This window comes from Phyllobates terribilis, unplaced genomic scaffold, assembly GCF_046119375.1.
Source record: "Phyllobates terribilis strain yellow unplaced genomic scaffold, ASM4611937v1 Scaffold_1__5_contigs__length_1240528914, whole genome shotgun sequence".
NCBI lineage: Eukaryota > Metazoa > Chordata > Amphibia > Anura > Dendrobatidae > Phyllobates > Phyllobates terribilis.
The window spans coordinates 449073895-449145983 of NW_027362761.1; positions in this window are offsets into that span (position 1 = coordinate 449073895).

Below are 72089 nucleotides of genomic sequence, written 5' to 3' on the forward strand. Positions count from 1 at the left end.
CCTGTATAGAAACTGCACACATTAGTCTTAGCAGTGATAGGGGACCTTCCCCAAACACTGCATCTTGCTGTTTACCAGGTTCTGAGGGCCATAGCAACTGCCAGTCTGGGCTCCCTTCTCCCATGATGGACAGAGCAGGGCACCAACAGCTGTGAGCATCTGTGTGAGCAGAGCAAGCAGAATGAAGAAGCAGAAGGGAAGGAGCAAAGCAAACTAGAAGCGGAGAACAGAGCAAACTGAAAAGCAGAGAGAATGGGAACTGAATAATAACCAGGAGGTGCCACAGGAAGTGCAGCATCGAGGCAGGAACCACTTACATGATCTTCTCTCACAGCACAAAAGCAGGTTAGTATTAGGCTGTGTGCATACGAAGCGTGCAACGCTTTGAAAATGCTTGTTAATAGGTCTGCCAGCTATAGCAATGGTAATCCGGATACGGAAATTTCCGCTCCGGATTACCATTGCGGTAAAAAACACAGCATGACCATTGTTTGGGCGTTTCCGCCGCAAATCGCGCCCATTGACTTCCATTGAACCGCAGCAAACCCGTGGGTGTATAATATCTATACTTTCGGGTTTGCTACATTTCAAGTAAAGCCAATGGCCGTGAATTCGCGGCGGAAATGCGCTGCGGGCGGTACCCGGGTCGTAAGAGGAGGACTACAACTCCTCTCATCTGACCTCCGCTCCCGCTCATAACAGCGAGAGCGCCGTGGCTGGGAGGAGCAGTAGTCTGCTCTGCCCAGCCCGCGTGCCCAGGTAGTAAAAAAAATGTCTGACGGCCCCCGGTGTCCTCCTGGTCCCCGGAGGTGATCCTCTCCTCCCGGCGGCCGGCTCCCGCAGTGTACTGTACTGCCAGGACCTGAGGTGACATAAGCGATCAGCTGATCGGTCACGTGACATCCCCATGGCAATATTCTCAAGAATACTCCCACGGTGGTTAGCTCACCGGGGCTCATCAGCTGATTTTCAGCTGATGAACCCCAGTGACCTCCTGCAGCAATGTACATTGACAGGAGTGATTTTACACCCCTGTCAGTATACATTGCTGGCTTCTACAGCAGTAACATCAGTGATGGCTGATGTAACTGCTGTAGAAGTGACACGGATCGTCGAGGGACAATTGGCGGTAATCGTGGACTGCTTCGTGATGGCGGACAGGTGAGGGATATGGTTGTTTGTTTTTTTTACTTTTTTTTCAGAAGAAAGAGGGCTTCGCGGATCTAGTGCAATAAATTAAAAAAAAAAAAACACGTGTTTTTTATTTCATTAAAAAGCATTATTCTGGCCATGTATTTATTGAAAAAGCGCCGACAACTTTACTACGCGGTTAGTAATGGGGGCGTCTTATAGACGGCCTCCATTGCTAACCTGGGCTTCATGTCAGCTGTCAATACAAGGCTGACGTGAACCCCAACCCCATTACCCCTCTCGCCACCGCTACAGGGCAGTGGGAAGAGTGGAGGCCAAGCGCCAGATTTGGTGCATCTTATGGATGCGCCATTTCTGGGACTGCTGAGGGGTGATATTAATAGCCGCGGAGGGGGCTAGTATTCATGGCCCCTTCCTTGACTATTAATATCAACTGCAGCTGTCTGTTTAGCCTTTGCTGGTTAGATTTTATAGGGGGACCCCACATCAATTTTTTTCTGGGGTCCCCTTGTAATCTAGCCAGTAAAGGCTAAACAAACAGCTGCGGGCTGATATTAATAGCTAGGGAACATTGTTGGCTAATGCCCCCTTCCCTGGCTACTAATATCAGCCCCTAGCGGTCAGCTTTCCCTCTGCTGGTTATAAAAATGACGTGGGAGCCCACGCCATTTTTTTTTTAATTTAGGCCCTGTGCCCACGATCCAGACGTACATGGATAAGATAGAGACTAAGATCAAGACACGTAAAAGAAGAAAATATCTGAGGGATGAATCAGATTTCTCTAAAGGACAAGTCTATAATTGGAATAAAAATCATTCACAACGCATAAAGAAGTCTCTAACTAAGAAATACGAGGAACAGAGACGAGAGTTTTCAGGGACTGACGTGGAAAGTAGCAACATCTCACTCCGATACGGAGCAAACTTCTGTCGGTAGTGGCAGAAATGATAGTACTGGGAATACTAACTCGGATATGCCTTTTTTAAGCGATCGAGGATGGTAGGACTTCAGAGTGTCGGTGAAGAACAGGAACAGAAGAAAGTAACTCAGGAGGGTGATACTAACTCCTTGAGAATAATTAACCTCTCCGAACACATAGTTAACTGTTCTCAAGCCAACACCCCGAGAAAGGGCCTCAACTTTTGTCTGCCAACACGTCTAAACAAATTTAATATAATTAAAGATCTGCATCTATTTGGCCGAAAACTGGTATACAAGAAACTGTTTAAGAGACAATCTGATGAGATTCCTGAAGATGTAAGAGAGGTTCCCTCATCTGATTTCTCAAGTCAAGAATTACATGCCTTGGATATTCTGGAAGAACTGGACACCAACACACCACATGAAGAATCTGGAATAAATTCCAGTCAAAGTGAGCCTAAATGGGAGAAGAGGCATTTGAGACCTAAATCCACGAACATGCCCTCTTTTCACACATGTCCCGCCGTCAAGGTTTTAGTGGACATGGTGACTAGGGATATATTAGCACTACCTGAGGAAACAGTTAGACTGCCCACTGACCTGGAAGATAGAAGTAATATCGAGGAGATGAAACGCTGGGATGATGTCATCTTCAAACCCAGTGATAAGGGGGGTAACATTATTATCTGGCCCAAGGATAAATATATTTTAGAGGCAAAAAAACAGTTAATGAATAAAGAATGTTATAGACCTCTATGGAGTGACCCGATAGTTCAATTCATGGACGAATACAAGAACATCATCCAACAGGGATGGGAAAGTGGAGCAATTACAAATAATGAAAGGAATTTCCTCTCAATCAAGAACCCTAGGGTGGCTACTTTCTACATGCTCCCCAAGGTTCACAAGAACCTCGAAAATCTACCGAGGAGACCGATTGTCTCTGGTATAGGAAACCTAACAGAAAGGGCCAATCAATGGCTAGACCAAGAGTTAAGGGGATATCTAAACGATCTTCCCTCCTATACCAGAGATACAATGCAGGTATTAAAGGAATTGCAAGGGTATCGACTTGAAAAACATGAGCTGCTCATTACCTGTGATGTAGAAAGTCTCTACACCAGCATTGAACAGGAAAAGGGGTGTAAGGCTGTAGAATTTTTTCTCCACAAAAATCAGGAGCATAACCCATTACATAGGCAATTCTTGTTGGACCTCTTGAGATTCATTTTGAGGCGTAACTTCTTTTTATTTGATGGCCGCATCTACCTCCAAACCCGGGGTACCGCGATGGGTGCGGCCGTAGCACCCACCTTTGCAAATTTATATCTAGGATGGTGGGAGGAAGAAGTGGTCTTTGCTGAAAATATGTCATCATATGTGAACCATATTGTAATGTGGAAATGTTACATTGATGATGTTCTTATGGTGTGGCGGGGTACAGAAAAAGATCTGGTGGATTTTATTGGTATTCACAACAATAACTGCTTCAATTTGAAACTCACACTCTCATTTCATAAAGACAAAATCCCATTCCTAGACATAATGATACAGAGGGATGCAAGTAATGCGGTACAAACCGACTTATATAGAAAGGAAACATCAACCAATAACATCCTAGATGCCCGGAGTGCACATGTGGCTGCTACTATCCGAGCGATTCCTAAAGGGGAATTCCTACGTTTATGTCGGAACTGTTCATCCTTTGAATGCTTTAAACAAAGAGCCAGAGAACTTAAATCAAGACTCCTTGAAAGAAATTATTCAGGGAGAATAATTAAAAGGGCATATAATTATGCATTAAGGACCAACAGGGATGAACTTTTAGTCCCCAAAAATAGGAATAGGAATCAGGATGACTATGTGAGGTTTATAACAGAGTACCATGAGAATTGGAACATTATGCTCAATGTTTTGAATAAACATTGGGATATTATTAGATCTTATGTAGGTCTTAAGGATTACATGACCCCTCGAGCGTCATCTGGCTATAGGAAAACCACCTCTGTCTCAAATTTGCTAGTGTCCAGTCACTTTAGACATAGCAATACTATGACAAAGACACGAGACCCTGGATTATTCCCGTGTAACATGTGCAGAGCCTGTCAGATTCTGACTCCTAAAAAATCATTTGTGGATGCATTTGGGAAAATATATTGGATCTCTCAACATCTTAATTGTTCCACAAGTGGAGTGGTATATTGCCTGGAATGTACATGCGGACTGAGATATATTGGTAAAACCCCCAGAGATCTCAAGATCCGTATACGGGAACATATCCAGAGCATTATTAATTATGACAAGGAAGAACGAAAATGCCAAGAACAAAATAGAATATTTACACCCACGCCAATAGCAAGGCATTTGAAAAATAAGCATGAATTACGGTGGAAGGACCTCAAGGGCTGGGCAATCTGCCAACTCAAACTGGAAGTTAGGGGTGGTGATCTTGACTCCATACTGTTAAAGAAGGAGAGTGAATGGATTTTTCGGTGTAATTCGGTAAGTCCACATGGGATGAATGAAAACTTCAATTTTCGATGTTGGCTGTGAAATCTCATAACACCTGAATAAGAACAAGTACACCTGAAATCCTTTACCTTTGTGGATATTATTTCCTTCTTGAATCCCTGGAAGAATCAGGTGATGGACTTTCAAAACCCCCCCCCTGGTAATTTTATACGCCAATAGTGGGTTAAAAGGACAAATGGTGTGAACATTGGAGAGGGTGGACTAATCCTGATACGATTTAGTTAATCCCTCTTCTTACGAATGAAACGGAACAGAATGATAGATAGATGATGAAATACTGCATAATAGTGGGTCTATCATTAGAGTATAATTATGAAGAAGCTGGTTTAAACTATTCGTTATATTTGCTTTCTCTTGATGAATCTCTCCATCTATCTATATTGAGTGGAATGAATTTCACATCTGACAATTGTCTATATTTGGGATATGACCATTGTAGACAATTTGATCAATACAAAATCCCTTTCTCCCTCTACATGACATGTAAGAATACATACAGTATGATGTGGAGTGAGCATGATGTGGCCATGATTGACATTATATATATTCAATTGATTATAGATTCTCAGCATGTAATCAACTTATGGATAAATAATATTGGTGATAGATGCTTGATATGTAGTATCTTTGATCTGATGCTGAAACTAATCAGAAATGTGGTATATAATTGATTGTTGGTATTAATATTGGCATATAATTAATCTATGGATATATAAGACTTAGTAATATATGTCTGGTATGTAGCATCTCCTATTTAATGCTGAGATTCATCAGAAATCAGATCTCTCTTATGATGATAATTTGATTGGTTGATCCACTTGTCAATCCTGATGGATTGTATAAATATCCGGGACAAGGGGCCGACCTTGCCCTTAGAAAAAGCAGGTATACAGGCGAAACGCGCGTCAGGGACTGAGTCCCGTGTTCTGATAGTATAGGTGGATAGGGAAATTGATTATACCAATGAATAACAGTGTAACATTCTAAGCAACTTTGATTTAAGGTCCTCTGGCCAGCCTGTGATCCATACAGCACATGTGATCCTAGCGTGGTTAGCACTTTGAACGCAGTCATATGTGTGCGGCACCATAGAGACTGCAAAATTTAGTTTACCTACGATCATTGTTGTACAGTGATCGTTTGTCTTGTGGTTCTGGCATAATTCAGCATGCTGACCCGCTATCTCATATGTGAGCCACTCCGGAGATTTATGAGCAAGCACGTGCAGCTATCAGCCCACCTATTCATGTGCGGTCGGGTGTACCGATCGCAAACTCAGGAGAGGTACTGGAGATGAATAGTGTAACCAGGGAATACTATCTTTAGACCATTCTTTACACTACTAATCTGTCTCTTTAATTTGTGCTAGCATAAATCTATGGCTTGAAGGTGTAAACTGTCTAGGCATTGACCGGTATTCACAGATCTCAACACCTCAGATAGGATCATGAGCACACTTATACTGTACATATAATAAAGCATGATCCATAATTGAATATCATAACAGGCAGTGTCAGACTATATGAACTGGACATAATAATAATAAAAATAATCTTTATTTTTATATAGCGCTAACATATTCTGCAGCGGTTTACATACATTATCGTCGCTGTCCCCATCGGGGCTCACAATCTAGATTCCCTATCAGTATGTCTTTGGAGTGTGGGAGGAAACCGGAGAACCCGGATTTGAACCCGGATTTGTTCAATAGATAACTGATAAAAATTTTCATTGGGCTAATTTAGGTGTACAATATACAGCCATAACCCAATAAATAAGGGACTGGGTTAGGCATTTCTAGTAATATTCCACCTTACTACGGACCGGGTTTTGTGGGTCGCCATTTGACAGATGGTGACCAGGTATGCATTTAATAATGCACGTTTTGCACAAACTATTTTAATAGCAATTTCCAATAAACGTTATATTTTATTTTCCATTCACATCTTTTCCGCCTTTCCCTTCCCAATCTATATTCGGTATACTACCCATGTACTGTGACATCAGTATGTATATTACCACTGTACTGTGACATCACTGTGTATACTACCCCCGTACTGTGATATCACTGTGTATACTACCCCCGTACTGTGACATCACTGTGTATACTACCCATCTACTGTGACATCACTATGTATACTACCCCTGTGCTGTGACATCACTGTGTATACTACCACTGTACTGTGACATCACTGTGTATACTACCCCTGTACTGTGACATCACTGTGTATACTACCCCTATACTGTGACAACACTGTGTATATTACCCCTGTACTGTGACATCACTGTGTATACTAGCCCTGTACTGTGACATCACTGTGTATATTACCCCTGTACTGTGACATCACTGTGTATATTACCCCTGTACTATGACATCACTGTGTATATTACCCCTGTACTGTGACATCACTGTGTATATTACCCCTGTACTATGACATCACTGTGTATACTACCCCTGTACTGTGACATCAATATGTATACTACTCCTGTACTGTGACATCGCTATGTATATTACCACTGTACTGTGACATCACTGTGTATACTACCCCTGTACTGTGACATCACTGTGTATACTACCCATGTACTGTGATATAAGTATGTATACTACTCCTGTACTGTGACATCGCTATGTATACTACCGCTGTACTGTGACATCACTGTGTATACTACCCCTGTACTGTGACATCACTGTGTATATTACCCCTGTACTGTGACATCACTGTGTATATTACCCCTGTACTGTGACATCACTGTGTATATTACCCCTGTACTATGACATCACTGTGTATACTACCCCTGTACTGTGACATCAGTATGTATACTACTCCTGTACTGTGACATCACTGTGTATATTACCACTGTACTGTGACATCACTGTGTATACTACCCCTGTACTGTGACATCACTGTGTATACTACCCATGTACTGTGATATAAGTATGTATACTACTCCTGTACTGTGACATCGCTATGTATACTACCGCTGTACTGTGACATCACTGTGTATACTACCCCTGTACTGTGACATCACTGTGTATATTACCCCTGTACTGTGACATCACTGTGTATATTACCCCTGTACCGTGACATCATTGTGTATATTACCGCTGCACTGTGACATCACTGTGTATATTACCCATGTACTGTGACATCACTGTGTATACTATCCTTGTACTGTGACATCACTGTGTGTATTACCCCCAAACAGTGACATCACTTTATATACTACCCCTGTACTGTGACATCACTCTGTATATTACCCCCGAACAGTGACATCACTTTATATACTACCCCTGTACTGTGACATCACTCTGTATATTACCTCTGTACTGTGACATCACTGTGTATATTACCCTTGTACTGTGACATCACTGTGTATGCTACCCCTGTACTGTGACATCACTATGTATACTACCCCATACAATGACATCACTGTGTATACTACCCCTGTACTGTGACATCACGGTGTATATTACCCCTGTACTGTGATATCACTGTGTATATTACCCCCGAACAGTGACATCACTTTATATACTACCCCTGTACTGTGACATCACTCTGTATATTACCTCTGTTCTGTGACATCACTGTGTATATTACCCTTGTACTGTGACATCACTGTGTATACTACCCCTGTACTGTGACATCACTATGTATACTACCCCATACAATGACATCACTGTGTATACTACCCCTGTACTGTGACATCACGGTGTATATTACCCCTGTACTGTGACATCACTGTGTATATTACCCCTGTACTGTGACATCACTGTGTAAATTACCACTCTACTGTGACATCACTGTGTATACTACCCCTGTACTGTGACATAACTATGTATACTACCTCTGTACTGTGATATCACTGTGTATACTACCCATATACTGTGACATCACTTTGTATACTACCCATATACTGTGACATCACTATATATTCTACTCCATACTGTGACATCACTATGTATTCTACCCTTATACTGTGACATCACTGTGTATATTACCCCTGTACTGTGACATCACTATGTATACTACCCCTGTACTGTGACATCATTATGTATACTACCCCTGTACTGTGACATTACTGTGTATATTCCCGCTGTACTGTGACATCACTGTGTATACTACCGCAGTACTGTGACATCACTATGTACCACGTCCCGGCACTGACTGACAGCCAGCTCAACAGTGCATCAATACAGAGCCGGCTGTTTGTCAGTACCGGGAAATGGTTACAGCTGCTGCTCACTATGTACTAAGCGGTGACTGAAGCCACAACTCTATGACTGAAAGCCTGATGTTGCCAAGAGGAATAAAGTTCATTTCCCTCAGGCATTGTTACTGATGACCAGCCCTTAGGCGTTAGACGCATTGTTACTGATGGCCAGTCCTTAGGTGTCAGGCATTGTTACTGATGGCCAGTCCTTAGGTATCAGGCATTGTTACTGATGGCCAGTCCTTAGGTGTCAGGCATTGTTACTGATGGCCAGTAGTGATGAGCGAACGTGTTCGCCACTGCTTGGTACTCGCCCTAGCATCACTGTGCTCGACGAGCTCGGCGAGTATTTCCGGGTTGCTCGGCGGGAACTTAGGTCCCCTCCCTGCATGTTTGGCACTCTTTAGAGAGCCAATGAACATGCAGGAATTGCCTGCCACACACTGTAATGCCGTAGCCATGTTGGTTGCGAGCATTACAGTGATTGGCTGGTCGCACAGCGTCATCAGGTCTATATCAGACCTGGCGCCGCCATGCTCATAACAGTCTACTCCGCAATCAGGCAGAGTAGGGAGAGGTGCTGCTAAGTCAGGGAGAGATTTGCTTCTTTAGGCCACGGCCCCACTATCAGTATTTGGTCAGTATTCGGTCAGTATTTTTTCTCAGGAGTGGGAGCCAAAACCAGGAGTGGGTGATAAATGCATAATTGTTGCACTTGTTTCTATTATACCTTTTCTCTGATTGTTCCTCACCTGGTTTTGGCTCCCACTCCTGAAAAAAAATACTGACCGAATACTGATCAAATACATAGTGGGGCCATGGCCTTATAGTTAGTATAGGTATTCCACAACATATATATATATCCAACTGAACTAACAGACCTTCTGAGGACTAATCCAGCTGCATATAATCAGTGCTAGGCAGGCAGGCAGTGCATGTGGCAGACAGTGTATTATACAGCACAAGAGGGTCCATTGAACGTCCTGTCTGCTGCTGCTGTAATAATTACAGATATTTGTAGACATAGCCCCAGATATCAGGGGCCAGGGCAATTTATTTTTTTATCTTAATCCTGGTTATCTGCTTAAAAAGCAATCCAGAGTACACAATTTTTCTGCTCCATTTGCTTGTTCTCACTGCAGAATAAAGCCAGATCTGTTCCATATTTCAGCAATAAAAATCCAGAAATTTAACCTGAGAGAGGAAAATATTGGCCTCCTTTTCCATTCTGTTGCAGTGTGTTGGTCAAGCTATTCACACTATGTGTCTGTGAAGAATAGTATTAGTAAATATCAGGCCTGCTATTTAAAACCGTGGTTCTCTGTCAGACCTATCACTTTTAAAAAATTGTTCCAAAATCAGACATTTCTTTCATTTTCATTCCGTTGCAGTGTATCGGTCAAAATCAGCCATTTCTCGTGAATGTGGAAAATATTGTTCTCCATTAAAAATGGGCAAGGTGCGTGGCAAGGGACGGGGAAGTGGACGTGATGGTGCATGTAGAGGCCGTAGCTGAAATTGTGCCACAGCAAACACCCACAACTTGTCGCTCGACCTTCCTGTCCCAATTACTAGGGGACCACAGTACACCACTATTGAACCCGGAGCAGTGTCAAAAGGTTGCTGGTTGGATAGCAGATAATGCTTCCAGTCACTTTGCCACCACCACCACCACCCTGTCTTCCACACGGTCAAGTCTCAGTATCTGTGAGTCTGGACCGCATATTCCTCACCCTGATCCTCCTTCCTCCCACCATGCCGAGTGCCCGGAGACAACTGATTCCACACGTGGACACTCAGAAGAGCTGTTCACTTTTCCATTTGTAGATTCGGGCCTCTCGCCCGGCCAGCATCAAGCGAGTCAAGAGGAGAACGCGTGTAGCGATACCCAAATATTGGAGCAGCCATGGTCACAAGAAGGCAATGGTGGGAAAGTACAATTACTGTCGCAAGAGGTGGATGATGATGATGATGAGACACAATTGCCAGAAAGTCAGGAGAAGGACCAGTGTGCGGAAGTGGAAGACGAGGTGGTGGATGATATAATAACTGACCCAACCTGACAGGGGGACATATAGAGCGAGGACAGCAGCACACAGGGGGAGGGAGGCATAGCACCACAATAGGCAGGAAGAAGCAGTGTGGTAGCCGCAGACACAAGGTGGGAAAGCGTTCTTTGTAGCACCAACACGACGGAAGTTGCCAGTACAACTGTTAGGTCTTCCCGAGTCTGGTTATTTTTTAAATACTCTGCAGAAAACCCCAAAAGGCCATTTGTACCACCTGCCAGGCCAGCATCAGTAGGGGTAGAAAAACTAGCAGCCTGACCACCACCAGCATGATCAGGCACACAGCAGCAAAGCATCCGACTAAGTGGGCCAAACCCCAGGGTCCAGCAACAGTGTCTGCAGGTGACACCACTGCTTGTTCCACTGTTGTGCGTGCACGCCAATCCCCTATCCATGGCGCATGACAAGATGCCTCCCGCCCTGCACCTGTCGTTGAACACTCTCAACTAGCACCATCAGCAAGCCCCCCATGTCATTGTCCCAGCACAGCGTTCAGTTGTCCCTATCCAAGTCCTTGGAACGCAAGCGCAAATATGCAGCCAAAGCCCTACAGGCCACACTACTAAATTCACACATTTCGCGAATGCTTGCATTCGAAATGTTGCCTTTTAGGCTTGTGGATCCGCCAGCACCTGCCCTCGCCTGGGTGTATACGCACCCACAGCCGGACTGGTCCGCTAAAATAGAGGATCAACAGCGGCCCCCATTACCGCCGTTACCAGCACCCCCGGTTGCATGCCCTAATGGAGAGGAGTTTAGATGGGACAACCAGGGGGGATCTAATGGGGTTTCCCCGGGAGACCCAAGCTGAGGCTCGACGGCGGGAGGAGCATTGCAGAAGTGAGCTCCTCCAGCTAGAGAAAGAATGAAGCACCCGGAGGGTCCGCTGTGAGCAGCTGGAGGTGCGGTCAAAGGCCGCCAAGACCCAAGCCCGCCTGGCGCAGGCCTCCCGCTTTAGCCCCCGGGAGGAAGGATTGATAGTCCGATTTCGTCAGGAAGCGGGATGGGGCTTTATCCACAGCCCCCAGTTCGCACAAGATGTTTTTGTTAACTGGCGGTACGTTGAGCCCCACTTGGAGCAAGGACACCCCGACTGCAATCTGTACCCGGGAGACTTGGTCTCCTACACCCGCCACCACGGAGTACGTGGGTGGTACGCCCTAGAGGTGCACCGGGTGTTCAAGGAGGATGCCCCCCTGCGCATTGCCACTGAGGATCGATCCAGCTCTGTAGGCAAACATGAGCCGTACCCACGGTGGGGATACCATCAATAATGCGGCTTCGAAGGCTAAAACTTCCTTGTTGTTCAGTTTCAGTTACTGTTTTTGTTTCCCTAAGACATTATGCCTGTGGACAGTGAGCAGTCAACAGACTGGATTGTAAATAGTGTGCACCTATTAAGGTGCCCCCTATTCGTTTTATAAGTATAACAGCTGACCTCAGAAGCAAAACCTGTCTGGGTGGCACAAACGGAGACCCAACTCGGGATCTCCATGCCCCGCAGCCACCCCAGGGCCCACGTGCAGGGTTTTGGGCAGGTCCCTCATGCTGCTAAACCTGCACTTAAAGAATATTTCCTACTGTTTTTCTACATGTATAATGTCTTTGTAATTATAATGTATAACCTGCAACATTTAATAAGGAGCCTCCCATAAAGGGAAGATTGTTATTGTTATGCAAAATATTTTTGAATGTCTGAAAATACCTTGTCTTTGCTCTATTGCAGCCCGCGGACGTGCTGTGTTTCACCAGGGGGGAATGTGGCGCCCCTGAGGGTTCAGTCACCACAGGGGTACTTCACCTCAAAATGAGGTGTGGTATCTCCTCTCCAAGGTAAAGATGGAGCACCACACAGGACCCCTACCATCACACTCAACACTACACCACTCCAGTTCTGCAGGGGGCCTAAAAGCACCATAGTGCTGCCCTGTTCCGGAATGGAGGAGTTGGGGGGAACCAAAGTTAGGGGGAACCAAGTAGTGAGTGAGGGTGGAGGAAGCACTTTACTTTAGCACTTAATAGAATCATATAAAACTGGAGGCCATCTTTATAACCGGGTCTTTAGTCGTGGGTCTTTGGGACGGCAAGTCAGCAGTAAGCTGCAACCGGCTGAGGGGTCCATGATTCCCAGTCTCAGGCCTCGAGACGGGGGATTGGGGCAGAGTCATACCCGGCTCTGTCCCCTGTCAGAGTCCAACCAAGAAGGCCCAGGAGGGGAGCAGAGGAGTTAAGCTCCACAGGCGAAAGGATCTCAGGGGGTGCTGACAGAGCCCTGCCGCAAGAGGGGGTACCGGTCCCCGATTATGTGACTTTGCACTTCACATCTCTGTCGGAAAAGTCTGGAGGCTTATGTGGATCCCAGGGGGGGTATGGACGGAGCGGAGCCGCCACCTGTATTCCTTAACCCCTTTACCCCCGAGGGTGGTTTGCACGTTAATGACCAGGCCAATTTTTACAATTCTGACCACTGTCACTTTATGAGGTAATTACTCTGGAACGCTTCAACGGATCCCCCTGATTATGAGACTGTTTTTTCGTGACATATTGTACTTCATGATTGTGGTAAAATTTCTTCGATATCACTTGCGCTTATTTGTGAAAAAAACGGAAATTTGGCGAAAATTTTGAAAATTTTGCAATTTTCAAAATTTGAATTTTTATGCCCTTAAATCAGAGAGATATGTCACACAAAATAGTTAATAAATAACATTTCCCACATGTCTACTTTACACCAGCACAATTTTGGAACCCAAATTTTTTTTTATTAGGGAGCTATAAGGGTTAAAAGTTGACCAGCGATTTCTCATTTTTCCAACAAAATTTACAAAACCATTTTTTTAGGGACCACATCACATTTGAAGTCACTTTGAGAGGTCTTTATGACAGAAAATACTCAAAAGTGACACCATTCTAAAAACTGCACCCCTCAAGGTGCTCAAAACCACATTCAAGAACTTTACTAACCCTTCAGGTGCTTCACAGGAATTTTTGGAAAGTGGAAGAAAAAAATTAACATTTAACTTTTTTTACAAAAATGTTATTTTAGACCCAATTTTTTGTATTTTCGCAGGGGTAACAAGAAAAAATGGACCCCAAAATTTGTTGTGCAATTTCCCCTGGGCACGCAGATACCCCATATGTGGGGAAATAACACTGTTTGGGTGCACTGTAGGGCTCGGAAGGAAAGGAGCGCCATTTGACTTTTGATTGTAAAATTTGCTTGAATAATTAGCGGACGCCATGTTGCCTTTGGAGAGCCCCTGATGTGCCTAAACAGTGGAAACCCCCCCACAAGTGATCCCATTTTGGAAACTAGACCCCCCAAGGCACCTATCTAGATGCATAGTGAGAACTTGGAACCCCTAGGTGCTTCACAAATTGATTTGTAAAAATAAAAAAGTATTTTTTTTCCACTTTTTCATTTTTACGAATCAATTTGTGAAGCACCTGAGGGTTCCAAGTGCTCACTATGCATCTAGATTGGTGCCTTGGGGGGTCTAGTTTCCAAAATGGGGTCACTTGTGGGGGTGCTCCACTGTTTAGGCACATCAGGGGCTCTCCAAACGCGACATGGTGTCCGCTAACAAATTGAATGGAAAATCGGCTCAAATTGTTAGCGGACACCATGTCGCGTTTGGAGAGCCCCTGATGTGCCTAAACAGTGGAGCACCCCCACAAGTGACCCCATTTTGGAAACTAGACCCCCCAAGGCACCTATCTAGATGCATAGTGAGAACCTGGATCTCCCAGGTGCTTCACAAATTGATTTGTAAAAATGAAAAAGTGGAAAAAAAAGATTTTCCATTCAATTTGTTAGCGGACACCATGTCGCGTTTGGAGAGCCCCTGATGTGCCTAAACAGTGGAGCTTCCCCACAAGTGACCCCATTTTGGAAACTATACCCCTCAAGGATTTTATTAAGGGGTATAGTGAACATTTTGAACCAGGAGGTACGACACAGAATTTGATAACATTAGGTCATCATATTGAATAAGTTGTCATTAGTCTTGAGCGCAAGTGCTCGCTACTTGAGTTTGCATCGGGTACTCAGGTATGCACCATGTATCACAGGTGCTCAAGTGAAATGCTCGAGTCCCCGCCCGCATGTTTCACGGTTATTAGACACCCCCAAAAAAACATGCGGGGATCGCTCGTGCATGGCAGGCAATCCCCGCAAGTTTTTTTTGGCCGCGAAGAATATGGGGCGGAGACTCGAGCACCCGCGATACTCAGTGCATACCCGAGCACCCGATGCAAACTCAAGTAGCGAGCACTTGAGCTCAACACTAGTCGCCATATAGTCATCTTTTTTTTCTTTTTTTTAACTTTTGAAAAAAAAAAACAACCCCAACCCTAACATTAGCACAACCCCAACCCCAGCCCTAGCATTTATTTTTTACGCCGTACCTCGTGCGGTATAAGTGATGAGATTACTTTATTCTTCGGGTCGGTGCGATTACAGCGATACCAGAATCATATCGGGTTTTTATGATTGACAGCTGTCACACACTAAAAGACACATATTTTGTAAAATCTAGTTTTTGCATCGCCATATTTTGGCCGACAGAGTCATGTGATGGCTTGTTTTTTGCGGGATGAGTTGACGTTTTTATTGGTGCCATTTTCAGGCACGTGACATTTTTTGATCGCTTTCTATTCCTATTTTTGGGAGGCAGAATAAACAAAAACCAACAATTCAGGAATTGTGTTTTTTTACATTTTTTTATTCTGCTCCGGGTGTGGTAAAATTGATAAGGTAGCTTTATTCTTCGGGTCAGTACGTTTACAGCGGTACCACATTTATATCGTTTTTTATGTTTTGGCGCTTTTACACAATAAAAGCTATTTTATAGAAAAAATTATTCTTTTGCATCGCTTTATTCTGAGAGCTGTAACTTTTTGATTTTTCAGATGATGGAGCTGTATGGTGGCTTGTTTTTTGCGGGACGAGATGATGCTTTCAGCAATACCATTTTTATTTATATTCGTCTTTTTGATCACGTGTTATTCCATTTTTTGTTTGGCGGTATGATGATAAAGCATTGTTTTTTGCTTTGTTTTTTATTTTTATTTTTTACTGTATTCACTGAAGGGGTTAACTAGTGGAACAGTTTTATAGTCCAGGTCGTTACGGACGCGGAAATACCAAATATGTGTACTTTTATTGTTTTTTTTTTTTTCATAATAATATTTATTGATGGGTACATTATATTTTTATTTTTAGTGTTTTATTTTTTTTATTTATTTTTTTTTAATATTTTTACAATTTTTTATATTTTTTTCACTTTTTGGGAGTTTTTTTACTTTTTTACTTTGTCCCACTATGGGACTTTCACTTTTTTTATTCTGATTGCCTGCACAGCATAGGGATGGAGCACCATCCCTGTGCCACGCAGGCAGTCAGTGCTGGACAGGGAGAAGATAGTTTGGAGATGCACTGCGCATGTCCAAACAATCTTCCTGCTGTCTGGTGATCCGGATGTTGTCATGACGACATCGGGTCGTCATGGCAACACCCGGGAAGCCGCGGCACACAGCGCTGGAGGCCGGAAGAGGAGGTGAGTATTGCGATCACCTCCCCTTGCCTCCGCAATGCTGCGATCGACTTCGATCGCAGCATTGCGGGGGTTAATGTGCTGGGAGCGGTGAGGGACCGCTCCCTGCACATAGTACCGGGTGTCAGCTGTGACAATCAGCTGACACCCGGCGGCGATCGCGCCCGCACAGCCTGTGTGCGCGCGCGCGATCGCGATGACGTACTAATACGGGTCAGGCTCTTAAAGCCCAGGGCACTGACGCGTATTAGTACATCATGGGCTTTAAAGGGGTTAATCTGAGTTCATTCAGAGGGACCCTGCCTTACGCCAATTTCTCACCACTAGTTACCAAGAAGGGCACCCAGTCGGTTCGGGAGCTACAAGCTACCCATTAAGGACATCGCAGTATCCGTACGGGACACAGTGGGGGACATAAGGCGGGAAAAACTTCACAAGGAGAGGAACACTTTACAAGCGGGGGTCCTGTCTAGCGCTCCTGAACTACCTGGAGTGTGCTGAACCCCACCCTGGCGGCTGTAGCTCGCCGTGTGACAGCAGAGAGTAACTCTGGGCTGAGAAAGCACTACCGTGAGTAAAGACCTGGATGACTTCGAATCCTGCCTCGGTCTGTTCTTTCCTCCGCGGCTCTGCACCCGCCAGCGCTCTGTTCTGCATCCCTTCTCCTACGCTGCCCTGAGGCCCCGCTCCACCTGTGGGGAGCTGCACCAACTAAGCTGCCTGATCACCGGCCTCAGAGGACTGCCACAGCGCTGGTGAGTCTCACCAGATACCACGGGTGGCGTCACAAACTTTCCCCTATCCCATACACCTTTTCCCCAATTCCTTGCTTTTAAGAGTGACCCCAGGGTACGGTCCCGGGAGCCGGCCACCGCGGCATCCCCAAAACCAACAACAAGGCCCGGGCGCCGAGTCGTCCCCATCCCCTGGGCGCGTCATTTACATATATGACAATCGTAAGGAAAGTACCAGCAACTTATTTATGTATTTTCACGTCTAGTGTAAGTGCGTTGATACATAACTAATATTATAGAGGAGCTGTCGCCTCTCCTGACGTGTCTATTTTAGTAAATACTTGTATTTCCCATTAATTAACAATCATGGAGCATCTTTTCTTAGATTTCTGTGTTTTGCAGTTCTTCTGTTATTCCTCCTGGAAATGTATATGTAAATGGACAAGTGGTGTATCCTTATACAATGTGGCCCTGTCAGCCCTGATTAGATGGTCAGTCTATGTAGCCACCAACTAGTAACACCCGGCTGTCAGTATATTCATTCATTTCTAGGAGGAATAGCAGAACGGCACACAAGCTCTAAGAAAAGATGGATTTACTAAAACAAACATATTAGGAGCCAACAGGCCCTTATTAACTAATTAGGGGCATAATTAGTGTTAGGGCTAATTCAGACTTCCGATGTTCTCGCATGAGCGCTATTCGTGGTTTACATGCATAGCACTCGTACCGTTGATAGTCTATTGGGCCATTCACATATCCCCGACTTTTTGTGTTTTTACTGTAAAGTACATTGAAGTCGCTGTTCAATCACTGTTGATTGAAGACCTTTCAACAGGGATAAGTCATCAATATAAGATCAACCTGGGTGTCCCCTGATTAGCTGTTATTTGCTTCAGAGGTGGCATATAAACACTGGAGCTTCAATGGGCAGCACTGTTCAAACAGTAGTGGCTGCTGCCGGGTACAGCAGAACAACTCCTATTCTTTTGAATTGCACAACATGGCAGCGGCTGATAAACATTGAATGGCGCTGCGCTTTGCTGCTCCGTTCAAAATGTTTACATCCCTTTGAAAGAGTGGCCCATGGTCTGAAATTAAAAAAAATCATTATAAACTCACCTACTGAACTCCTGCTGTTCACTAGTACTGTACCCCATGTCCCCATCTAGTCTCCTCATTTCCTTTTCAGGATTGAATTTCATATGACCAGGGTTCTAAAGAGCCTTGTCTGAATAGAGCAGGGGTTGCAGGGCCGGCGCCACCACCCGGCACACCCGGGCAAGTGCCGGGGCCCTGGACAAACAGGGGGGCCCACTGGCTATCTGGGACAAAGCTGACTCCTGGTATTAGCTCCGTGTAGCGTCTATACTGGAGTTGCTCCTGGGAGGTGATGATGTGATTGGAAGGGGCGGGGCCTCCTCCAGTTCAGTGTGGACCCGATACCAGGAAGCAGCGTGGTGCTGCTGAAGATGAGGTGCATGCTGATACTTCACTACAGATCCTGAGAGGACTGAGGAGCTGCATAATGGGTCAGTGTGGAGACAGCAATTATGTATTTTAGTTTTGTATACAGTATATAGGTCTAAGTTTAAAGGGTCTAATACTGTGGGGGTTGCATGTCGTTTATCTTGCACAGGGAATGTGCGTAAGTTGCATGGACGGTTCTGCAGGCTGTGGGGGCTTGCATAAATAACGACATGATGCTGGGGGTCTTGCACAGGGCACGGGTGAAGCATGCATGTGCAGTATGTTGTGGGGGCTTGCACAGGGAATGAGTTAATGCTGCATGTTGGGGCTATGTAAGTGAGTGATGCTTACATGGTGCTGCATGTTCTAGGGCCTTTCACAGGAAAGGGGTTGTCCACTACTAGTACAACCCCTTCTCATACCCTTATTTTGGCCCCAATAAAATAATAAAGCTTATACTCACCTCCCGTGCTGGTGCCGCTCCCGCAGTATCGGCACTCGCGGTCCCGGGGTTCTCGTGCGGTTGTTCTGACACGTGATTCCGGTGCCCAATCACCGTCACTGTCCCCACCTTCGGACAAATCTAACACGAAGGGGAAGTCCAAGATCAGCTGCAGCCCGGACTTCCAAAGGTGGGGACAGGGACGGTGATTGGGCACCGGAATCACATGTCAGAACAACCGCACAAGAACCCCGGGACTGTGAGTGCCGATACTTCGGGAACGGCGCCAGCACGGGAGGTGAGTATAAGCTTTATTATTTTATCGGGGCCAAACGTGGGGTAGGAGAAGGGGTTGTCCTAGTAGTGGACAACCCCTTTAATGTAGCATTTTGTGGGTCTTGCACAGGGAATGGGGGTTATGTTGTATGTCATTGGTCTTGCACATGGATGCATGTTGCTTCATGCACAGTGATGCATGTTGGGGGGACTTGCACGGTAAAGGGGGCGATGCAAGTGTAGCACCCTGAGGATTCGGCTGCTACAGGGGTATTGCACCTCAACCCAGAGGTGTGATATTCCACTCCCGGGTAAGGATGGAGTGTGGAACTGAGCTCAGATAGGCTGCATGCACTACATACATCCCATTTCCGAGGAGCAGACCGACGGTACTCCCACTTAGAAATGTGCAGGTACGACCGAGTCTGTTCCTGGCTGGAGTGGGAGGGGGGTGGAACATCCCATGTAGTGTAGGGGCAGATAGGGGGAGCAGCCTGGGTAAAGTTAGGAGCTCATTGGGTGCTGGTCACCTGAGCTCACACATAGAGGGTGTATATAAGGTGGGCACCAACTAGAATCAGGGTCAGACGCAGAGAGTGAGATGCAGAGAGGATCAGCTGCAGAAAACAAGTTAGGAGAGGAGAGAAGAAAGACCAAGACCCAGAGTGAGAGAGGAGAAAAGAGAAAGACCCAGAGCACAGAAGAGAAGGGACCCAAGAACCCAAATCAGAGCACCGGGTAAGGAGTCAGCAAAAGGGTACCGGAACCCAAACTGGTGGGGGTAAAAACAATCCCCAGCCAGAGACCGGAGACCGTGGGCAGTGTCTGTCACGGTCACCCACCACATTCACCCCGAAGGCACACCACATGAAGGGTCAGGGAACCCAGGGCCAAGGGTGTCCCAACAGAAGGCCTGAGGGAGCTGGACCTAGGTGAATCACTGGTGGGGACGGCTGAAGAAAGGACAGAGGGAGAGCTCAGGGCCACGCTCCGGACTTGTTTGGGGGTTGGCTGGATCCAGGACCTGGTGGACGCAGCACGGCTCGGGTGGTCACTAGCAGCTGGAGTGACCAGTACAACATCTGCAGTAAGTAAACACCCTTAACTGCACAACCCGACTCTGTCTTCACTGCCGTCTGCACTACACCACCACAACCCCCATCCTCTGCGCCTGTCCCCTCTGAGGCTATACCCCTCCCGTTGGGGGATATCTCACCAAGCTGCGCACCCACCATCAGCCTCAGCGGACCCTGCTGCAGCGGCGGCCACAGTGACCGCATCACAACGGGTGGCGTAGTCGACACAAAAGAACTTTAGTAACATCTGTAGAACTGCCACATCACACTGAGCTTGACGCCCTGGGCACGGGACTGGGTCACAGCCGCTCGGAGACTACAACCCCCCCCCATCTGATCCGGTGCCGGGTATTCCCCTCAAAAAGGAATATGTCCCAGGGGGCGCGTCAACTTTGGCGTAGTCGGCAGGATTACGTGCCCGCAACACCCGGGTACTGCGTGCCTGAAGAAAAGTGCAAGTTTACCTCAGAAAGAAGTCTCCCGCCGGTTCCGGAGGGTCCACGCCATCGGACCCCATCACAAGTCGTTTCCCGCCGATTGTCCGCCATTTCCAGCTTGTTCCCGCCATCTGCAGAGTTTCCCGCCACTGGGCGACGCTTCCCGCCAAAACCGCAGATTTCCCGCCTTGGAAGAGCAGCGGACGCCATTATGGGCGTGCCAAAGGAGGGCAAGAGGCCACCTCCCATCGTGGGCCAGGACAGAAAATGGCGCCAAAAGTGGAAACCGCCCCCACCAACAGAGACTGTGATGCTGGAGGTGTCTGTCAGCGTGAAAGAACTACCCCTGGAGCTGACAGTCACCGAGTTGCCCCGGGACCGCCCTCTAAGTGGGAGGAGACGGAAGAGAAGAGAAAAGATGGGTGTCGCCTGGAGCAGTCTAGAGCGAGCGCACCCGGAGGCAAGAAGTCTAACGAGGAGTAGCGGAGGAGCTCACCCGGAGATGGAGAGAAAGCAGAACAGCACCGGCCCGCTGGCCAGGAGTCTGCTAGAGACCGAGGAAGGAGGGCAGAGCAGCACCGGCCCGCTGGCCAGGAGCCTGCCGGAAGCAGAGCAGAGCAGCACCGACCCGATGGTCAGGAGCCTGCTAGAGTCCACAACCCCGCTAGGTCTAGCGGAGATCTTAGCGCAGCTCCCCCGAGACCGGGAGTGTGCACAAACTGCCCTGGAGGGCCTCGCAAGGAGGATGGCCCGGGTACAGCGTGAGATACTGGCGGAGTGGAGCCGGGAGATGGCCCAGCAAGCAGAGACCAGTCAACGGAGCACGTTACCCTGGAAGAGGAAGCAGACCGCCTCTGAGGATGGCGCGGGAGGACCCAAGGCCGGAGACGGCGCCGAGGAGGGAGCCGAACGCATGGAGGCAGGTAAAGGGGACGCCTATACCCCAAGCCGTGACACCGCTTACCTGCCCCAGCTCCCCGTCGCAGAGCCCGAAAGTCCCCCTGCTGTGCCCGTAGCCGCCATGTCACCGCTATGGACTAGGCCCCGACCGGAAGCCGCCGCAGCGACCCCTGTGACGTCACGCGCCTCGACCCGGAGCGTGACAAAGCAGGAATTACCACCAGCCTGGTCGCAAGGCCTAGTACCCCCGGGCGCCGCACCACCAACAGCGCCCCCTACCTCCGCGGAGCCTCCGGCCTGGCCGCAAGGCCAGGTAGCCCAGGGCGCCGCCGTCCTAACGGTGCCCTTCACCTTCCAGGTGCCCCAGGCCTGGCCGCAAGGCCTGGGCAACCCGGGCGCCACCACCACCGCGCCCGCGCCCGCAATACCAAGGGTGCCACACCTGGGGGAGGACCTCTTCAGCCAGCTCACATGGCCGGACGGGCGACCCTTCATCTGGCCCGAAGGATACCATGAGCTGGAGCGGCAACAAAGACTAGGGCCCTTGTGTGAGCCCCTGATCCCGGCTCCGAAGCCCGTGACTCGGGTCTCGCCTCCTTTAGAAGAAGCCCAATTCGTGTGGGACCCCACGGGAGAAGATTTGATGGGGTTCACCGGAGAAACTCGGGCAGTCGCCGCTGAGCGTACTGAGTGTTGTCGTCAGCAGCTAGCAGAGTTTAAGAGAGAACGGGAGGAGAGGCGGGTCAGAGAACAACAGGCCCAAATCCGGAGCGCGGAGCAGAAGAGCCGGACTAGGAGGAACCCCCGTGCAGCGCATTGTCCCCGCACCATCGGGACAGTGATAAAGTTCAACCCGCAGCATGGGTGGGGCTTTATTCGGGACCGTAACAACCGCAGTGACGTTTTTGTGACCCGCAGAGACGTCGAGTCCCACCTGCCGGAAGGTCACAAAGGCCGTGACCTCTACGTCGGAGACGAGGTCACTTTCACCCGGCACAAGTGTGCCAAAGGACCTTACGCCCTCCACGTACACCGCTTGACGGAGGAGGAGTTGCGGTACGGGGAGGAGGAGCCAGAGGACCCGGACGGGTCTGAAGCAACACCGTATCACTAAGAAAAAGCAGGAGGGAGCCGTCGTTGAGGACGGGAGTAGAGACTGTATATAGTTGCCCGTCGGGGCACAGTGAACCGTTGCTGCTAAAATAGTCCCCGTTGGGACCAGTGAACTGTTTACCCGTTAACCCCTTCATCCTACAGGCTGAGGACTGTGAGCAGCCATTCCCTTCCCTCTACCTGGCCGAGGACTGAGAGCGGCCAACTTCCCCTGTATATAGTTGCGCTTCCTAAAGCGCCCCCTACCGGTTTTATAGGAAAACCAGTTTTTCTAAGAGACTGTCGCACTTTTCCCGGACACACGTTGCACAGTGTCCGGAGGAGGAACCTGAAACAAGAGACGACGAGAATGTTTATATGAAAAGTTTTATATATATATAATGTTTTATATGTTTTATTATGTTTATGAAAAAAAAATGTATGTTTTTGGTGTTTTATGTCTTACAGCCCAAGGACGTGCTGTGATTTACCAGGGGGGAATGTAGCACCCTGAGGATTCGGCTGCTACAGGGGTATTGCACCTCAACCCAGAGGTGTGATATTCCACTCCCGGGTAAGGATGGAGTGTGGAACTGAGCTCAGATAGGCTGCATGCACTACATACATCCCATTTCCGAGGAGCAGACCGACGGTACTCCCACTTAGAAATGTGCAGGTACGACCGAGTCTGTTCCTGGCTGGAGTGGGAGGGGGGTGGAACATCCCATGTAGTGTAGGGGCAGATAGGGGGAGCAGCCTGGGTAAAGTTAGGAGCTCATTGGGTGCTGGTCACCTGAGCTCACACATAGAGGGTGTATATAAGGTGGGCACCAACTAGAATCAGGGTCAGACGCAGAGAGTGAGATGCAGAGAGGATCAGCTGCAGAAAACAAGTTAGGAGAGGAGAGAAGAAAGACCAAGACCCAGAGTGAGAGAGGAGAAAAGAGAAAGACCCAGAGCACAGAAGAGAAGGGACCCAAGAACCCAAATCAGAGCACCGGGTGAGGAGTCAGCAAAAGGGTACCGGAACCCAAACTGGTGGGGGTAAAAACAATCCCCAGCCAGAGACCGGAGACCGTGGGCAGTGTCTGTCACGGTCACCCACCACATTCACCCCGAAGGCACACCACATGAAGGGTCAGGGAACCCAGGGCCAAGGGTGTCCCAACAGAAGGCCCGAGGGAGCTGGACCTAGGTGAATCACTGGTGGGGACGGCTGAAGAAAGGACAGAGGGAGAGCTCAGGGCCACGCTCCGGACTTGTTTGGGGGTTGGCTGGATCCAGGACCTGGTGGACGCAGCACGGCTCGGGTGGTCACTAGCAGCTGGAGTGACCAGTACAACATCTGCAGTAAGTAAACACCCTTAACTGCACAACCCGACTCTGTCTTCACTGCCGTCTGCACTACACCACCACAACCCCCATCCTCTGCGCCTGTCCCCTCTGAGGCTATACCCCTCCCGTTGGGGGATATCTCACCAAGCTGCGCACCCACCATCAGCCTCAGCGGACCCTGCTGCAGCGGCGGCCACAGTGACCGCATCACAACGGGTGGCGTAGTCGACACAAAAGAACTTTAGTAACATCTGTAGAACTGCCACATCACACTGAGCTTGACGCCCTGGGCACGGGACTGGGTCACAGCCGCTCGGAGACTACAACCCCCCCCCATCTGATCCGGTGCCGGGTATTCCCCTCAAAAAGGAATATGTCCCAGGGGGCGCGTCACAAGCATGGCACTGCATGTTGTGGGGGATTGCATAGGGGAGTGATGTTGCATGTTGGGGGCTTGCATATGCATGTAAGTGATGTTGAGGGTCTATCACAGGGAAGGGGATGATGCATGCATGTGCTGCATGTTGTGGGGGCTTGCACAGGGAATGGGTTAATGTTGCATGTGTAAGGGGGTGATGTTGCATTTCTTTCCTCTTGCACAAGGAATTTGACTGAAGCTGCGTGCACAGGGCTGCATGTTGGGGGCGTACACAGTGAAGGGGTGCATCTTGAATTGTGGTATGTGTTAAAGGGGCCCACTGAGACTCTTTCGCCCGGGGCCCACAAAAACCTGGAGCCGGCCCTGGGGGGTTGGGCATGCGCATTTCAAGGGGTCGCACATCCAAGGATTGGGAGTCATCTCTTATCCCAGAGATAAGGGATAACTTCCACATTTAGCATAAGAAAATTCACTTTGATGTAGTGCAGCTGATAAAACTGTTCTGTGTTGCCCACTGTGTTGTCTGATACAATTCTCACATACACAGGGCTTAAATATGAACATGTACAGTAGAAGTAGGGTGGGCCCCTAGAGTAATTTCCACCTATGGACTCCAGTCCGACGCTGCCTCCAGATAATATTTCTAGAAATACTCTCTAAAATTGTGAAGGCAACCATATCAGACTATTTTAACTCACATATATTGTAGGTAATAACACCATTTTAATCAACGCAATCTTTCCTGCCATTTTAATTTATTTTTTGGACTAAATTATTTTTTTCCCCTCTATTTTTTACATTATGTAACATTTAGGCTGTGTGCCCACGATGCGTTTTTTAAGCGTTTCCGCAGCGGCAAAAACGCATGGTAGAAGGCCTGCTGTGCACATGCTGCGGAAATTTCCACTGCCGATTATCTTTGCGGAAAAAAACGCAGCACTACCAATTATTTTGCGGAAGTGCTGCGTTTTCGCCGCCATTGACTTGCATTAGAACGCGCCAATTCCACAAGACTGCATCTGTACTTGCGTAATTGGCGCGTTCTAATGTGTGGATGGTACCCGGGTGTAGAGGAGAGGAGAGTCTCATCCACACCCAGGTACCATTAAAAAAGCTGTAAAAAAAGAATAAAATAAAAAATAAATGTTATACTTACCTTCTGGCGGCCCGCGCTGCGCTCCTCCTTGCTTCCCAGCACTTTGCGATGGAATGAAGGACCTGCGCTGACGTCAGAGTCATGTGACGGGTCAAGCGACGCTGACGTCGGCAGGTCCTTCAATCCACCGCTGCCGGCAGCCAGGACCGAGCGAAGCAAGACAGCGCGGGCCATTGGAGGGTAAGTATATATTTGTTTTTTTATTTTTTGACATTCTCTCGGTCACACTATATAAATCCATGCCGGTTGCATGGAGTTATATAGTGTGACCAAGTGACAAGCACTTTCCAAGTGATGCTAAAATCGCTTGGAAAGCGCTTGTCAACCCGCATGCGGGAATGCAAGTGAAGAACGCTTCACTTCTGCTTGTCCCTGGCAGGAAAACGCATGTACAATCTGCATGAGTTTTTTCTGCCAGGGAGATGCAGAAACACTCAGGAAAAAATCCTGAGCATTTCTGCATCGTGGGCAAATAGCCTGAGAGCTTTATTCAAACCGCAGTATCTGTGGTCTGTTTTTTTTTGGTCAAAAATGTTTGAGGTTGGTTCAACACGGATGCAACATTTTTAGGCTAATTTCACTTGTATAAGATGGATAAAGTAAAAAAAAAAGTGATAATGTGCTGCGTAAACTTTTAATTACGTTTTAAAAAATAACTACAGATACAGAAATGACAATGTGAGCAAGACCAGTCTGAATGGATCAAGGGTTGGGCATGCGCTCCTTCGCTTCATTCATTCATTCTCTGTGAAACCGCCGGAGATAGCCAAGGTATCGGTAAAAAAAAAGTTTACTTAGCACTTTAAGTTTTCTTATAAAAGGGTCCTATGAACACCATACAGTATTGTCTTGTATGTCGAAACAATGGTAAAACCTGCAGGAGGATGCAGTGTGTGCACACCAGGAGCTTTTCCCACTGGACAAGATAAACAGAGATCACTAATGTCATCTAAACACAGCTTACAGACTAGCCACAAAGGAGATTGTTATAATGGTTTAATCGAGATATTTTAAACAGAACTTGTCATGTGAAAAAAATGCTATTGCCTGCAGATATGGGGTTAATATGCAGGTTAATAGTGTTCTGAAGCCGTGTGGCCGCCGCACTGAAAGCCCGGCTACCGGGAAAAAAATAATTTTATTCCTCCCAGCAGTCTAGGGCTTTCAGTCACCCCTCAGTGCATAGTGAGTGATGGCTGAAACCACGTCCCGGCACTGACTGACAGCCAGCTCAACAGGGCATCAGTATAGAGCCGGCTGTTTGTCAGTGCTGGGAAATGGTTATAGCTGCTGCTCACTATGTACTGAGCGGTGATTAAAGCCACAACTCTATGACTGAAAGCCTGATGCTGGTGGGAGGAATAAAGTTAATTTCAATCCAGTAACCGGGCTTCTGGTGCTGCGAACTCATGGCTTATGAACACTATTACCATGCAGATTAGCCCCACATCTGCAGGTTAATAGCGTTTTTTCACTTGACAGGTTCCCTTTAAAGGGAATCTGTCAGCAGGCTTTTGCTATGTAATCTGAAGACACCATGCTGTATCGGTTAAAGCACAGATTTCAGCAATGGCTCTATTATCAAGCTCCAGGTTTTGTTTTCTTGCAATGATTGCTTTAGCACCAGTGGCTTATCATTGCTGTGACTAGCTGAGCCCTGATCCCACATGCCCCTCCTGTGATAAGCAGCTCACGGACTATGGACATTGTATATGCAGAGCCTGGTGTGGGCGGGGCCAGCTTCCTCAACTCTGCTTCATTACTAAATCTAAAAGCTCTGATTGTGTGAGAATGGCTGCACCCGGTAAACTAAGTGCTACATCGCTGGAATCAGGGTCTCTTTGCCTACATCAGGCTGCTCTCAGATGAGGTAGCAAAAACCTGCTGACAGATTCCCATTAAGTGTGTACTAATATTTTGGTAGTCTGCTTTTCGTAAATCTACCCCAAAGTATTTTAGTTATCAGTGTAGTCAGTGCACTTTTGTTCCTTTTTGCTCTGCTGGATTCTAATAGAGTAAATGAGTCATTAAATACAAGGGAGCACTTGTCTAGAGAGAAAAAAATAGCTGAAATCAATACATACATCTTGTATGGAAAATAGAAGTGACATATTAATTTACAAGTGACAATAAATGGATACATTGTGCTAGATGCAGTGAAATAAGGAATACTAACAAGGATATGGTTTATGCACAGGCACAGTCACGGTTAGCTCGCTCAGGTCTACATGACAAGTAAGGAATTAGTGGAAGCCAGTCTGACGTTATTCCTCTTCACTAATTATCATGTTCAAGAATGATTGTGGATTATTATCATTTAGAGTTCAAAACAATGTCATCAATTGATTAGGATTCAACGTAACAGAAACCTCTGTCATCCATCGCAAAATCTGAAACAGGGCCCCCAACTATCATGTTCAGTTTATATTCGTGTCTTCTTACGTGACATTGAAGGAACGTTGTGACTACTACCTTTGCACCATCTACAACTATGTCCCTGCTAGTTATAGGGAAGGTGCCATTGAAAAACATTTTTTTTGCAACAATTAAAAAAATGTAAAGTATTATTGTTTTAATTTTTGAAACATATATTATCATTTATTTTTAATGAAGTAAAATATGAAAAATAATTTTAAAAGGTTTGGTATTTCCACTTTTAAACACTAGGGGGAGCAGCTGCTGAAATTTGCCATGAAAACCTAGTGTACACCTAGCTCACATTAAGACTGCAGTAAATGTTGGCGGGGTCTGCTCACATGTGTGTGATGTCGCTCCTCTCCTCCCCTTCTGGGTGTTTGGAAAAGGAAAAGGAAAAGAAAGGATGAAGTTTAGGATCACAGTAAGGAGCCATTTTTTTGGTGACTGCCAGTGATACTGACAAGTACAGTGTCACCGAGGACTGGTGGCAGCACCGATTCTGTTAGTTGGTGCTGCTCGCTGTATAATAAGCTTGGGTTAGATACGAGGAGTGTATCACGTGCGTGATTAGATTAGAGTAACACACACTGGGATTAGATACAGAGCTCAGTGTAGTTTATCACATGATGGGATTAGATATTGAGCTCAGCGGAGTGTATTACGCAGGATGGGATTAGATATGTAGTTGTAGTAGAGGCGAGAGAGCCTTTAAGAGAACTCTTACATGATGCTTCAAAGATGGAGAGAGACTGCCATCTGCTGGCCAGACACAGTCAAGCGGAACCAAGATATGCAAGAGAAGTTGAAGGGAGAGCAGATTTAGACGCTAGACCCGGTCAGGTGACTTCCAGGAAGGAGTTCCTGGACATAAGAGGCCAGCGCGCCAAGCCTGAGGAGTTTTTGGCGCCAAGCAGCTAACCTTGCTTTAATTAATTTTGTCCGGAAAAGACTTGCGGCCTAGCGGGAATAACCGGTGACCCCCGCTAGAGCCATATACAGAGATAAAGAACTGACGTGGTGATTCCCCTGACTGGGTGCACCACATTACTTTGAGAGACTTCGTATTTTGCTAATATTTCAAATTACCGTTCAATACCCTTGTTGTTATCCCCTTGTTCAAAATACCTGTTTTATATATATATATAAACTGTTTATAATCATCTCCGACTGTCCCTGCCTTGTGTCTCTGTGCGTTGCATTCCGGCACCTGCATTACATTTGGTGTAGTCGGCAGGATGCAACATTCAGACGCAGAGATGGCAGATCAGTCTGGGGCTTGGTCTGGCTGGAACCATATACCCCTGGGGGCTATGCTCAATCATCTTCCCAAATTCATGAGAGATGGCATGTCACTGTGGGACTGGGTAGAAAGACTGAGAAGTATGCTACGTATGTATCTCCTCGATCCCCCAGCCCAGGCGGAACTGGCCCTCCTAACCCTTGATGGGGGAGGCCCGGCAAACTGTGATGGACCGCCCACCTGGGGACCGTGACACCGTGGACAAAGTGATAAAAATCCTAGAGGACATGCACGGTGACCCCACCGATCTGGGACATTTGCGCCTACGGTTGTTTCAGTGTGTCCAAGGGGAAAATGAGACCATAAATCAGTATGTTAATGCATTACAGGAAGTGACGGCCCATATCACTAAGAAGGCTCGAGATGGGAACCGAGGACTGGGACCATTGGATGAAGTGTTGCGTGACCAACTGATTGCTGGCTTGAAAGACCCTTCCCTGAGGCAGATCTTGAAGGAGGGCTGCGTTTGAGCCCTGATCTGGGCTTCCTGGAGGTAGGGGCTGAAGCTAGAGTCCTGGAGAAAGAAGTTCCTGTTCTCAAAGCCACAGTTAGAAGTCATGAGGCAATTACCCCTGGATTCACCAACAAGGAGCCTGATTGGGTACGCGAGCTACGTCAGGAAATTTGAGATATTTGGGGTGAGCTGAACACTATTAGAAAGGCCCCAGCTGCCTCCTTGCCGATGCATCCTACTGCCCCACGTGGGCGGAGACCAGAGCGAGAAAGACGTTCCTACCAGGCCCAAACCCGTCATGTACCCGACCTATCGGTAGAACGAGGACCAGAGTGTTGGACCTGCGGTGGTCCAAAGACTGTCCAAACTGAGAAAGGAGGAGGCGGGGGCAGCCGTTAAACTAAGATGCCCCACGGTTGTGGAGCATACCGTGGGGTCTCGAGCTTCAGAGAGTGGAAGAGAGAGCTCTGAAGACATTGTCTCTGAGAGGCCCATTATCTGGGCTGAATTTAATGGGCAGCGGATCCGCTGCCTAATGGACACTGGGTCTCAGGTGACCACTATGCCTGAGGCGTATTTCCAAAGCCGCTTTCCTGAAGTTGCTCGTTCCTGGCAGGAACCCACTGTCAAGCTGGTGGCTGCTAATCAACTACCTATCCCAGTAGTGGGAGTAGTATGGATGTCTGTCCGGGCATGTGGAAAGAACCTCGGTCGGAAGGGGATAGTACTGACCACAGGGCCCGAAGGCGATGGGCCCATTGTAACCCTGGGCATGAATGTGCTGAAGGAGGTCGGACAGTTCCTGGCCGAGGGCTGTAACAAAAATAACTGGACCCACGCCACTCGTGACCCAGCTAACAAGAGAGTATTCCAGCATTTCGTGCGGGTCAGTCAAATTCAAAAATTGCCCGCTACCTCTCAGTACCTTGGTAAGGTATCAATACCACCCGAAGCCACAATGACACTGCCAGTGGGACAGACTGTACTTACTTTACCGGTATTGGCACATGTGTCCTTAGAGGGCGTGGACATTCAAATTGAACCAATGGAGGGAGAGGAAGCGCCCTCTGGACTCCTGGTCGCTCGGACCCTGGCCACCGTGCGGCAGGGTCGAGTGCCCGTGCGTTGCATCAATCTAAGTGGCACGAGTTTACAGTTGTTGCCCCAACAAGAGGTGGCACGAGTCTGTATAATGCCAGAGGCCCTTACCAGAGCTGACGCTATAGGGCTGGCACCTGTGAAAGGAGAGCCATGGACCCTGGAGGTTTCCCTCAACAGCCAAGAGAATGGAAGAGAACCGTTGGCTGGGCGCCACTTCTTGGAGAAAATGGAGGCTAATCTTACTGAGTTTTCTGCTGGACAAGTAAGGCAGATTGAACAACTTCTACAGCGATATCAGGGAGTGTTTGCACAACATGAAGACGATTTCGGGTGCACTCGGGACATTCAGCACGAAATACCCACCGGAAATACTGCTCCCATTCGAGAGAGATATCGGCAGATCCCGCCTCAAATGTACCAGGAGGTGAAAGAGCTGTTGGCCCACATGTTGCGGAACGGCGTGATCCGCGAAAGTCAGAGTCCTTGGACGGCTCCTATCGTGCTGGTCTGGAAGAAAGATGGTACCCTGAGATTCTGTGTAGACTATCGGAAGCTGAATGCCTGTACAGTACGGGACTCCTATCCACTCCCCCGAATTGAAGAGTCTCTATCTGCGCTAGGAAGCGCCAAGTTCTTCTCTTCCCTCAACCTGGCCAGTGGCTATTGGCAGGTGGTCCCAGTAGCTGAGAAGGATCGTCCGAAGACAGCTTTTGTTCTCCCTATGGGCCTGTTTGAGTTCAATCGGATGCCGTTCGGGCTAACAAATGCGCCGGGAACCTTCCAAAGACTGATGGAGAGATGCTTGGGGGACCTCAACTTTGAAGCCACTTTAATATATCTGGACGATATCATTATCTATTCCGCTACGTTTGAAGATCACCTCCGCCGACTGGAACAAGTGTTAGAACGGCTTCGGAGGCACGGCCTGAAGATTAAGCCTCGTAAGTGTCGTCTCTTCAAGCGAGAAAATGAATATCTGGGGCAAACTGTGTCCAGTGAGGGAGTGCACCCCACTGCAGAGAAAGTAGCTGCCGTGCAGAAGTGGCCCACACCCGCCAATCTAAGAGAACTGAGGGCATTCCTTGGGCTCGCTGGATACTACCGCAGATTCATTAAAGACTTCTCTAAGATTGCGATCCCGCTCAATGAATTGCTGAGAGGAACGGCTGGAGGAGCCAAGCGGCAGCCCATTCAGTGGGGCCCACGACAAGAAGAGGCATTCCGAGCATTGAAAATGGCACTAACGGATGCCCCAATTCTGGCCTACGCTGACTTTTCGCAGCCTTTCGTATTGTACACTGATGGAAGCTTGCATGGACTGGGAGCAGTGTTGGCTCAAGTGCAAGGAGGAAAAGAGTGGGTGATTGCGTATGCCAGCAGGTCGCTCCGCGATACAGAGAAGAATCCGGACAACTACAGTTCGCTCAAGCTGGAGCTACTGGCACTGGTGTGGGCCATGACCGAGAAATTTGCTGAGTACTTGTCGGGATCAGAAGTGCAAGTGTGGACAGATAACAACCCTTTGGCCCACTTGGAGAATGCCAAGCTGGGCGCGCTAGAGCAGCGGTGGGTCGCAAGGATGTCCAAATACCAGTATAAGATCGCCTATCGGTCCAAGGCTCTGAACACTCATGCAGATGCCCTGTCCTGGGTTACTCAGACGGGCCCGAAGAGGGATAGAGATGAGGAGCTAGAAGGCGACGAGATTCCGGATTTCAGCCAGTTTGCCGCTGCTGTGGTCGATGCCCAGGAGACCAGAGAGGAGCCGAGGCCCACTCAAATCCTGTGCCGCTCAAGAGACGAGTGGATACATTTGCAACAATCCGACCCAGAGCTGGCAAAGCTGAGAGAATGGGTCGCCCTTGGTCAAAGACCCGACCAGGAGGCCAGGGCCGCTTCCCTTCCAACTACCCTACAAATCCTAGGCCAGTGGGAGAGGCTCTTCCTGAAGGATGGCTTGCTATGCCGAAGAATCCAGCTACCTCGAGAGTTTGATGTTACCTGGCAGGTAGTAGTTCCAGAGGCGCTGGTAACGCAGCTAGCCCAGGAGGCTCATAGAAGAGGTGCTCACTTCGGTGTGGAGAAGACCTTTCGGTGGTTGCAACAGCTGGTGTATTGGCCTCAACTGCGGCAAGAAGTTGAAGGGGTCTGTAAAATATGTTGCCAGTGTGAGTTGAACAAACCCCCGGAACAAAGGGCTCCCATTCAGGCCATCCGAACTTCTGCACCCTTGGAAGTTCTGATGATTGACTATATGATGATCGGAACTTCATACAATGGTTACGGACACTGTTTGGTAATGACTGATCACTTTACCAAGTTCGCAGTAGTGACGCCTACCAAAGACCAGACAGCAGAAGCCGCAGCTAAGGCTATCTGTCAGGATTTCATCCGGATTTATTGGTGTCCGAAATGAATGCATTCTGACCAAGGGGCCTGCTTCCAAGGAAGGGTGATGGATGAACTATACCGTATCTATGGGATCGACCGATCCCGAACAACGCCTTACCACCCTCAAGGGAACGGCGCATGCGAGCGCTTCAACCGAACCCTGTTGCACATGTTGCGAATGCTGGAAGCGGACAAAAAGATGAAGTGGCCCGAATTTGTGTCCGAGCTGGTGTGGGTGTATACTGTAATAATCAAGTTCATGTGACTACTGGCTACATCCCTTACATGTTGCTGTTTGGAAGGAGTGGACGAGAAATTACTGAACTAGAGCTAGACTCAGGAGACTCCGGCCCGGGCAGTAGCCCGAGTGCCTGGATTCGAGAGCACAAGCGCTGGCTTCATACGGTGAGAAGATTGGTCGCTCAGAAGTTTCAGGAAGTAGAGCATGCAGATCGGCCCCGGACCTCAGGTGGATCACTCCAGCCAGGAGACAGTGTGCTGGTCAGGGCCAAACGATTTGGGAGTAAACTGGACCATCGTTGGGAGGCGATACCATATTGGGTAGTGAAGAAGATTCACCCCGACAACCCAGTCTACGAGGTCAGGCCCAAAGGGGATGACGCCGCGACACCCAGGGTATTGCACCGTAATATGCTGCAACCTTGCTCTTCTGAAGCAGAGGCCTGTAACGAAGTTGGGCCTTCAAACAAATTGGCTGAGGTGCCGCATACAGGAACCTTGGGGGATGAAGAAGGATGGGCCACAATGCCGTTGGGCCCGTCAGGACCGTCGATGCCAACCCCGAGTGGGACCCAGAATGAAACAAAAAGTGACTTGCAATCCCTAGAGGTTGATTCATCAGATATCCCGGAGTCACCTCCGCAGGAGGAGCCCCGCAGAACTGAGCGGGCTAATGCCGGAATTTCTCCTAACCGGTATGCTCAAGAAGAGTTTATCTGGTCTCAGATCCAACAGAAAACGCAGGAGTGTGCCCAACTGCTGTCTGAGCTTGCATTGCCTAGAAAGAGACGTCAATCCTGGAAGAAATCCACTCGCCCGAGGACTGTCGAACAAAAAGGACGGAGGAATGTAGTAGAGGCGAGAGAGCCTTTAAGAGAACTCTTACATGATGCTTCAAAGATGGAGAGAGACTGCCATCTGCTGGCCAGACACAGTCAAGCGGAACCAAGATATACAAGAGAAGTTGAAGGGAGAGCAGATTTAGACGCTGGACCCGGTCAGGTGACTTCCAGGAAGGAGTTCCTGGAGATAAGAGGCCAGCGCGCCAAGCCTGAGGAGTTTTTGGCGCCAAGCAGCAGAGAGGAGCAGACGTGCTCCCTGCATGCTGAGAATCCCCGTGTGGCAGCCCTAAGCCGGAGGCCTGTGAGGTGACACAGCCGGGCGCCGGTGGATGAGTTCCGGATCCCTCACAGATGTGACCCCCCGAGTGCTGTACCTACTGAGGAGAGTCAGAACCTGCTTGCGGTGCTGAGTGAGTTTGCGGGACCCGACATTGCCCGCCCACAGACGAGGTCTGGACCCCCATATCGCCGGCTTGAGAGACTGCCTCCAACGGCCAGGAAGAAAGGAGTTGAGAGACTGCTGAGCCAGGAAAGTCACGCCAGTGAAAGCAGAAGAGCTGCATATGACCAGCCCAGGGGATGGGGATGACTCGGTACCCGGGCCTTTGCCTGGCCTTGGGGATGTCGCGGTGGTCGGCTCCCGGGCCCGTACCCTGGGGTCGCTCTTTAAAAAAAGGGGATTGTATACTGGGATAATAGGTTTCTTAGTTTTATGAAAGTTCGTGACGCCACCTGTGGCTTCTGGTGAGAATCTCCAGCGCTGCGCAGTCCACTGAGGCCGATGATAAGGCAGCTCGATGGTATAGCTCCCCACAGGTGGAGCTAGGCCTCAGGGCAGCGTACAAAAAAGGGGATGCAGGGCAGGCGAGACCCAGCCAGGTAAGAGCAAGAACAGGGACGGACACTATAGTGACTTCAGTACCTTTTACTGGTGGAAATTAATGCACATCCCGGAGCACTGTAGTGTGAAGGGTGCATATCAGGATCCTCCCCAATGAGCGGGTGTAGGGCCTCCTGTTTCTTGCCTCTGCGTAGTAAGTTTCTGACATGCCTGGAGCTAGGCCTAACTTTGTCTCTGTCCTGCGCTGGCTGACTTTGTGGTAGGGCCTTCTCTTGGAATACACGCTCCTCAGCTTACGGGGCCTATGTGTCTCCCGGCTCTGTTACGTATCAGCACTTTAGCGATCCTGGGACTTGTAGTTCTCCAGGGATTCCGGTTATGCCTTACTGGGTCATAGAGATCCCGGTAAGCTCGGACCCGGTGTCCGGTAACTGCTTCGGGGTGAGCCGGTTAAGCTCCTCTGCCCCCTATGTACTAACTCTCCACTCGCCTTCGGCCAACTCGGGCCCTCACTAGGCTAAACACACTAACGGCAGCTTGCCGTACTTCACCGATCTTATGGCGTCGGCACACCTAAAGCTCACTATTCTGAGCTACAACTGAGTCTGGGCTGTGCTCCACTGCAGACTGACCTCTCTCAGGCTTCTCTACTGCAGGAACTCTCTCAACAGACTTGGCTCTCTGTCGACTCCAGACTAACTACCTAGCTCCATCTTCCCTATTTATATCCCTAGCGGGCTCCCTCTGCTGGTCTGAGGTGGAAGGTGGAGATGTGTGAATGTTTATGGGAGCCTCTTGTGGAGGAATCCATCAATGCACTCTTCTAGGATCTGTGATACCAAGCGCAGCTGGGCGTCACACATACGTGAACAGGGCCGTCACTTCTTCTGTTCACTCACGGTACCGGGGCCAGTTGGGTTTAGGTACTCAGGTTGGGAGGGGAACAGTTGGGGCGGAAGAAGCTAAACTTGCTTTAATTGATTTTGTCAGGAAAAGACTTGCGGCCTAGCGGGAATAACCGGTGACCCCCGCTAGAGCCATATACAGAGATAAAGAACTGACGTGGTGACTCCCCTGACTGGGTGCACCACATTACTTTGAGAGACTTCGTATTTCGCTAATATTTCAAATTACCATTCAATACCCTTGTTGTTATCCCCTTGTTCAAAATACCTGTTTTATATATATATAAACTGTTTATAATCATCTCCGACTGTCCCTGCCTTGTGTCTCTGTGCGTTGCATTCCGGCACCTGCATTACATAGTATCTAATGTATGTAAGATGTGACCCCGCTCCGCCTACTTCTGTGTGAGCAGTGGTGTAATGTGTGACCCCGCTCCTTCCACTACATTACTACTCCCATAGAAGTACACACAGCGAGGTCACACATTACACCACTGCTCCTATAGAAGTGGACAGAGCAGGGTCACACATTAAACCACTGCTCCCATAGAACTATACAGAGCAAGGTCACACATTACACCACTGCTCCCATGGAAGTGGACAGAGCGGGGTCACACATTAGCCTAATGCTCCCATAGAAGTAGACGGAGTGGGGGGGTCACACATTAGAAAACTGCTCCCATAGAAGTGGATGGAGAGGGGTCACACATTATATCACCTCTCCCATAGAAGTGGATGGAGAGGGGTCACACATTACACCACTGCTCCCATAGAAGCGAAAGAGCTAGGTCACACATTACACCGCTGCTCCCCTAGAAGTTGTCGGATCAGGGTCACACATTACACCACTGCTCACATAGAAGTGGTTGGATCAGGGTCACACATTACACCACTGCTCCCATAGAAGTGGACAGAGCGGGGTCACACATTACACCACTGCTCTCCCAGAAGTGGTCGGAGTGGGGTCACACATTAAACCACTGCTCCCATAGAAGAGGATGGAGCAAGGTCACGCGTTACACCACTGCTCCTTTAGAAGTGGATGGAGCAGGGTCACGTGTGACACCACTGCTCCCATAGAAGTGGACAGAGCAGGGAGAAGTGGTGTAATAGAATAAGCGTCCTGTAGATACTGTATATAATTTCACAAGCCCCTACATATAATAAACTTGCACCCTTTAGTGCCTTTCATGTGGCACTAAAGGGTGTTTACCCTAATAAATAAATGAAAAGAAAACACGTGGGGTCCCCACTATTTTTGGTAACCAGGCAAGGTGAAGCAGACAGCTATGGGCTGATATTATCAGGCTGGAAAGGTCCCTGGTTATCGGGCCATTTCCAGCCTAAAAATACCGGCCATCAGCCGTCCCAGAATTGGCACATCACATTAGATACACCAATTCTGGCGCTTTGCCCACCGCTTCCCGATTGCCCTGGTGTGTTGGTAATCGGGGTAATGATAGTTGGGGTTGATAACAGCTGTGAATTGTCAAAAATCACATCTGGCATCAAGCCCTGGTGCTAGTAATGGAGAGGCGTCTATCAGACACCCCCATTACTAACCCACTAATGAAAAAAAATTACACAGACAGAAAAATAAATTTTACTTGAATAAAGACTCCCTGATACTTTCCCTGGTTCACCAATTTATTTTTGAAAAAAAACAAACAAGCAGATTCGACGTAGTCCACGGCATTCCCACGAAGATCCCTGAATCCAACGTCCAAAGGCTATGGAGCCTTGTTCAGAGAACGACTCTCCATAGACTGTAGCAACGGCCACTTCAGATCCCGCTGCACTCCACAAGACCCGGCGGTTGTGATGAGCAGTGACATCAGTAACTACACTGCTCATCAGAGTCGCCGAGTCCTCTGTTTAATGGCCCCATATAGTGCCCCGCAGTCTAATGGCCCCATATAGTGCCCCACAGTCTAATGGTCCCATATAGTGACCCACAGTATAATGGCACCATATAGTGACCCACAGTATAATGGCATCATATAGTGACCCACAGTATAATGGCATCATATAGTGCCCCGCAGTCTAATGGCCCCATATAGTGCCCCGCAGTCTAATGGTCCCATATAGTGACCCGCAGTCTAATGGCACCATATAGTGACCCACAGTATAATGGCATCATATAGTGACCCACAGTATAATGGCATCATATAGTGCCCCGCAGTCTAATGGCCCCATATAATGCCCCGCAGTCTAATGGCCCCATATAGTGCCCCGCAGTCTAATGGCCCCATATAGTGCCCCGCAGTCTAATGGCCCCATATAGTGCCCCGCAGTCTAATGGCCCCATATAGTGCCCCACAGTCTAATGGCCCCATATAGTGCCCCGCAGTCTAATGGCCCCATATAGTGCCCCGCAGTCTAATGGCCCCATATAGTGCCCCGCAGTCTAATGATCCCATATAGTGCCCCGCAGTCTAATGATCCCATATAGTGACCCACAGTATAATGGCGCCATATAGTGACCCACAGTATAATGGCATCATATAGTGCCCCGCAGTCTAATGGCCCCATATAGTGCCCCGCAGTCTAATGGCCCCATATAGTGACCCACAGTATAATGGCATCATATAGTGCCCTGCAGTCTTATGGCCCCATATAGTGCCCCGCAGTCTAATGGCCCTATATAGTGCCCCGCATTCTAATGGCCCCATCTGGGTATATGCACCCATTCTTGTATATGGCCCTCCATCCTGGTATATGCTCCCTCATGCTATGTATATGGCCCCTATATATTCAATCCATAGAAAAAAGCAACAATAAATGCTTCTACTCACCTTGCACACGCTCCCACACAGCGCTGTGTCTTCTGTGAGCAGTGATCACAGCTGACAGGCTGAGATCACCGTTCCCTGCCACAGCAGCAGATACTCACCCCAGACCTCCGCTCCTGGCACTTTGTCTCCCCGGCAGCTCCTGACATTGCACGCACTGATTGAGCAGTGTGTGCCGATGTCAGGGAATTTGCAGCTCGCAGCTTACACTGCGGGCTCCACAAAGATGGCTGCGATCTCCTCCCACAGCTGCGACCTGGACAGCCCAGGTGGTGTGCCCAGGTGGCAGCTAAGCGGCAGGAGGAGCGGACTCAATGTTAGAGATGCGGTCGGGCGGGGACCGCAGTCTCTTGTGCCCAGGACTGTCATAAGTGAGGTGTGTAACTGTCTTGCTTGGACATTTACATCCCCCCAAATGAGAATGTCAGCCCCCAGTGGCAGAAATAAAAATTAATAAAAAAAAACTATTAAAGCATTACATTTAATATAGTACTAAAAATAATTGATTATATGAGCAATAATTATTAATACAAAATTAAAAATTGCGGCACCTTCCCTTTAAAGGCCTCCCATTAACTTTCCCCCACCTAACCCTGTGTATATAAGTATGTAAGTGTAGTGTCAGTGTGTAACCCTCAACTGGTGAGGTGGGGTTTGCCATACCCCAGGGAATTTTTGTTCGGCTGCCATTCATTGAAAAATGCTGGTATGAGGATACGTGTCTCACTAGCTTCCATCCATTTGTGGGTGTCAAAAATTTGTTATACTCATGTGGAATCAATCGCCAATAAGAAAACAATTAAAAGAAACGTGATCTTTGCATTTTCTGTAAAAATAAGAGATTTCTAAACACCGGGGTATAGGAAACCCCACATCACCAGTTGCGTAACAGAAACCCCACCTCACTAGTTGAGGGTTAATATACTCTTCTACTGCCTCCTTCTCTGGTATCCAGCGTTGTTCTGCTCCGTTTCTGAGTGACGTCACCGCTCTTCAGATGCTAACGCTCTTTAGAGACTTCCAGCTCACACACACAGCACAGAGTGCTATTACAATGGAAGCCCATGAAGCCTGACTCTGACGCTCCATAGACTTACATTGTAAAAGTCAGTTCTGGGTCACACAGAGCGCAGTGTGAACCAGTAAGTCTGTAGAGTGATGACGTCACTGAGAAGAGGAGCAGAACAGCGCTGGATACCCCCGGATGGTGATAGATGAGTAAAGTAACACACTGAGGGTATGTGCCCACGATGCGCAAATGAAGTGGAAATTTGCGCTTCTTTTCCGCATGTCCTTTTCCCGGAAAAACGCATGCGGAATTTGGCATGAGTTTTTCGCGCGTAATTCGCGCGTTTTGCACATGCGGAATTGCCTTGCGTATTCTACTGCATTGTAGATGGCAATTCCACATGCGTAAACGCACAAAGAATTGACATGCTGCAGAATTTTCCGCACATCAAAAACGCTGCGGAAAATTCCGCAGCATGGGCATCACAATTGCGGAATGCCATAGGGGACCATGGCAGAAGGCTAACATGCGTATTTCATGCGTTTACGCTGCGGAAATTTCCGCACAAAATACGCATGAATTACGCATCGTGGGCACATACCCTGACACTACACTATATACACATATACACAGATTAAGAGACATAAAATCATGTGAGGGCTTCTTTAAAGGGGCTATCCTGGACTATAATACTGATGACTTATCTTGAGGATAGGTCAGCAATTTCAAATAGACGGGACTCCAGATACCACATAGATACCAGCAAGTCTAAACTTCTAAAATGAGTATTGTTGCATTTTGTGTTTTTAATATTTAAAATACAATTCAAAATGTATTTTAACTCCTTAAAGGGAATCTGTCAGCAGGTTTTTGCTATGTAATCTGAAGACGACAGGAGATAGAGGCTGAAACACAGATTTCAATGATTAGGCTGTGTGCTGTTACATAGGTAGAAAAAAGACCAAGGTCCATCAAGTTCAACCTTTCTACACCAATTGTTGTCACTAATTTATCTATAACCCACAATGTTATGTGTACTGACAAAATCATCCAGTCGTTTTTTAAAAGCTGTTATAGTGTCGGCCATTACTACCTCTTGTGGTCGGCATTGCACAGTCTGACTGCTCTGATTGTAAAGAACCCTTTCCTATTTACCTGCCAAAATTGCCTCTCTTCCAATTGTAATGAGTGCTTAGTATGTTGTTTACTTACACTGAAGGTTTTATCACCTGGGGTTTATCACTGACAGACTGGTGCTCACATGAGCTAGAGGCTGAGATTCATTAGAGAACTGAGATTTCAGTATATGCTGCAATTCTGTGTTATTGCCATATAGGGAGGAAAAAAAACTAGGGTGAGTATCCCTGTGTGGTGCACTTAGTGCTGGGAAGCCCGCTTAATCTAATAGTATGGGCATCACTAACAGGCTGTACGCCAGACACTGTGCACTACCTGTATGTGACCAGCACCCTATACAAGCCTTATTTATGCAGAACTCTAACACTTCATGAATTGGTCGCTGTGGGAGTGGTTGTTTCATCAGTATTTTGCACCTGTGTTGCCTCTGCCTTTATCAAGGACGGCTGCTCTATTCTGTAAGGTCAGAAAACAAATGCACTGTGTTGGTAAATATGGCTGAGTTTTTTTCTGCTATTTTTATGGCAATATAGACTATAAGTGATTAGACGATGTTATGTTAATGTCCCCTAGAGGGACTAAAAATAAAGTAGAAATGAAAAAAAAAATGTTATAAAATAGCAATTAAAAGTATATAAAAGTTTACATCAAACCCCCCCCCTTCAAAAACAAAAAACTGAAAAAATAAATATTGTTTCTGTAAAAGTCAGATCTATCGAAATAGAAAATTATTTAAACCGTAAGTAAAAAAAAAAATGAAACAAAAGAATTGTCGTTTTTTTGGTCACCATAGTTCCCCAAAAAATACAATGAAAAGTTATCAAAATGTCACAAGAGCCACCAAACAGCATCAATAAAAATGTCAGCTCAAAGCACAGAAAACAAGAACTCACAAAACACAAAAATACAAGCCCTCATATGACTATGTCAGCTAAAAATGAAAAAAAAAAGTTTTAGCTCTTGGAACAAGGGGAGTTAAAAACAAAAGCACAAACACTATAAATGCTCAGGTTCTTATGGGGTTAAATGAAGCATATAACAACATCTGGATGCCTGAAAAAAGCATGAGCATTTTGGAGTAATTATCATAAAACAAATCTGAAAAAATGTTAATCATAATTTCTCAAAAATTCAATACATGGCTACATATAAAAGCACGCTTAGCATATGGTCCTGTGACGTAGATGTCAAGAGCCGTGTCCACCTGCATACCTGTACCAGCACACTTGTGCCTTCATTGACCCCTATTTGTGAACGTGTCATTCAGCCACCGCACCTTGAGTCGACACCCTAAGATATTAATACAGTAAATAGGTTGGAAATCTGTAACTAACATGCTATACCTGCATTCTGAAAGGCAAACTAAAATGTGTGTTTATATGGCACACACTGCTAAATATGTTCTAATTTATTTGCAAATTGTTTTCTAGAGGCGTTTTGAGCATAGCCACATATTAAGAAACCTAACAATAACAACAATCAACCACATCATACTTCATCTCCTAAATACTCCTGAATAAACTAAAAGCATGAATAATAGCTATAAACAAAAATAAATCCCCCCCCAAACAATGCTGCACTCCAGACTTTAGTGAGACAAGCAGGATAAAGGATCAATTTGCTTTTTTCAATGAAGTCTGGAGACCAGCCACATTACAAAAAGGACATTCATATGGGTTTAGTGCCATCTGCTGGTCTCTTTGCATAGGTTCACTTTAAATTAGGAAAGACTATCACCAGAAAAAATGCTATTAATCTGCAGTTATGGGGTTAATCTGCATTATTAACTTGCCCGGCGCCCTCACTTAGACAAATGCTGCAGGGAGAAAATTAGCTTTATTCCCCCCACAGCGTTCCAGTTTCAGTCATGGGGACGGCACTGGCACAGGTTCAGTCACCGCTCCTGAGTTTATAGAGCACTCCTCTGTAACCGTGCCCCCAGCACTGACTGACAGCGGGCCCCAATGAAGAGCAAGTATCAGTCAGGGCTGGAGGCGCGGTTACAGACGAGCGCTCTATATACTCAGAGCCGTGATTGAACCGACACCGCTTCAGTTGCTGAAACTAGAATGCTGCAGGGGAAAAGTTCATTTTCTAAGTGCGGGCACCGGGCAGGTTACTAACCTGCACATTAACCCCATATCTGCAAGTTAATAGTGTTTTTTCTGAGGACAGGTTCCCTTTAAGCACAGATGAAGAGTACCTATTATTTAACCCCTTTCCAATATGTGCCATAATAGTACGACACACGTCGGATCCCCCTGTTTGGTGTGGGCTCCGGCGCTAAGCCCGCACCTTTCCGTGCACATGACAGCTGATCTATACAGCGGACATGTGCCCCTAACAGCCGCGGGTGGAATCACGATCCACACACCGCTATTAACTATTTAAATGCCGCTGTCAATCTCTGACAGCGGAATTTAACTCTCACCTCCCGGAAGCGCTTCACTGACTCCGCCCATCGGCGACCCCATCACATGATCGCGGGTCGCCGATGGGTTGGCATGACAACCCGGGGTCAGCACGAGACCCCTGCGGTTGTCATGGCCAGATTGCTATGAGCGCTGCCAAGCTAAAAGTTTAGCTTGGTGCGCAAAAAATAAGCCCTCATCCAGCCCCAGATCCCGAAAAATGAAGACGCTACGGGTCTCGGAAAATGGCGCCATTTTTTTTTTTTTTTTACAAACTTTGGATTTTTTTTCACCACTTAAATAAAAAAGAACCTATACATGTTTGATATCTACGAACTTGCAATGACCTGGAAAATCATAATTGCAGGTCAGTTTTAGCATTTATTGAACAGGGTAAAAAAAAAAAAAACAACTGTGGAATTGCACTTTTTTTTCAATTTCACCGCATTTGGAATTTTTTCCCATTTACCAGTACACAATATGGTAAAACCAATGGTGTCGTTCAAAAGTAAAACTTTTCCCACAAAAAATAAGCCTTTGCATGGCCATATTGACCAAAAAATAAAAAAGTTATGACTCTAGGAAGAAGGGGAGCAAAAAAATGAAACGCAAAAACAGAAAATGGCCCGGTCATTAAGGGGTTAAAGGGAACCTAACAGCTGATGCATGCTGCCCGATCCATAGGCAGCATGTATCAGACCCTGGCTGTATTATTTCAGCAATATACAAGTGCTCCTCACTAATTTAAAATATCATCAAAAAGTTAATTTATTTCAGTTCTTCAATACAAAAAGTGACACTCATATATTATATAGAGTCATCACAAACAGTGATCTATTTCAAGTGTTTATTTCTGTTAATGTTGATGATTATGGCTTACAGCCAATGAAAACACAAAAGTCATTATCTCAGTAAATTAGAATACTTTATAACAACAGCTTGAAAAATGTTTTTAAAATCTGAAATGTTGGCCTACTGAAATGTATTTTCAGTAAATGCACTCAATACTTGGTCGGGCTCCTTTTGCATCAATTACTGCAGCAATGCGGCGTGGCATGGAGGCGATCAGCCTGTGGCACTGCTGAGGTGTTATGGAAGCCCATGTTGCTTTGATAGCAGCCTTCAGCTCATCTGTATTATTGGGTCTGGAGTCTCTCAACTTCCTCTTGACAATACCCCATAGATTCTCTATGGGGTTAAGGTCAGGCGAGTTTGCTGGCCAATCAAGCACAATGATACTGTTGTTTTTAAACCAGGTATTGGTACTTTTGGCAGTGTGGACAGGTGCCAAGTCCTGCTGGGGAATGAAATTTCCATCTCCAAAAAGCTTGTCAGCAGAGGGAAGCATTAAGTGCTCTAAAATTTCCTGGTAGACGGCTGCGCTGACTTTGATCTTGATAAAATACAGTGGACCTACACCTGCAGATGATATGGCTCCCTAAACCATCACTGATTGTGGAAACTTCACATTAGACCTCAAGCAGCTTGGATTGTGGCCTCTCCACTCTTCCTCCAGACTCTGGGACCTTGATTTCCAAATGAAATGCAAAATTTAATTTCATCTGAAAACAACACATTGGACCACTGAGCAACAGTCCAGGTCTTTTTCTCTTTGGCCCAGGGAAGATGCTTCTGGCGTTGTCTATTGGTCATGAGTGGCTTGACACAAGGAATGCGACACTTGTAGCCCATGTCCTGGATACGACTGTGTGTGGTGGCTCTTGATGCAATGACTCCAGCAGCAGTCCACTCCTTGTGAATCTCCCCCAAATTTTTGAATGGCCCTTTCTTAACAATCCTTTCTAGGCTGCGGTTATCCCGATTGTTTGTGCACCTTTTTCTACCACACTTTTTCCTTCCATGCAACTTTCCATTAATATGTTTGGATAGAGCACTCTGTGAACAGCCAGTTTCTTTAGCAATGACCTTTTGTGGCTTACCCTCCTTGTGGAGAGTGTCAATGACTTCTGGACATCTGTCAAGTCAGCAGTCTTCCCCATGATTGTGGAGCCTACTGAAACAGACTAAGGGACCTTTTTAAACGCATCGGAAGCATATGCAGGTGTTTTTTTGTCAATTATTCTAATTTACTGAGATAATGACTTTTGTGTTTTCATTGGCTGTAAGCCATAATCATCAACATTAACAGAAATAAACACTTGAAATAAATCACTCTGCTTGTAATGACTCTACATAATATGAGTTTCACTTTTTGTATTGAAGAACTGAAATAAATTAGCTTTTTGATGATATTCTAATTTAGTGAGAAGCACTTGTATGTTTAACTCTGAAACATTGTGGGACCAAGCCGCACAGGAAACTAGTTGGACAGGTAGGTCCCCAGCTGCTTCTCCCCACCTGCTACCCTGGATTGACAGATCTCTCCCCATAAACGCACCTTGGGAGAGACCTGTCAGTCACTGGAAGTGGGTGGGAAAAATCAGCTGGGGACCCGCCTGTCCAACTAGTTTCCTGTGCGGCTTGGTCACAGAGGGATTTAAAGTATCCTTTTCTCTAAAACGCCACAACGTTCAGAGTTAAACATACTGCATATAGTTAAAGTCCTACAACCAGTGTCTGATGCATGCTGCCCACAAATTGGCCAGCATGTATCAGCTGTCAGGTTCCCTGTAAATGTTTTTAAATTATAGGTATTAATTACCATGTGCAGCAGATCAGTGGGGGTCCTGAACCTGAGACCCCAAGTTGAGTTGTTCTGCAGCATACTGCTCAGCAGACTGGAGCTCTGAGCCTAAGCATGTACAGAGAGCAGTGTTTTAGCTCAATAGAAAAGTCTATGGGCCCATACTCCATTCTGCGTACAGAATTCATAGAAGCCATCAATCAATAAGATGCGCCAAATCTGGCGCTTAGCCTCGGCTCTTCCCACTTGCCCTGGTGCGGTGGAAAATGGGGTAATAGGCTTGGGGTTCATGTCAGCCTTGTATTGGCAGCTGACATGAAGCCCCGGTTAGTAATGGAGAGGCGTCTCTAAGACGCCCCCATTACTAATCCCAGAGTAAAAGTTTTTAAATAAATACACAGCAAGAATAAAATCCTTTATTTTAAATAAAAGTCCACATAATTTTTTACATTTTTATTTAAAAATAAAAAACATAGTTATACTCCCCTAATCCTCTGGGCATTGTCACCTGTAAAAAAACATAAATAAAAAACAACCATATCCCTCACCTATTCAACTTGATGAAATAATCCATACTGTCCCACGCCGATCTCACTTGTAGAACAGTCACATCATTAGATGTGACTGCTCTACAGGATAGCAGGCTACACACTGACACAGGAGTGTAATCGCTTCTGTGTCAGAGTATAGCGCTAAGCTGCAGTGAGAGAGGTCAAAGGAGTTCATCAGCTGATGTGCTATGGTGATCTCACGGCACCACCACTGCGTGAGAATTTCCTAAAGTAGTGGTGGTGCCGTAAGTGATGTCACCGGAGCTCATCAGCTGATGAACTCCTGTGACCTCTTTCACAGCAGCTCAGCATTATAAACTGAGGGAGCGATTACTCTTCTGTCAGTGCATCGCTCAATGTGACTGTTCTACAAAGGATCCGGTAGCTGTGGGAAACTTATGGATTACCTGGATTACGGCAGATAGGTGAGGATTATGCTGGTTTATTATTTTTTCTTTTTTACAGGTGACATGGGCATTGGGGATTAGGCGTTAAGGTGAGTATTATGGTGTTTTTTTATTTTTTACAGAGGACAAGGGCATCAGGGATTATGTGTAGGGGAGTATAACTGTTTTTTACTTTTTTTGAATATTTATTCATTGTAACTTGTTTTTAACTTTAGCACAGGCGCCGGTTGATGAATACTCCCATCAGCAGCGCCTGTGCTCGCTGTTTACAGTGACAGCAGGTGTCAACTGATGGGACTAGTAGTCTCATTAGCAGACGCCTGTGACCTGCTGTAAGCTTTTTACCACGGGTCACAGTCACAGCTGCAATATTATGCTGACATCTGACAGCGTGACCCTGCAGTGCTCTGACCAATGGTAATGATCCTGTCTCCCACGCTGTCACACAGATGACACCTGAATCCAAACAATAATACGGACTTCCTGAGAAAGTCCGTGTTCGGTGTCTGTGCCCGAACAGTAAGTGTTCGGTACGGACCCTGAACTTTACTGTTACTGTTCACCCATCTCTAGTTCTGTTGAAACGTTCGCTGGCCCCAGTTCCCTGAAGGTGATAGGGTGTCTTTCTGGACTTCTCAATGCCGTTCAGTCAGAGTAGTTCTTCCATGATTCTCCCTTGAAAGCACACTCTCTGGTCGGAATGGATCCTCTTTGGACACCGGTATACCGGGATGAAGTCACAACAGATGGCTCGGGCCTCTGACCCGGCTGTCTTATCCCTGCTAGGGGGGCATGACTGTGAACTTTGTGAAGTGATCCATCATCACCAGGCAGTATTCACAGCCATTGTGGGATGGGACAATCATGAGGTAGTCTACCATCAACATTTCCAGTGGCTCAGACATCTTTATCACTTGAGTAGGCACTCGCTGTTCAAGAGGTTTAGTCAATTCACACTGATGGCACTTCTGGCAATCTTCCTCTACTACCTTTCATAGTTGTGGCCAGTACTTGCGTCGTTGTAGCCATTGAAAGGTTCTCTCTGTTACAAAGTGGGCGCCACTCTCATGAGCTTCCTTCGCCACGCTATACTCCATCCCCTCTTGAATCACTACTTACCACATAGTACCAAATTCTCTTGGTAACTGTATCAACCTGTATAACAGGCCATTCTTCATGCAGAGTCGTTCCCATTGTCCTAGTGTCTGTAAGCCACCGATAGATAAGGCTGCTTTCTCTTCACCATTGGGCTTCTGGCCTAGGGCCACCAACTTCTGACAACTAAAGTTGTACCCATCCATCTCTTGGGCACCCCAGTACTTGATTTAGTCGGTATTCCCCCCAATTCTTGAGAAGCTGTTGCAAAATGTCTGAAGTCTGGAGTCACATCTCCCTCCAATTCTTCGAACACATCCTGGACTGGTTGCTCATGGGTCACTCTTGATATTGTGTCTCCATGGGTATTTTCAGCTTAGGTCTATAGGGTATTTTATACCTTTATTTGGCGTCTGTGTGACCCAACATTGTTCCAATGCCCCTAGTTTCACATTTTCTAGATGAACTAGCGGGTTGTTGTCAGTGTGCACATGAACTTCAGACCCCAACAGATACTCAGCAAACTTCTCAGTCATGGCCCACACCAAGGCCAATAGTTTGAGTTTGAATGAGCTGTACTTCTCAGGGTTTCTCTCTGTGTCCTGTAGGGGTCGACTAGTGTAGGCACCCAACAGATACTCAGCAAACTTCTCAGTCATGGCCCACACCAAGGCCAATAGTTTGAGTTTGAATGAGCTGTACTTCTCAGGGTTTCTCTCTGTGTCCTGTAGGGGTCGACTAGTGTAGGCAATCACTTGTTCCTATCCTTCCTGGATCTGGGCCAACTCAGATCCCAGACCGTAGCGACTCCTGTTAGTGTATAACATGAATGGTTGCTAGAAGTCTGCATAGGCCAAGATGGCAGCATTCGTTAAAAGCAACTTTCAGTGCCTGGAAGGCCTCTTCTTACCTCGGCTCCCACTGGATTGGCTGACTCTTGGGACCACCCCCCCCCCCCCCCCCCCAGCTAGGTTATAAGATCATGCAGGGGTGCTGCTGTCTTCACAAAGTCCTTTATGAACCTTCTGTAATACCCAGGCAAACCCAAGAATGCTCTCAGCTCTCTCAAGGTGGTTGGGTAGGCCACCTCTGCACAGCAACCACTTTCTCCTTTACTGGGTACATGCCTTCACTGGTGATTGTAAGTCCCAGGAACTCAATCTCCTTCTGAAACAGGTGACACTTTTGGGGCTTTATCTTCAGTCCATGCTTCTGAAACCGCTATAGCACCTGCTCCAGTCGAGCAGGGTGATCTTCAAATATGGTGGAATATATTACAATATCGTCCAGATATATTAGCATTGCCTTAAAGTTCAAGTCATCGAGACACCTCTACATCAACTGCTGAAATGTCCACAAAGCGTTCGTCAGCTCGAATAGCATCTGATTAAACTCAAACACTATATAGAGTTAGAGGTTTGGCACTCCTAATATCCAAGGAATGCAGACCATGTGCTGTCCTGTGCCTATTTTATGGTTCCTGTTTGTTTTCTTTTTGTTCCTCTTCTTACAAGCTCTGCCCGCTAGATGTAATATTTGCTTATTTAAGCTTCATTGTACACTCAGCTACAGAAGTACCTAATCCTCTTACATCAGTGTCATCATTAGTGTTGAGCATTCCGATACTGTAATATCGGGTATCGGCCGATATTCGCAGTATCGGAATTCCGATACTTAATTCCGATACTTTTACAATATCGAATACCGGAATCGGAAGTTCCCATAATGCCTGCGCTCTGCAGTGTCTGTGAAGGATGACAAGCTGGATGGCAGCGCGATCCAGCCTGTCATCAGAATGCCATCCCAGCGGGGGAGAATTCTCCTGATTGTTTAAAAGCCGGCGCGCGGTAAAAAGCCGCCGGCTTTTAAACAATCACACAGCCCCATACTGCTTCCCCACAGCCTCCCACCCCGATCCTCCGCTCCCCTCGCCACCTCCCATCCCGATCGTAAGTTAGGACCGGGCAGGGAGCGCAGCACCAAGGAGCGAAGGACCCGGGCGGGGAAGCCGGCAGTGAAAAGACTTCACCGCCGGCTTTCCCGTTCTGTGCTGCGCTTTCCCGCCGGTTATTTCAAATGAACAGCTGAGGTATCAGGTGATGCCGATCAGCTGTTCATTTGAAGTAGCCGCGGTGCCCTCAGAGGGTTCATGTGAGTTCATGCTTGACTGCATGAACTCACATGAACTTTCCCACGACCGCACAGGTCAGCCACACCTCACAGACCATCAGACCGGTCATGATTAGTGTGTGTGCGGGGTGTCTGTGCGGGGTGTCTGTGTGCGGGGTGTCTGTGCGATGTTTGTGCGGGTGTCTGTGCGGGTGTCTGTGCGTGCAGGCAGACATAGGCCGATGTGACACTACTACTCCCATCGGCCTATGTCTGTCCCCCGTCCACTCGTGCCAGCAGGATCAGCTCGATGGGAGCAGTAGTTCCCATCAGTCTGATCCTGCTATTTAAATTGCCCTACTGTGCCCCAATAAATGTTAAATACATGTCATTGGTGGCCAGTGGTTACCTACAATAAATTAGTTCATACATTACCTGTCCCCGCCGATCGCCACCTAAAATAAAGTAAAAAATAAAAAACTACACCTATACTCACCTAGACACCTAATTCCCCGAAGCCATCGATCTCCTGTAATAAAATATAAAATAATAAACCACAACCTTATCCTTACCCCTCCGGAGTAGTCCACGAGTGTCCCACGAAGATCTCCAGTTCAGAGCAGCCACATAGAATGTGACCGCTCTGAACCGCTGCCGCCGCTAGAATGACGGGGCCGTAAAGCAGCCCCGTCATTGCATAAGCGGGTTCACCGGAGTTCAGGCAGCGCTGCTCCGGTTAGCTGCTTTACGGCCCTGCTGTATCGTGAGAAATTCCCACGGTACAGCACTGCCGTAAAGGAGGTCTCCGGAGCTGCGCTGCCTGAATGCACTCCGGTGACCTCAGTCAGTGGCTCCCGCTGCCGGGAGCGGACGTGTTCCCGGCAGTGTGAGCTTACAGCAGCCATGCACAGCTGTCACCATCTCCAGATGTGACAGCTGTGCATGGGAGATCAGCACAGGAACGTGGACAGGTAACTATTATTTTTAGTGAACTAAGAATTAAATAAAATGGTGTGTTTTATTTCAAATAAATTATTTTTTTCTGGGTGTAGTGTGTTTTTTCTTTTTAACACTTTGTAGGTTAGTAATGGGGGTGTCTTATAGACGCCCATCATTACTAACCTGGGCTTCATGGCAGCTGGCGCTGACATGAACCCCACCACTATTACCCCCTGCCACCGCACCAGGGCAGCGTGGAAGAGCGAGGCTAAGTGCCAGAATTGGCGCATCCTACGGATGCGCCATTTCTGGGGCGGCTGACGGCTGGTGTTTCTAGCCTGGGAGGGGGCCATTATTCATGGCACCCTTCCTGGGCTATTAATATCAGCCCCCAGCTGTCTGCCTAGCCTTTGCTAGCTATTAAAATAGGGGGGACCCCACGTCATTTTTTTGGGGGGGGTCCCCCATTTTAATAGCTAGTAAAGGCTAGGTATTCAGCTGGGGGCTGATATTAGTAGCCTGGGAAGCTCCGTGGGTTTTACCCCCTTCCCAGGCTTCAAACATCTGCCCCAGCCGTCTGCTTAACCTCCGCTAGAGACTAAAATTATGGGGGATCCCACGCCATTTTTTTTTTAAATAAATCCTTTATTTTAACACTAAATGACATTTGAGGAGTTAATAAAGATGCAGTCCCTAAATTATTATTTATTTTTTAATTAATTTTTCCCAAAACTTTTGACGTGGGCTTCGCCATATTTTTGTATGCCAGCCAGGTACAGCATCCAGCTTCTATGAACGCGCCATTTTCCGGGGCGGCTGCGGACTGCAATTTTCAGCGGGGGGGGGGAGGGGGGCAGAAAGCTTGGGCCTCCCTGCGCTGCGGATTCCAGCCCCCAGCTGCCTAGTTGTACCTGGCTGGACACAAAAATAGGGAGAAGCTCCACGTTTTTTTTTTTTTTTCATTATTTCATGAAATTCATGGAATAATTAAGAAAAAAAGGGCTTCCCTATATTGTTGTGTCCGGCTAGGTACAAATAGGCAGCTGGTGGTTGGGGGCAGCCCGTTCCTGCCTGCTGTACCTGGCTGGACACAAATATAGTGCAAAGCCCCACGTCAATTTTTTTTAATTATTTCAGGAAATTCATGAAATAATTAAAAAAAAATTGACGTGGGGCTTCGCTCTATATTTGTGTCCAGCCAGGTACAGCAGGCAGGAACGGGCTGCCCCCAACCACCAGCTGCCTATTTGTACCTAGCCGGACACAACAATATAGGGAAGCCCTTTTTTTCTTAATTATTCCATGAATTTCATGAAATAATTTAAAAAAAAAAATGCGTGGGGCTTCGCCCTATTTTTGTGTCCAGCCAGGTACAACAAGGCAGCTGGGGGCTGGAATCCGCAGCGCAGGGAGGCCCAAGCTTTCTGGGCCCCACCCGCTGCAAATTGCAGTCCGCAGCCGCCCCGGAAAATGGCGCGTTCATAGAAGCGCCATCTTCTGGCGCTGTACCCAACTCATCCAGGGCCCTGGTGCGGTGGCTCACTGGGTAATAAAGGGGTTAAGGCCAGCTTGGCATTATCAGCTGGCCCTAAGCCCGAAATTCATGGGGTCACGCCAATATTAGACATGACCGCCATGAATTTCTAGTAAAGTATTTAAAAAAAACACAAACACCCAGAAAAAAGTCCTTTAATTGAAATAAAGACACAATTCTTTATTGTTCTAAATTAAACCATACTTACCGTCACGCCCATTCCAGCTGAAGCCAACGATCTCCTGCAATAAAAGTAAAATAATAAAGCAACATCATCCTTACCTTTCCATGGTTCCCACGACAGCTTCAGCTCTGCTTCATCGAGATGACAGCCTGGATCGCAGCAGAAAGTTGCCATCCAGCCTGTCATCCCGCAGACACTGAGAAGCGCAGGCATGCTTGCGCTCCTCAGTGTCAGGCTGTGACGGCATCCCGATAAGCCGAGTCTCTCACGCTCACCGCATGCGCAGGAGAATTTTCCCACGCTGTCAGTGACGTGCATGAGGTGAGCTGAGTTCATTGGACATGACCTCGGCTCATCTGGATGCCGTCACAGCCAGACACTGAGGAGCGCAAGCATGCCTGCGCTTCTCAGTGTCTGCGGGATGATAGGCTGGATGGCAGCGTTCTGCTGCGGTCCAGCCTGTCATCTCGATGTAGCAGAGCTGAAGCTGTCGTGGGAACCATGGAAAGGTAAGGATGATGTTGGTTTATTATTTTTCTTTTATTTCAGGAGATCGTTGGCTTCAGCTGGAATGGGCGTGATGGTAGGTATGGTTTAATTTAGAACAATAAAGAATTGTGTGTTTATTTCAATTAAAGGACTTTTTTCTGGGTGTTTGTGTTTTTTTTAAATACTTTACTAGAAATTCATGGTGGTCATGTCTAATATTGGCGTGACCCCATGAATTTCGGGCTTAGGGCCAGCTGATAATGCCAAGCTGGCCTTAACCCCTTTATTACCCAGTGAGCCACCGCACCAGGGCCCTGGATGAGTTGGGTACAGCGCCAGAAGATGGCGCTTCTATGAACGCGCCATTTTCCGGGGCGGCTGCGGACTGCAATTTGCAGCGGGGGTGGCCCAGAAAACTTGGGCCTCCCTGCGCTGCAGATTCCAGCCCCCAGCTGCCTAGTTGTACCTGGCTGGACACAAAAATAGGGCGAAGCTCCACGTATTTTTTTTTTAAATTCATGAAATTCATGGAATAATTAAGAAAAAAAGGGCTTCCCTATATTGTTGTGTCCGGCTAGGTACAAATAGGCAGCTGGTGGTTGGGGGCAGCCCGTTCCTGCCTGCTGTACCTGACTGGACACAAATATAGGGCTAAGCCCCACATCAATTTTTTTTAATTATTTCATGAATTTCCTGAAATGATTTTAAAAAAATTGACGTGGGGCTTCGCACTATATTTGTGTCCAGCCAGGTACAGCAGGCAGGAACGGGCTGCCCCCAACCACCAGCTGCCTATTTGTACCTGGTTGGACACAACAATATAGGGAAGCCCTTTTTTTCTTAATTATTTCATGAATTTCATGAAATAATTAAAAAAAAAAATGCGTGGGGCTTCGCCCTATTTTTGTGCCCAGCCAGGTACAACTAGGCAGCTGGGGGCTGGAATCCGCAGCGCAGGGAGACCCAAGCTTTCTGGGCCACCCCCGCTGCAAATTGCAGTCCGCAGCCGCCCCAGAAAATGGCGCGTTCATAGAAGCGCCATCTTCTGGCGCTGTACCCAACTCATCCAGGGCCCTGGTGCGGTGGCTCACTGGGTAATAAAGGGGTTAAGGCCAGCTTGGCATTATCAGCTGGCCCTAAGCCCCAAATTCATGGGGTCACGCCAATATTAGACATGACCACCATGAATTTCTAGTAAAGTATTTAAAAAAACACAACACCCAGAATAAAGTCCTTTAATTGAAATAAACACACAATTCTTTATTGTTCTAAATTAAACCATACATACCATCACGCCCATTCCAGCTGAAGCCAACGATCTCCTGCAATAAAAGTAAAATAATAAAGCAACCTCATCCTTACCTTTCCATGGTTCCCACGACAGCTCCAGCTCTGCTACATCGAGATGACAGGCTGGACCGCAGCAGAACGCTGCCATTCAGCCTGTCATCCCGCAGACACTGAGAAGCGCAGGCATGCTTCCACTCCTCAGTGTCTGGCTGTGACGGCATAAAGATGAGCCGAGGTCATGTCCAATGAACTCAGCTCACCTCATGCACGTCACTGACAGCGTGGGAAAATTCTCCTGCACTCAGCACTTCAGCGTGAGAATTTTCCCACGCTGTCAGTGAAGTGCATGAGGTGCGCCGAGTTCATTGGACATGAGCTCACCTCATGTACGTCACTGACAGCGTGGGAAAATTCTCCTGCACTCAGCACTTCAGCGTGAGAATTTTCCCACGCTGTCAGTGACGTGCATGAGGTGAGCTGAGTTCATTGGACATGAGCTTACCTCATGCACGTCACTGACAGCGTGGGAAAATTCTCCTGCACTCAGCGCTTCAGCGTGAGAATTTTCCCACGCTGTCAGTGACGTGCATGAGGTGAGCTGAGTTCATTGGACATGAACTCGGCTCATCTGGATGACGTCACAGAGAGACACTGAGGAGCGCAAGCATGCCTGCGCTTCTCAGTGTCTGCGGGATGACAGGCTGGATGGCAGCGTTCTGCTGCGGTCCAGCCTGTCATCTCGATGTAGCAGAGCTGAAGCTGTCGTGGGAACCATGGAAAGGTAAGGATGAGGTTGCTTTATTATTTTTCTTTTATTGCAGGAGATCGTTGGCTTCAGCTGGAATGGGCGTGACGGTAAGTATGGTTTAATTTAGAACAATAAAGGATTGTGTCTTTATTTCAATTAAAGGACTTTTTTCTGGGTGTTTGTGTTTTCTTTTAACTTTGACTATGGGGTTAGTAATGGGGGTGTCTTATAGACGCCTCTCCATTACTAACCTGGGCTTGATGTCAGCTGGCATTATAAGCTGACATCAACCCCAGCCCTATTACCCCACTGCCACCGCTACAGGGCAGTGGGAAGAGCGAGGCTAAGTGCCAGAATTGGCGCATCCTATGGATGCGCCATTTCTGGGGCGGCTGACGGCTGGTGTTTCTAGCCTGGGAGGGGGCCAATATTCATGGCACCCTTCCTGGGCTATTAAAATCAGCCCCCAGCTGTCTGCCTAGCCTTTGCTAGCTATTAAATTAGGGGGGACCCCACGTTATTTTTTTGGGGGGGTCCCCCATTTTAATAGCTAATAAAAGCTAGGTATTCAGCTGGGGGCTGATATTAGTAGCCTGGGAAGCTCCGTGGATATTACCCCCTTCCCAGGCTTCAAACATCTGCCCCAGCTGTCTGCTTAACCTCTGCTAGAGCCTAAAATTAAGGGGAACCCCACGCCAATTTTTTTTTTAAATAAATCCTTTATTTTAACAGTAAATGACAAGTACAGTAATCAACACTGTCACTGTACTTCATATATATGTGACTGACATGTTTCTATCTATCTAATCTATGTGTGATTCTCTATTCTTTCTATTCTAAATTGTCGGGTACAGATGCTGAATTGCCGGCCGGCTTTTTTAAAGAGACGGTGCATGAAAACACTATAATTTTTTAAATAAATCCTTTACACTAAATGACAAGTACAGTAAGCAACACTGTCACTGTACTTCATATATATGTGACTGACATGTTTCTATCTATCTAATCTATGTGTGAAGCTCTATTCTGTCTGTTATAAATTGTCGGGTACCGCTGCTGAATTGCCGGCCGGCTTTTTTAAAGAGACGGTGCACGAAAACACTAATATTTTTTAAAATAAATCCTTTACACTAAATGACAAGTACAGTAAGCAACACTGTCACTGTACTTCTTATATATGTGACTGACATGTTTCTATCTACCTAATCTATGTGTGAAGCTCTATTCTTTCTGTTGTAAATTGTCGGGTACCGGTGAATGCCGCTGATGAATTGCCGGCTTTTCATGTCATTCTACATTATTCTTAGTTGTTTTACTTCATGTAGAATTAACCTACAAGGAAAGAAAGGGTTTATTTTCATTCCGATATTTGTGTCCCATTGACTTGCATTGGTTTCCGGTATCGGAATTGGCGATATCCGATACTTTTTGGGTATCGGCCCGATCCAATCCGATACGATATTTCCTGATATCGGAAGGTATCGCTCAACACTAGTCATCATGCTTCGTCACAGTAGCACTGGTCCTGAGTAGTTCCTCTGTACATGTCACTCAGAAGACTCCCATTCCATGTCCAGTCATAGAATCACACATGCGATGGAGCTTGCATAGCATTGAAGTCCATTGTCCAGTTGCCCTGCAGCGTAAAATAATTTGTATGCAAAGTGCTGAACATAACACAACCAGTAACATCCGAGTAGGCTTTTAGTAAAATCATAGTCCTTGACAGAAACATAGGTAAAGGATACACAGATAGCCTATAAAGCAGTGGTTCTCAACTCCAGTCCTCAAGACCCACTAACAGATCATGTTTTCAGGATTTCCTTAGTATTGCATAGGTAATAATTCCATCACCTGTGCAAAACTAAGATAATCCTGAAAACCTGATCTGTTGGTGGGTCTTGAGGAATGGAGTTGAGAACCACTGCTATAAAGGGTGCATAGTTTGTTGAACAATGCAAGTTGGATGATATGGGTGAGCTCTCCACACAGGGTAGCATGAACAGAAACCTAGAATCAAACATTTCATGCTAAGCTTTCTTCCACACCAGTTGCATAGGCTTGAAGTTGCAGAACTACAGTATATATAGGTAGGCAGATACATAACATTTCAACCGAACAGCCATCTTTCTTTCAGGGAGTCTTGGCATGGACATAATTGGTGCCTTTCACGCCTTCAACTATCCAACCACTCTCTACTACTGGGCTCATGGGCCTGATACTTCCTCATCTCTTACTCTGTTAGGTGGTTTCACATCCTTGCTTTCACTGCAGAGGTTCACTTCACTTTTTCCCTCATAGGCATAACTTACTGGCTGCCTCTAGGGAAACTCACCCACCTCACAATCAAGGGTAGCTCGTTTCCTCCTCTTCTATGAGTAAGTTGGTCTGCCACACCCCAGACAACACACAGAGGCAAATTTCAATAGGGACTAGTGGCACTGTTGCCTCTTGAATAGACTCTGTGGCAGACCTCATGGTGTTTTTCAGAAGGAAGTGAGAGGAGACTGAAGGAGGTCTGCTAGGAATTGATCGAGGACTGGAGAAAAGTGTACCTGTTCCTGTGACTCCTGTTTGAGAGGAAGAATTACTTTGGGGGGATGACTACGGTTGGATGCAGAGTTCGATTGCCCCTCAAGGTATCTGCTGTGATGTGGAGGGACTTCCTCTAGCTGATCGGGCTGAAACTACGCTCCAGGTGACAAGTTCAGGATCCACTCCTCAGCCTCCCAGCTAACGGGCAAATGGACTATTGGCTGTCCTCTTCTACTTTCAGTTTTCTGTTGGTAAGTCCTGAACTCAGGCCCTACCACAGGGATCCTGGTGGGATCATGCACACAGACTTTAGAGAGAGTTTGGCGCTAAGCATAGATTCTCAGTTAGAGACATTATTTGCTAGTAGTTACTGTGTGAACCAGAGCTAAATGCTCACCTCATTAGGGGGAACTTGTGTACAGATAACATAACAGAATTATAATCTTAGAGAATTGTTACGATTGTGAATCTCTGTGCAGCACACTGCAGAGTCCGCCTCTTGCACCCATCTAATTTTACCCTTGCCCTTGATTAACGCTCGGTTACCGCATTAGGCAGAACCACAGGTAGGCAAATTATAGTGTATCCTTTAGAATGTTCTGGGCCTATCGGTTGTGCAGTGCAGGGGTGAGTGAAATTTAACTTTTTCTTTTTTGCTTTGTCGGGGTACTCAGGTTCCATTGTTAGTAAAAAAGTAGTTCCTTGTCTGGTCATGTTCTTTGTCCTTGGCCCATTGTATTCTGGGAGAGACCACCACGGTACATGGTCTACAAGTGTGCCGATACTCCACTTCCACAGATGCAGGCTATTCAGGCCGCGTAGGTCCTACATACTCACATGCCGTCTACATCTGACCCTGGGTGGTATGAAGACAGAAGTCTCTGTAAACCCTAGGATGTATGCTAATTAGAGTATGACTCCACATCCCTGATACCTCTCATCAAGCACATTTTCTAAACTATTTAAAGGGAACCTAACTGTCACGGGTGTGTCAGGTGTGACAAACAGTCACTCTGGAGCCGGCTGTAAAAGGTCACTGCCCTTGGCATTACAGATGCCTTCTTCATTCCCTCATCTCTGTAGTATAGTTTTATCCTTCTTCCTTTAGGACCCAGCAGTGACCTCCACCTTCTGATTCTGATTGACACACCCTTGCTGGCTAGTTAAATAGTCTGTTTCTCCAGAGAGTCACTGGTGATAGTCCTATGTACCTCTGTGTAAGCTTGGAGCATTAGAAGTTGGCTAGTTTCTTCTCTGGTCCCCTTGGAGGACAGTTGGCATTATCTCTCTGGTGTCTGCTCAAGCTAAGTGTATCCCCTTTGTTTGTCTACCTTGTTGTCATTAGTTTGCAGTAGGGCTAGACTAGTGCTCATCCTGTCCCCTCCCTATCTATGGCCAAGCTCTATGGACATTTATGGCTTAGGTTCCTGCTCAGCGATAGGTGTGGAACCTATATAGGAATGATAGGGTAGGCAGGTCTCCACTCCCTCTTACCCTAGTGTTTAGGATTCCTCCCCCTCTTCCCTTCGTGTTGCACTTAGTTTTTCCCGCACCTTGCATGACATTATCACTGGCCGTCCAAAGTTTGGTACTTTTAGTGGGGAGTTCCTGAGGAGGAACGTTTTGCTTCGTCAATCTCCTCTGTGTGATGGAGGGTTCTGAGTAATTTGGAGATCATGTGAGACAGGTACAAACGTATGGCTGACAGGAAATGCTCGCCAGGTCTGGACCTAAGTGTGAATGACTTTGTGTGGTTGTCTAGCAGGAATATCAAGTTGAAGGTTCCTTCCTGGAAGCTGGGACCTTGACTTATTGGTCCCTATGAAATAACAGTCGTCATTAACTCAGCAGCGTTTCATCTTGAGCTACCCCAAGCCCTTAAGATCCACAATGTGTTTCACAGGTCTCTGCTCAAGAAATACGTTGAACCTCTAGATTCCTCTCCCCTACCGCCGCCCCCAATCATGGTTGATGGTAATTTGGAGTTTCAGATTTCGAGGATTGCAGATTCTCACCCCAGCGTCATTCCCTACAATACTTGGTGCACTGGAAGGGTTGTGGCCCAGAGGAAAGGATGTCAGTTTCAGCATCAGAGGTGAATGCCCCCAGGCTGGTTCATTCATTCCACACCTCTTATCCTGAGAAACCTGGTCCTGAGTGTCCGGAGGCCACTCGTAGAAGGGGGAGCACTGTCACGGGTGTGTCAGGTGTAACAGACAGTCGCTCTGGAGCCGGCTGTAAAAGGTCACTGCGCTTGGCATTGCAGACTCCTTCTTGATTCCCTCATCTCTGTAGTATAGTTTTATCCTTCTTCCTTTAGGACCCAGCAGCGACCTCCACCTTCTGCTGCTGATTGACACACCCTTGTTGGCTAGTTAAATAGTCTCTCTCCAGAGAGTAGCCGGTGATAGTTCTATGTACCTCCTGTGTAGGCTTGGAGCACTAGCAGTTGGCTAGTTTCTTCTCTGTTGCCCTTTCAGGACAGTTGGCGTTATCTCTCTGGTGTCTGATCAAGCTACGTGTATCCCGTTTGTTTGTCTACCTTGTGGTTTGTAGTGGGGCTTGACTATTGTTCACTCTGTCCCCTCCCTATCTAGGGCCAAGCTCTAGGGACATTCAAGGCTTAGGCTCCTGCTCAGCGATAGGTGTGGAACCTATATAGGGATGATAGGGTAGGCAGGGTGATATTAGATCTGCTTAGGGGGTCTCCATCCCCTCTTTCCCTAGTGTTTGGGGTTCCTCCTCCTCTTCCCTTCGTGTTGCACTTAGTCTTTCTCTCACCTTGTGTGAAACTAACAGCTTCCTCAGGCCACCCAAATCGCTCCCATGTATTTATTGATATCGTTATATCCTTCGTAACAAGTTGTTTTTATTGTCTTATTGATTACTGCATAAAATCAATTTTGGAACTGTGATAGCGATATGCTAATTAGTAGTTATTTAGACTAGTCAACAAAATAATAATGTTATCACACCTAGTGGGCATGAGTAAACAATTTACAATAGTGGCATCACTGACGTCTCTTTGCAAATCTCTGCCTTCTTCACAATGCGCGTAAGCCTGCTGCACACAACTCAGTTCATTGGCGCACTGCGCATGCCTAAGGAGGCAGCAGTGATGTTAGCCAGTCATAAGAGACAGCGGTAACTTTTGGCTGAGTCCTGGACTCCTTGGGTATGCGCAGCGCGCCGATGAACCCATGGCCTTTCCAAACTCAGACTACGAAGCACTGACTTGTGAGACTGCTCACATCTGCATTAGTGGCTCCTTTCAGACCTTTTGTTGCAGAGCACAACTATCTGGAAAATACAGTAACACTGCATTTAGAGCTGTTTTCCCTGTGAAAATTATGATTATTGTTCCATTCATGAGTTTTGAATCATAAAGATGTCAGAGAATTTACACTGGTGCCCCAGAGGCAGCAATAAAGCTAGTGCACAATAATTTACATACATGCAGTCCCTATTCTGCCTCCCTTTACTAGATGTCTAGTCTCTTTTTATGCAATGCTATCTGTGGTCTTCACTTTGTTTAAAGGGGTTGGCCGACCTTAGGCTACAAGTCAAGTGGTCTCTGGCCACTGGGCAGGTGAAGGAGTACCGTCTCTTTCTTATCCGCATCCGTGGCTCTTTCTTTGAAAAGCCAGCTTGGCAAGCATTATTGTTACCAGACAGGCTAATCAAAAAAAGAGACACAGACTTCATCAAGAAATAGGCGGTACTCCCTCTTCTATCTAGTGGCCACAGACCACTTTTGTGACTGATGGAATATGTGGCGCCCTTGAGGGTTCGACCGCCACAGGGGTACTGCACCTCTTTGATGAGGTGTGGTATCTCCCCTTCGAGGTAAGGATGGTGCGTCTGACAGGACCCCACCTCTGCATCCAACACTACACCTCTCCCACCTGAGGGGGGGCTAATAGGCACCAGGGTGCTGCCCCAGCCAGGATAAGAGGAGATGGGGGGAACCAAAAGATAGGGGGGAACCATGCAGTGGGTGTGGGTGGAGGACGCACATTTAGGTTACACTTAATAATTCATATTTAATAGCCAGCCATCTTGGGCTTATGGTCTTTTGATTGTGATCTTCATCACTGAACGAGGCTTTCTGTGTGAACCTGCAGTTGATGGGGACACGGTCCTCGTACTCTGGCCTTGAGTCAAGGAGCGGGCAAGAGTTAACGGTTGTCTCTACCCCGTCAAGGTCCCTGCCCAAGAAGGCCTGGAGCGGAGGAATAAGGCTCCACAAGCAAAAGAATCCCAGGGGGATGCAGATGGAGCAGTATACGCCACCTGTCCTCACTATTCTGGCCTAGTCAGAGGGATTCCTGCTGCAAAAGGGGTACCGGCCCCCGATATCTGACTTTGTTACTCTATGTCTCAGTCGGAGAAACCCGGAGGCTCAGTGGATCCCACCGGGTAACGGAGCGGAGTCGCCACCCGTACCCTTGTTCTGTGCATAGTCCAGAGGGAGACCCGGCCTTAGTACAAGTACTACACACGGACAGGAGAGGACCTAGTGGGAAAGTCTAGGAACACTCTGGTGTGGGGCCCTGGTCAAAGCATCTGAATTACTCGGAGGTGGTCGACCCCCGGTCGTGGTGGCCGCAGCGCGCCGTGAGGAGCAGGGAGAAGTCTTGCAGCTGTGCATTCTACCATGAGTAAAGCTTGGAATACTACCCCTATGGCCTCCGGTTCCTTATTGCAACGCGGCACCGCACCACACCGCACCACATCCTCCACTACAATTCCCATCCTCTTGTCCTCTCTGCCCTGAGGCCCTGCTCCGCCTGTGGGGAGTAGTTCCATCTTCTGCTGCTACTACATCCCACCTCAGAGGACAGCCGCAGCGCTGGTGGCCATCACCAGACACCACAGGTGGCATAGTCAATACCACCACTCGATGAACACCAACCCTGAAAGCCCATTACACCCTTTTTAATGTGATGGCCCTGGGCACGGAACGGGTCCAGGCCACGGCTACAACCCACCAAACATCTGACCCGGCTCCGAGTAACCCCACTTCCCAGGGTGAGGGCTGTGAGCGTCACAAATATAACATGCATATAAATTTGCACCAACTGCATTGAACCAAAGAAAAAAACAGCCAAAAAAAACATGAGTAAGGCAAAGTCGAAACTAGTTGGTTTGGGGATACTGGAGTAACCTCTTGTACCTGCTTTTAAGGAGATGAATAAATATTGACATTTTATAGTTACCTGGCTGAATCCTTCGCTGGAGATTTTTTTTCTTTGGATGGATTGCTGCACCTGATCCCGGGTGGCTCCGTGTGTAGGCATATTGGTCTTCATTGCTACATCTATCCGGCAAGCTGACTCCCCTGCCTCCTTCCATTTTCTTAAATCCCTCCACAATTATACAACTGCACTGAATAGCTCTAAACTATCTGACAGTCGTCCTTTAAATGGTGTGACTAGAGTGTTAAAGGGACTCTGTCAGCACTGCTTGACTGTTCAAACCAAGTACAGGCACTCGGTGCATCATGGCGCGGCCAATCATTTAAGTGCCTCTTCAGATCTGCTTGTTTTCCCTCTATATCCACCCTTCTCTACCTCTATGAAGCCAGAGCTGTCAATCAATGAAGAGGAGATTGAGGTAAAACAAGCAGGTGGGAAGGTGTAGTTAACTTTTTGACCCCAACATGATGCACCAAGCTCCTGTACATGGTTTGAACAGTCATTTCCTCTGTCAGCACAGAATGACTGTTCAAACTAAGTCCCACCGCTCGGTGCTCCATGGTGGGGCCAATCATTTAAATACACCTTCCCCCAGGGCCGGCGTCAGCACGCGGCGCACCGGGGCAAGTGCCGGGGCCCTGAGCAGGCAGAGGGGCCCACTGGCGGTCGCGCACCCCGCCGGGCTATGGGCTGAGGAGAGCGGTGCCAGCGCCCGCCCTTCTCTCCCGCTCGCTCAGCGCCCCGGCAGCCGGATACTTACCTCTCCCCGTGCCTCCGCAGATCCGCTGTCTTCCTGCTCTGCGCTCCCTGTGACGTCTCAGGTCAGAGGGTGCGGTGACGTCTTTCCACCGCACGCTCCCCTGAGCCGTCACAGGGAGTGCAGAGCGGGAAGATACCGGCGACGCTGGAGTCCGGACCCGAGCAGATGCAGCAGGTGAGGAGTGAGGTGAGTATTTGATTTTTTTTTTTTAATGTATGGAGGCATGGGGCATAATACGAGGGGGGGTGACATCCTGCATGGGGCATAATATGGGGGGGTGACATCCTGCATGGGGCATTATAAAGGGGGGGGGTGACATCCTGCATGGGGCCTTATAAAGAGAGGGGGTGACATCCTGCATGGGGCCTTATAAAGAGAGGGGGTGACATCCTGCATGGGGCATTATAAAGAGAGGGGGTGACATCCTGCATGGGGCATTATAAAGAGAGGGGGGGTGACATCCTGCATGGGGCATTATAGAGAGAGGGGGTGACATCCTGCATGGGGCATTATAGAGAGAGGGGGTGACATCCTGCATGGGGCATTATATAGAGAGAGGGTGACATCCTGCATGGGGCATTATAAAGAGAGGGGGGGTGACATCCTGCATGGGGCATTATAGAGAGAGGGGGTGACATCCTGCATGGGGCATTATAAAGAGAGGGGGGGTGACATCCTGCATGGGGCATTATAAAGAGAGGGGGTGACATCCTGCATGGGGCATTATAAAGAGGGTGGTGACAATCTGCATGGGGCATTATAAAGAGAGAGGGGTGACATCCTGCATGGGGCATTATAAAGAGAGGGGGTGACATCCGTATGGAGCCTTATATGGGGGCCAGTATTCCGTATGGGCCGTTATATGGGGGCCAGTATTCCGTATGGAGCCTTATATGGGGGCCAGTATTCCGTATGGGGCGTTATATGGGGGCCAGTATTCTGTGTGGAGCGATTCGCCGGTTTCTGAGCTATTGTGGAATTTACAATAGATATCACTCATGTAATGTAAGAAGTGAAATCTTTGCATTGTACTATATAGATATTTCTCTGTGGTATCTGTGCATCATGAATCGTGGTATGTATTAAAGGGGCCCACTGAGACTCTTTCGCCCGGGGCCCAGAAAAACCTGGAGCCGGCCCTGCCTTCCCCCCTGCTTGTTTTCCCTCAATCTCCATCCCTTCTTATTTGACTGACAGCTCTGGTTTCATAGCATAGAGCCAGAGAAGGGTGGATATAGAGGAAAAACAAGCAGGTGGGAAGGTGTATTTAAATGATTGCCATGGAGCACCGAGCGCCTGTACTTGGTTTGAACAGTCATTCTGTGATGTAAAAGTCCCTTTAAGTCTGCTGTTTGGTTAGCTGAGGGAGCAGTTTGCTATGAAGGCAGCAAGAATTATGGAAGATAGATGAAAAAGATTTAGTCAGATGTTGCACTTAGTAAGTTTAAACATTAGAGGGCAGTGCTCCCCCTACAGCATAAAAATCTAAAGAAAATTTCTAAAAGGAATAATGGACATAGTTTATACTAGTAGAGGACATATTTTAATAGAATGTGTTACTAGCCAACTTAACAACAAGCACTGTATTAGTATTAACAAAACTCTTCAACAGGTATGCAGAACGTTTAACCCCTTCACGACATGCGGCACTGCGGGAAGTGCGTTCCCTCAAACTGCCATATGAGTACAGCACTATAATGAGTTTTAGACCAGCCATCCGACCAGGCAAAGTTGATGGTCCATCCTAAAAATAATTTAAAAAGTGAAATAAAGTTTTTAAAATTAAAAAAGTAAAAGTTTGAGGGAAAAAAAATGGAAAAATGTTTTTCAAGTGAAAACGTAGCTTTTCACCCACCCAAAAAACAAAAAAAATATACATATTTGGTATTGACTCTTCCGGAACCAAACAATATATAAACTGTCATATTATTTAACCCATTTGGTAAACATCGTAAAAAAAAAATGGAAAAAAAAAACACTACAAATATATAGCTTTTTCGTCATACTGAAACACAAAACATAGAATAAAAGAAACCAAAAATCACAACCAAAACAAATTGCATCAATAAAAAAACATCATCTTGTCCAGGAAAAGACAAGTCCTTATATAGCTCCATCGATAAAAAAAATGAAAATCTTACGGCTATCAGAGTATGACGATGTAAATACAAATTAGTGTTTGTAAAAAAATGATTTTAGTATGCAAAAAAGCAAAACCTAAAAAAACTATATAAATCTGGTATCACTGTGATCGTACTGACCTCAAGAATAAAGTTGAGCGATCACTTTTACCGCACGGTGAATGGAGTGAAAAAAATAAAAATAAAAACTATTTATGAATTTCTGTTTTTATTCACTCTGCCATCCAAAAATAATTAAAAAAAGTGATCAAAAGAGATTATGTAGTCCAAATAGTACAAATAAAAACATCAACTCATCACGCAAAAAACAAGCCCCTACACAGCTCGTTCAGCAGAAAAATAAATAAGTTATACCTCTCAGAATACGGCTGCAATAATAACAAATACTATTTTTGTAAATTAGTGTTTTAGCAGGCAAAAGTAGCAAATTATAAAAATACTGAATAACCCTGGTGTCGCTGTAATTGTACTGACCCAAGGAATAAAGTTGCCTTGTCACATTTGCCGCACGATGAACAGCTTAAAATAGCGTAAAAATAAATTATAGTCAGTTCCTCAATTGCTTTTTATTTGTTTATTCTGTTTCTCATAAATTGGAATAAAAATCAAATAAAAATTGTTATGTACAGGAGGACACTGCAAAGAGACGTATATCATGCGATATATGTCTCTTTACAGTAGCTTTTTACTAGGAAAAGACGGATGCTTCAAGATCCATCATGACAGTGCACACTGATGGGCGCATATCTCTCGTATGCACTCAAAAGTGTCCATAAGTGCAGTGTGGACCTAGACTTAGTTCAGGCAGCTGCCGGAGCAGATTCAACTGATTGTGAGACTGTTGGACCCCCACCAATCTTATACTGAGATGAGTCGTCCATTGTTAGGTCCTGGAAAACCCCTTTAACAACCTATGTGACACACATGTCTCTGGAAGCATAAGTCTGGTAATATGTATTGAGCACAAAAATGGCATATTTGCAATTTTCACTCTGCAACCTCGATTGTGCACTAATTTCTGGAGAACACCAGTGGAGTCAAAATAGTCACCCCTATATGATTTCCCTGAGTGTAATTTGCAAAATGGGGTTACTTTTGGTGGATTTTTGAAATAGTGCCAATAAACTACTCCAGGAAACTCAGCTCCCTAAAAGCCAAATGGCGCTCTCTCTTCTGCACTCTGCTGTACACCCAAAAGTGTATGACCACATATGGGTATTGCTGCATTAAGAAGATATTGCTTTATAAATGTTTAACTCCTTCTCCCCCTATTATTTTTTGTGAAAATTAAAAATTTGGGGCTAAAACATTTTCTTGCAAAAAATTACATTTTTCATTTTCACATCCAAATGTTATAAAATTCTGTGAAGCACCTGTGGGTTTAATATTCTTACCACACGCCTAGATGAATTCCTTGAAGGGTGAGGTTTCCAAAATGGGTAATTTATGGGGGGTTACTGCTCTTCTGGCAATACAAGGGCTCTACAAATGCAACATGATGCCTGGAAGCCAAAGCAAAGTCTGCTTCCCAAAATGACACTCCTTTCTTTTGGAGCTCTCCAATAAATTGGGCTGTCCATTTTCTCTAAAGCATCATTTTTGGGGAAATTTTTAATTTTCACGGTCCAATGTTTTAAAATTCCGTGAAGCACTGTAAAGGACATATCGATATTCATGCTATAGTTACTTTTCTCCGGATCCTCCCATACAGAGCTCTGTCTCCGTCTGGCTTTCTGTTGAATTGCGCAATCAACCTTGTAACATAATAATTTGACACTCACTTGGTCAACCGTGAAGGGTCATTGCTGCCCTCCCTCAACAGCACCTGTGGGTTCAAGATGCTCACCATGCCTCTAGATAAATCCCTTGCGGAGTGACTTTCCAAAATGAGGTCACTTGTGGGTGGTTACCACTGTTTAGGTCCATTAGGGGCTCTGCAACCACGACTTGGCGTCTGCTTTCTTTTCCAGCCAAACTTGCACAAATGTGAAATAGCGCTCCTTCCCTTATGAGGCCTGCCATGCACCCAAACAGAAGTTTTCCACCACATATGGGTTATTGGTGTATTCAGGAGAAATTGCACAACAAATATTGTGGTCCATTTTCTCCTGTTACTCTTGTGAAAATGATAAGTTTGGTGCTAAAGCAATATTTTTGTGGGAAAAATTAAAATTTTTATTTTTTTCCTTCCACTTTCCTTAATTCCTGTGAAGCACCTAAAGGGTTAATAAACTTCTTGAATGTGGTTTAGAGCACTTTGAATGGTGTAGTTTTAAAAAATGGTGTAACTTTTGGGGATTTTCTATCACATAGGCCCCTCAAATTCATTTCAAATGTGATGTGGTCTCTAAAAAAAATTGGTTTTGTAAATTTTATTGGAAAAATGAAAAATTACTAATAAACTTTTAACCCTTTTAACTTCCTAACAAAAAAATATGTTTAAATAATGATGCTGATGTAAAGTAGACTTATGGGAAATGTTATTTATTAACTTTTTTGTGTGTGGAATAACTATCTGATTTAATGGCATAAAAAAATCAAAGTTTGAAAATTGCAAAATTTTCTATTTTGTTGTCACATTTTTAATAAAATAAACACAAATGATATCGACCAAGATTTATCACTATTATGAAGTAAAATGTGTCATGAAAAAACAATCTCAGAATCACTGGAACATGTTGAAGAGTTCCAGAGTTATTACTACATAAAGTGACACTGGTTAGAAGTGAAAGATTTGGCCTGGTCAGTAAGGTGAAAACATGCTTCGGTGTGAGAAGAGGTTAAAGAGCGTAAACAAAAAATATATTTAGCATAACACTTTAGTATACAACTCATTTCATTGCAAAATTTCTGCTCCACAGTGCGTATTGTTTTTAAGATGATGGAATTAAAATCATACTGCTCAGCCAGGGAGCATTTGCAGAGAACCCCTAAAATATATAGTATTCTGGGTCAGTTGACTAATGGTAAGAGATAGACAAGTGCACGTGTAGCACCCTGAGGATTCGGCTGCTACAGGGGTATTGCACCTCAACCCAGAGGTGTGATATTCCACTCCCGGGTAAGGATGGAGTGTGGAACTGAGCTCGGTAGGCTGCATGCACTACACACATCCCATTTCCGAGGAACAGGCCGACGGTACTCCCACTTAGAAATGTGCAGGTACGACCGAGTCTGTTCCTGGCTGGAGTGGGAGGGGGGTGGAACATCCCAAGTAGTGTAGGGGCAGATAGGGGGAGCAGCCTGGGTAAAGATAGGAGCTCATTGGGTGCTGGTCACCTGAGCTCACACATAGAGGGTGTATATAAGGTGGGCACCATCAGAGAACAGGGTCAGTTGCAGAGAGAAAGTCAGCGAGCGGAGGAGAAGAGAGACCCAGAGTGAGAGAGGAGAGAGAGAGACCCAGAGGGGGAAACAGAAGAAAGGACTCTAAGACCCCAAATTAAATCCCCGGGTGAAGAGTCGGCATCAGGGTACCGGAACCCAAGCTGGTGGGGGCAAAAACACACCCCAGCCAGAGACCGGAGGCCGTGGGCAGCGTTTGCCACGGCCACCCACCACATCCACCACGAAGGCATACCACACGGAGGGTCAGGGAGCCCAAGGCCAAGGGTCACCCAACAGAAGGCCCGAGGGAGCTGGACCTGGGTGGATCAATAGTGGGGACGGCCAGAGAAAGGACAGAAGGAGAGCTCAGGGTCACGCTCCGGACTTATTTGGGGGTTGGCTGGATCCAGAACCTGGTGGACGCAGCACGGCTCGGGAGGTCACTTGAAGCTGGAGTGACCGGAACATCAGCAGTGAGTAAACATCCTAAACTGCATAACCCGACTCTGTCTCTGATTGCCGTCTACACTGCATCACCACAACCCCCATCCTCTGCACCTGATCCCCCTGAGGCTATACCCCACCCGTTGGGGGTTATACCATCACAAGCTGCACCTACACCATCAGCCTCAGCGGACCCTGCTGCAGCGGCGGCCATAGTGACCGCAACACAACGGGTGGCGTAGTCGACATTAAGAACTTATAACATCTGTAGGACTGCCACATACAACTGAGTTTGACACCCTGGGCACGGACCGGGTCACAGCCACTCGGAAGACTACAACCCCCATCTGATCCGGCTCCGGATATTCCCACTAAAGAATATGGCCCAGGGGGCGCGTCAACTTTGGCGTAGTCGGCAGGATTACGTGCCCACAACACCCGGGTACTGCGTGCCTGAAGAAAAGTGCAAGTTTACCTCAAAAAGAAGTCTCCTGCCGGTTCCGGAGGGTCCCCGCCATCGGACTCCATCACAGGTCGATTCCCGCCGGTTGTCCGCCATTAACAGCTTTTTCCCGCCATCTGCAGAGTTTCCCGCCACTGGGAAGCGATTCCCGCCATTTCCGAAGATTTCCCGCCTTGCCAGAGCGGACGCCATTATGGGCGTGCCAGAGGATGGCAAGAGGCCACCTCCCATCGTGGGCCAGGACCGAAAATGGCGCCAAAAGTGGAAACCGCCCCCACCAACAGAGACTGTGATGCTAGAGGTGTCTGTCAGCGTGAAAGAACAGCCCCTGGAGCTGACAGTCACCAAGTGGCCCCGGGACCGCCCTCGAAGGGGGAGGAGACGAAAGGAGGGAACGAAGATGGGTGCCGCCTGGAGCAGTCTAGAGCGAGCGCACCCGGAGGCAAGAAGCCTGGAGAGGAGTAGCAGAGAAGCTCACCCGGAGATGGCCAGAGAGCAGAGCAGCACCGGCCCGCTGGCCAGGAGCCTGCTGGAAGAAGAGCAGAGCAGCACCGACCCGTTGGTCAGGAGCCTGCTGGAAACCACGACCCCACTAGGCCTAGTGGAGGTCCTCGCACAGCTCCCCCGAGACCGGGAGTGTGCACAGACTGCCCTGGAGGGCCTCGCACGGAGGATGGCCCGGGTACAGCGAGAGACATTGGCGGAGTGGAGCCGAGAGATGGCCCAGCAAACCAAGACCCGGAGCACGCCAGCCAAGATGAGGAGACAGACCGCCTCTGAGGATGGCGCGGGAGGACCCAAGGCCGGAGACGGCGCCGAGAAGGGAGCCGAACGCATGAAGGCAGGTAAAGGGAACGTCTATACCCCAAACCAGGACACCGCTTACCTGCCCCAGCTCCCCGTCGCAGAGCCCGAAAGTCCCCCTGCTGTGCCCGAAAACGCCATGTCACCGACGCAGACTAGGCCCCAACCGGAAGCCGCCGCCGCGACCCCTGTGACGCCATGCGCACCGACCCCGAGCGTGGCAAAACAGGAAGTAACACCAGCCCGGTCGCAGGGCCTAGAATTCCCGGGCGTCGCATCACCAACAGCGCCCCCTACCTCCGCGGAGCCTCCGGCCTGGCCGCAAGGCCAGGTAGCCCAGGGCGCCGCCGTCCTGACGGTGCCCTTCACCTTCCAGGTGCCCCAGGCCTGGCCGCAAGGCCTGGGCAACCCGGGCGCCACCACCACCGCGCCCGCACCCGTAAAACCAAGGGTGCCGCGTCTGGGAGAGGACTTGTTTGCCCAGCACACGTGGCCGGACGGGCAGCCTTTCATCTGGCCCCAGAGATATTATGAACTGGAGCACCAGAGGAGAGTTGGGGCCATGTGTGCACCCCTGATTCCGGCTCCGAAGCCCGTGATAAGGATCTCGCCCCCGCTTGAAGAGACCCAATTTGAGTGGGACCCCACCGGAGAAGACCTAATGGGGTTCACTCAAGAAACCAGGGCAGCTGCAGCGGAGCGTGCTGCGTGCTGCCGACAGCAGCTCGAGGAGTTTGCGAGGGAGCGGAGAGAGAGGCGGGTCCGGGAACAACAGGCCCAAATAAGGAGCGCCGAGCAGAAGAGCCGAACCAGGAGAGACCCCCGTGCAGCGCACAGTCCCCGCACCA